Source organism: Crinia signifera, chromosome 1, assembly GCF_055691185.1.
Source record: "Crinia signifera chromosome 1, ASM5569118v1, whole genome shotgun sequence".
NCBI classification, from domain to species: domain Eukaryota; kingdom Metazoa; phylum Chordata; class Amphibia; order Anura; family Myobatrachidae; genus Crinia; species Crinia signifera.
In genome coordinates this window covers 356,339,498-356,411,586 of record NC_139217.1, presented here as the reverse complement: position 1 = coordinate 356,411,586, position 72,089 = coordinate 356,339,498, and the positions used below count along the sequence as shown (strand labels likewise).

Sequence of the window (72,089 nt, the reverse complement as noted above, 5' to 3'; positions counted from 1 at the left end):
TCCGGCTGGACACAGAGATCCTGGCTGCCAGGCAACCGTGCTCGCTTGCGTTCCAGCCTCCATAGCGGCGGTCACTTCCGATCCTGCGATCCAGACAGAGCTAGCCCTGGCCAGCACCTAGGAGACAGTAAAATATAACAATGATTAAAATCAAGTACAGAAGCGTACACAATACCAAAGGAAAATACACAGTTTCACAGGTCGGCCATTGACCTTTCGCTAGCTGGCAGGTCGGTGGACCAGCCTGTGGCTCGCCACTTTAAAGCCCACGGACATACATTGGCCTCTTTAAAATACTTTATGATAGATCATATTCCTGAGTCTCTCCGTGGGGGTGATAGAGCTAAAAAGTTGTTGCTGGCTGAATCCAGATAGATATTTAGGCTGAATACTATTCACCCTCATGGTCTAAATGATAAAATTAATTGGAATGCCGTAGTATAAATTAATGTGTTAATGTCATTTTTTTCACTTGTATGTATTTGATGTATTTTCCTTTGGTATTGTGTACGCTTCTGTACTTGATTTTAATCATTGTTATATTTTACTGTCTCCTAGGTGCTGGCCAGGGCTAGCTCTGTCTGGATCGCAGGATCGGAAGTGACCGCCGCTATTGAGGCTGGAACGCAAGCGAGCACGGTTGCCTGGCAGCCAGGATCTCTGTGTCCAGCCGGAAGTACGTGTGCGGACATCCGCCCGCTGAGCCAGACAGCGTGTGCCGCGCCGGACGCCGAGGGAGTCTGCAGGGTGTGAGTATAAATGTCTTTTAAGTGTATGTATTTGTGCTGTAGGTGTTTGTCCTGAAGAAGGGGTTTAAGTCCCCGAAAGCTTGACAATATACGCTTTTGATTTGCATTATAAATTGCCTCTCGAGTGCCATCATTTCTTTTGGAGTGGATATATATATATATATATATATAGGACAAAGGTGTACCGGCACTCTTCCTAAGGATGCAGATACTTGAGGTGCCCTTCTGTTTCTCAAGGAAAACTGTAACCACAAAAAGGTAGATGGCACTCACAAGATTTGTATAGTTTCTGCGCGGCGGCAGCAATAAAGAAATAAATGAATCAACACAGGCTTGTGTCAACGTTTCGGGCAAAGCCCTTTATCAAGACATAAAGAAAAAACCAGCAGTGTACTCACATTTATAGCAGACAGGTGGCCATGTGCGCCTTGCCACATCTATCCTTATGCACTCTCTTTGCTATCTTCAGTGTACCCGCGCGCATCGTTATCTGATGCGGCCAATACACTTAGTCCAGCACCGTCCCCTGAGTGGTCCCTCCACTCGGCACTCCCACGCATATGCCACCCACTTAGTGCATTCAGCGCCCTCACAGCTCAGCCCATTCACAGGTCCATCTCCAGCACCTCTGTACAGTCCTCACCCCCTCAGCTGTCACCCGGCACTGACGGGTGCACACCTGACAGTCACCTGTCCCTCACTTGCTGGTAATTCTTCAGACTGCACTTCCACAACCGTCACTCGGCATTGCCGGGCGCATCCCCGCATGCCTCCTGATCCACTTCCCTCCTTCACTCGCTGATTCTTGGGCTCCCCACCCGGCCACACACCGGCCGCACATTCCTTCCTCACCATTGTCACCTCCGTTTTTGCTGTCCTCACCTTTTCCCCGCAGTCAACACATTCCATGTCGCCAGCCCGCCTTCTTCTTTCTCCCTCCACTCTGTTCTTCACCCTTCCAGCTGTCACCCTGGGCCTTATTCTGATCGGTGCGGCCCGATCAGAATATGCGGCCGCGACCGTGCAGGCGAATCCCCGCCTTCCATACGGATCGCTACCTGCCGTCCGTACGCGGATATGTGGCGATCCGCATGAAATTGGACGGGGATACGCCTCCTCCGTCTTGGGAGCAGCCCCTGCATTCGATGGTCGCCGAACATCGAATGCAGGGCCGCACGCTCCACCAGGTCCCGCCACACAAGACCACACGGACACTTGTCCGTGTGAAATCATGTATGGGGGCGGGCAGCTGACATCCGGCGATGTCAGATGCCCGCCCCGTACCCACGCGTCACGGCCTCATTACCATGCATACGCCCCGCGTTTGCATGGGAACGCCCATGAAACGCGGGGCGTATGCATAGGGTAATGAGGCTAAGTAGCCCCTCACGCCCCTCTATGCCCCCTGTGCGGCGTATAAAGAATCCGTGCGGCGAAATCGCCTGCACATGCGCAGAGTGACCTCTGCACATGCGCAGACGATCAACATCGGCGGTCCGTCCGCATGCGGGAATATCCGCACCGATCAGAATAAGGCCCCCTGTCCGCCTCCCTGTTCCACCCTCTCCCCCCTTTTTTCCTCCGTTGCTATTTCATTTACAGCATACATTCATTTGAACTCTGTGGTTACTTTGTATAGATCTGCATTTCACTATGATTCTGTGTGCCATTCATGTTACGCTCGTATCTGCTGTTGACTCAGCATGGCTTTGATGTCCGTATTGCTTTTAACCTGTAATGTCTTTATTTAATAGGACACCGCTGCAGAGATCAGCAGCTGGCTTTCAGCACCATTGCCGCTCCACATTTACACTGGTTTCCCCGCACTCAGCCCTGAGTCGGCATTCACTTAGTTAACTTTGCAAGCACCAGACAGCGTTCCTGGTCGCTTAGCAACCACCCTTTGGGTTTGATAGCACGCCCCTGGTGACCCCGCTTTCCCCGTTTGAGTGCGCCAGATGACGTCACTCATCACCCGCCCGGGTCGTGCGGGTGATTTCTGCACGAGGTGTTCCTGCCCCCACTGTCTGCTATAAATGTGAGTACACTGCTGTTTTTTTCTTTATGTCTTGATAAAGGGCTTTGCCCGAAACGTTGACACAAGCCTGTGTTGATTCATTTATTTCTTTATTGCTGCCGCCGCGCAGAAACTATACAAATCTTGTGAGTGCCATCTACCTTTTTGTGGTTATATATATATATATATATATATATATATACATAAAAGAAAGAGAAAGAACGCACCAATGAGCAATATATCAATATTGACACCGGCGGCCATGTTCAGACTGAGAGACTGCATTTGCTACAGGACTGGTGCAGGACTTGATGGTGCACCTACAGTAAGTATGTACTGACTCGATTAGCACCACAGCCAGAGAGTGTCAGAAGGAAGGCCATTGGCCATGACACTAGCATAGATGCAGCTGCTTCTGTGTCTGACGCAGAATAAGCCCCTTTGTGTGGTTGGACATAAATGTGAAATCTAAAAGCTACAATGTTATAAACTTATTGTACTACTGATACCACCTATATAACCTCCCACATTGAGGGCCTGATGCAGGGTTGGAAGTAATTGGGGCATATGCTGCTCCCTGACTGTAGGCACAAATATATTGTGTATATTTGCCACATAGGCAGAAGTGGCCTTACTTGGGTGGCACCAAATATAGGTGTAACCAACACCAAAATAGGCGGGGTTACTACACCACTACACCTGTGTGGAAGCCATTGCTTTTTATTACTTTTAGCACATACTTGCCTACTTTTGAAAACTAGTTTCAGGGAGATTATAGTTGGTAGTAGAATTTTGCACAGTGCCCCATTGAGGGGGCGTGTCATGCTCCTCCCAAAGGGCGTGTCTAGTTCCATATATGGAGAGATTGTGAAAAGAGATTGTAAACATGGCATACAGAAGCGTGGGTGTGTACTGCTACATCTGAGAGGAATCTTGTAAAATTACATAACCAAATGTAGATGAGCAGTTAGTAAGAGCTACTATATTTGATAAAGTGCTGGGAAATGGTGCTGATGATTCAATGTAATTGTATCTGTCTCTCATTCCTTTTTCCCCAAAAATGTAACAGTGTAATGTGGGCTAGGTGAAATGAGGGAAATTGCTAGACTAATGAGGGAGAGAGGGAGATTGCTGCTAATTCATGGAGTCTCCTGCAGAATGCAGGAGGGGAGGCAACTATGATATAGCAGTCTAGTGGGCCCCACATCTTTTTGCTGCTGTGACAATCCACAAACCTTCACATGTCACACAATATCCCACCTTCCCCCGTTGAGACTGACCACAGACCTCAAAACCTGACCTCAGTGACCATCGAAACATGTGGATGGCTCCCCCTGCCCTGCCAATGGATGTTACGAATCGTGCTTCCGAATGGGTGGTGGCAGCCAACCATTTGCAAGGCGGGGTTTGGTGGACATGCAAGGCTGCTAATTCGCAGCCTTGCGAATCAACCAGAATAACCCCCATAATGTAGTAAGATTGCACCTAATTATATGACTGACAACATACAGCAACACTGATATATACACCTGTATGGATTCATTAAATAAACTAAACCCTTTTCAAGGCTGGTGCTGATGGATGGTGATGTCACAGTCAATTAGACAGCACATTGCAATAACACACATGAAATAATCAGCTGCTATGTTAGGAACCTCACTTCTCAATACAAGTTGCCAGTGGAAGATGCTTTCTAGAGAGAGAGAAAGAAAGAAAAAACAAACAAAAAAAGACAAACAGTTCTCAGCCTGAGACTAAAAATGTCTCTAGGCGGGAAGAGACAATATAGAAGAGGAGATGGCCATGGATTCTTATTTACAAATGGTCACTTACCATCAGGGGTTAAAGTGAGGGGGATCCGGGTGGAACTGAGTTCCACCACCTCTAATGGTGAGGTGGAACATTTTAACATCCACATTGACCCTGCACAGTAATTCTCACAGAAAAGCATTCTAGTTTGCAAGTGGATGCCAAAAACCCTACCACTGGCCCTGTCTCTGCCTAATGGGGGGAGGGGATGTAATTAGGCGGCATAGAGAAATGAGTTCCCCCACCTCTGCATGACCACTTTATGCCCTGCTTACCATACTGTGACTTTTGACACAATCTTCACATCCCATGCTGGTGAAGGAAAGTTGGTATACTACTCAGGGGATGATGAAGAAGAGGAGGATGTCATCGCAGAGATGTCTCTAGGCGAGGAAGTCACTTACCATTCTGTGACTTTTTTTAATTGTTTTTTTTATTGCAAAGAATGAAATACAATAATAAAAGGTATCATTGAGTAACTGTACAATGCATACATTTTCAATTTTCTTTTTGCGTACAATTAGTAATGAATACGTCTGCAACTAAAATAACAAAAGGAGAAAGGGGGTTTGAATAATTATGAATTATCAGCAATAAATGTAAAATAATGAGCATGTAAGAGACAAGGGGGGAATAGGATGAGAGATTCAGAAAAGTGAGAGATTTGGTAAGAAAGCTCCAGTTTTTTTTAAAGCGGCAATCATTTACACTGCAAAACCAGTTAGATTTTGCTGTGTAAATGATTGCCGCTTTAAGGAAACTGGAGATTTCTTACCAAATCTCTCACTTTTCTGAATCTCTCATCCTATTAAATTTCACCCATGTTGTCTAGATGTATAATCAAACATTTTTTATATATAACAGATCTTATATTAAACAATCTACAATAAACAGGAGTACAGATAAAAACTCTAATGTGTCTTTCTTTTTCGGTTCCTCACTCCATTCCATTTGTTTTTTTTATTATGAAAAGAAAAAAGATAGAGGTAACCTTATGTCAAAGTGCACAACAGGACGTTCACAGACATTTGAGAGAGAGAACGGAAGAATTTAAATAAAATGGAGAAGGAAAAGAAAATTCGAGGAAGAGGAAAGGGAAAAGGGAAAGGCTATGTGCGTCCGGAGAGACCCCCCCACGTTATTAATGAGCAATTGGTGGGTCTTGTAAAAGTAGTCTGGTTTCATACCGTGTCATGTGAAAGTATGTATTTGTCTTTTGGTTTCCGCTGATAATGTGTCTATAAAACTTTCCCACACCTCAAAAAAAGTTTTGTATTGGTTTCCTTATGAAGAGTTGTTTCGGTCCATTCTAGTTTAAATATGTGGAACAATTTTTCCTTAAACATAAGTAATGAGGGAGGTGTGGTAGATATCCACTGCTGCAATAAACATTTCCTCGCCACCGAGGAAACATACAGAAACAGCTTCTTGCACCCGACCAAAATCTTTGGAGTGGCTAGTAAAAATCCCAAAATGGCCCATTCATGTGTTAACAATAAGTAATTTACCAGGTGGTCTATTGCAAATTGTCGGACTGTCAGCCAAATCTCTAAATAACTGAACATTCCCACAAACAGTGGTATAAATTTGCACCAGAATGGCCACATTTAGGGCACGTTGAAGAATCGATCAAGCCCATCAAGCTACAACAGTGGAGAGATAAGTATCCCTAATAAAATATCTTAAAAAACATGTCCCTATAAGAGGTGGCCGATATTGTTTTCGTAGAATATAACAAGGTTTTTAGGATAGTTTTTTCATCTAGGTTGGGGTAGTGTGTCCACCATTTGGTGATACCTGTTTGGAATTGACCAGTATAATAAGGCTCTTTTAATATCTGATAGAAATAGGTTATGGCTCTGCTAGAATAACCTACATTTAAAAAAGCTTTGTCAAGTTGGTTATCCCAGTCAGCATTGCGTAAAAAAGTTATTACTTTATTGGTGAAATGTTGGGCTTGAAGAAAAGCCAAATTACATGGTGGCAAAAAATCATAAAGGGACTTTGCTTGGACATACAGTAAGTGAATGGTTTTTTTCTTTCCTGATTGGCGAGTTGTCTAACAGAGTGCAATCCTTGGGAGCACCAGGATCAAAATGGTTGAGCTGCCAAGCCGTGTTGAAAATGAGCATTGCCTAAAAAGGGAAGATATAGAGAATATGAAGTATGTACTTTGGCTTTGTTATGTATCGTATGCCATGTAGACCATGTAGACATAAAAAGGGGATTATCTTGTACCTGTTGAGGCAGGTCATATTTAGTAAAGTGTAGAAAGCACGTTAAATTGAGGGTAGGGGGGAGCTGTTGTTGCAATGTATAGTTAGCATACTGGTCTCTATGATTAAGCCAATCTTTAATGTATCTTCATATGGCTGCCTGATTGTATAGTTTAATATTAGGGAAGTTGATTCCTCCGTCTTTGCTAGATCTTTGAAATATTTTTAAGCTACGGTAATTCTTGGTCTCTTTTTTGACCATATAAAATTCCTAAAAAGGTTTGTGATTTTTTTTTCATCAGATAAAGTAAGAAGGAGTGGAAGAACTTGGAGTGGGTATAGGAGTTTGGACTATCACCCCTATACTATTAATTTCCTTGAACTTACTTACTTTAAGAAGTGCCGACGGCTCCATTCAAACCAGTAATTACGAAAAACCAGTAAATACTAACTCCTATTTAAACTTTAAGTGTGCTCATTACCCTCCTTGGGTGAAAAATATCCCCAAAGGTCAGATGTTGCGTCTCAGACGCAACTGTTCTGAATTAGAAACTTTTGATAACCAAGCCAATGACCTTATCACTGCATTTCAGAACTGTGGATACCCTCCTCAACTAGTTCAAGAAGCTTATGAATCCAGTAGGAAGAGAGATAGAAATGCTCTTCTATGTGACAATCGTCCCATAGATCCCCTCTACACTAGAGAGAACCGTATTTCTTTCATTTCCACCTTCAATAGAGATTATCAGGAAATACAAATAATTCTAAGAAAAAAACATTCAATACTAAAACAGGATCCTTTGTTGAGAGAGATACTACCACCTCAACCCTCTTTCATATTCAGAAAAAATAAATTATTAAAAAACCTGCTAGCTCCAAGTTGTTTGAAATGCCCAAAAATACCATCCCAAACATCAACTCCATCACTGAACTGGCTTCCAGCTAAACCACTATGGTGCTACAAATGTGGTGGCAACCAGTGTATCACTTGTAATTTCATTACTAACATATTAACAACAATAAATACACTGACTGAGAAAATCAAGATAAAAGGGTTTATTAACTGTAACACACCTTTCACCATTTATCTTCTCACCTGTAATTGCGATTTAAAATATGTAGGCAGGACCACACGGTCTCTGAGGACTAGGTTCCTCGAACACCGCCGTAATATTATTAAAGGTTCTTTACTCCACAGCGTCTCGAGGCATTTTGCCGAATGCCATGAGAGCAACCCCAAATTTTTGAAACTAACAGGATTGGAACATGTGCCACCCACAAAAAGGGGTGGGGACAGGTTTCACACCTTATGTAGACAGGAAATCTTTTGGACCTTCAAAATGGACTGTCTCTTCCCTAGGGGCCTCAACAAGGCAATGGAACTCAATATTGTCCTCTGATTCCTTTCATCAGCTTAATACCCAACTACCTAACCATAATAGTATATGATAATTCTAATACCATTCAATGGGAACTGCAGGTTCCACAATCCTTTTGTCTGTATAGCTAAGGATGTGCACCTATTATACACACTCTCTGCTATATGGATATATCTTTATATCAGAATGAATAAGGAAAAATTAAAAACAAAACTATAAAGTAATGACCTGTCTGCTATACCTGGTTATAATTACATCTGCCCTGGTCATATCCTCATTAGTTACATAATGGTACTTTAAGGATTATTATATATACACACAGAGAAACTTTCTTTTTCTGTGTGGATAATAGTAATTCCATTCCTTGGAATGTATTCGCTCTCAACATGTAACATCGGTTATTTTATATCTTTGTTAAAATATGTGCTTTTCTATGAAAGACATCTACTAATATATCTGTTAATATATATACTATCTGATATTTTCTCTATATTGTTTTTTTATAAAATATTCATATTCCCAGCTATGTAGATATATAGCATACAGAGAAAGAGAAAGCACAGAATGTCCAGTATGGTGCACCTTTGAAAGGAATGTACGATAAAATGTAACTTTTAATAAAGGATGCTTTTAAAAGATTGCGAACATAAAAACACACTAACAAACAGATAAACACAAATAGTGATTTAAAAGAGGAAGAATTCCTCATGCAGTGTGCCCCGGATTTGTAATACAAATGACAAATTGGAAATTTTTATTATAGATGTCTCCTGGTGTGTATGCACCACGGAGAACCCCACTTAAAGGTTTGCTGTTAAATTCAAGAACAGTTGTACTTCAAGTGTAAAGGGGTGTACACACGGAGCAAATTTGTGCTATTTTCTAAGCAATCTGACTAGATTGCTTAGAAAGTAAGCACAGATCTCTCTGTGTGTATGCTCCGAGAGATTTAATATCTCTTGCTAACTAAGTCAGTGCATGCAGTCACAATCTAGTCAAATTGCTTAGCAAATGACTGCAAATCTCTCTGTGTGTACAGAATGAGAGATACTGATCACAATCTCTCATTCTGAACCATTACCCTGACTTTTTTTGCTTAAGCAAAATTGCTTCGCAAAATCGCTTAGCAAAATCACTTAGCACAAATCTCTGCATGTGTATGTGCTCCCCATGGGAGATCTTGACACCAGCAAAATAGCTTAGCAAAATAGCTTAGCAAAATAGCTTAGCAAAATTGCTTAGCACAGATCTCTACGTGTGTATGCCCCTTAACCCTGAAAATGAGATCTACCATGAGATCGGGTTCACATGTATCGACTTTGTGTGTGCTGAAGGGAGATTGACTACTAAGTCCTATTATTCGTGTGATGCGAAATCCCTGTCAGCGCAACCGTTGTATCAATCACTGGTATAGATCGATTGACTTGATATTTACACAGACAATAATTCGTGAATGATTGCAACCTTTTGATAACCCTTCTTAGACAATGAGATCCACTGTGGGATCGGGTTCAGGATTTTGCGCTCAAATGGTTTTACAGAGAGGCTTTGAGACTAATACTGGAAATTACTCCCGGTGCAGGGTGTGGAGAGCGTCTCCGTTACCTGCCCTGATGGCGGTCACCGTAGCCGTGTCTCAAAGAGTCGCCTAAACTCTGTCAGTGAGGCGCATCTGAGGTATGTGCCCTTGCACGGCCTCAGAAAAATCAGAGTGCTGCTGAAGTCAGGTGACGGCCGTCACAACCTGATCAGTAAGCAGCGGGGTTCCGTCTGCGGCGGAAAACCCGTTAGGCGCAACCAAACATAATCAAAATACAATGGTAAGTGGGGAGAGGGTAGGGGGGACACACTGCGAGCGGTCGGCGCACGCTTCGCAGAGCTTCTTCAGGACCTATCTGGTAATAAAAGTGTTATGGCATCATTGAAAGAAGAGTAAGGTTACTTGTTATCAAACAATTCTTGGTACAAAGAGGTGAGAGCTGGGACAATGTCAGTCTTAAGAATTTTGTAGTAATTGGCATTTAAGCCGTCAGGACCGGGTGCTTTATTTAATTTTAGGGAATCAATAGCAAATAGAACTTCCTGCGCCGTGATTTTATCATTTAAACTTTCTTGTTGTAAAGATGTTAATCTGGGCAAACCTGCTGAGTCCAAAAAATCAGCAATATTCCTTGAATCGGGTTCACCAGATTTATAAAGATCCGTGAAGTATGATTCTAATAAGTTTAAAATGTCGGAGTGGGAGGTTAGGATCGAACCAGATGTCTGGTCACGTAATTTGGTGATATAGCATTTTTTTGTTTGTTTTTATTAGCCATAAAGGCCAATAGTCGTCCCGATTTGCCACCTCAACGATAGTATTGATTTCTCATATAGGCAGTCTTTAATTTTGCTTCCTGCAAGAGAAAGGCCTCAAGAAGGCCCTTATCTGTGAGATATGAAGTCTTAAGTATCGATGGTGTAAGATACGAAATTTAGTGTTTAGAGACTGTAACTGCTCTTTTTTTTCTTTATTACATTTTGCCATATACGAAATTATGTGTCCACGCATAACCGCCTTAGACACCTCCCAAAATAAGACTATATCATCGCAATGTTGTATATTATCATCTATGTATAGATGCCTTTGATTTTTTAGATATTTCTGAAAATCCTCACTCTGTGTTAGGCACTGCGGGAAAAGCCAGAGTTTTAAGGGGATTTGATCGATCTAAGTCACACAATATGGGGGCATGGTCAGAAATCATAATGTTATCTATATGAGTTAGGTATAGTAGCAAAGAGAGAGTCTTCCAGAAGAAAGTAATCTAACCTTGTAAAGGTGTCATGGACCCGTGAGTGATAAGTATATTCCCTGCTGGAACCATTTTGCAGTCTCCACACATAAAACAAGGCATGTTGAGAGCACAGAAAGGATATGCCTTCCTTAGTGTTGGAGGGTGAGGCCTCTGAGGGTTTAGAACGATCCAGATGGATATCATGAAGCGAGTTCATGTCACCCACTACAATCAGATTGGGCATGTCATGTTGCATTAAAATATTGGATATAGATTGGTAAAATGAAAAGTTTGGGGCGTTAGGTGCGTATAAGTTAAGTAGTGTAAAAGATTCTCCATGTATCGTGACATTCAATAATAGATATCTGCCTTCTGGATCGGTTATTGTGTAAGTAAGCACATAATCCAGATTTTTTTTAAACAGTATTGCCACACCTCGTTTTTTCTTACTATATGAAGGGGACACACACTCCATAAGCCATGGACTTTTTAACAAATAACTCAAATTTTTGAGCCAATGGGTCTCCTGTAGGAACATGACATCTGAATTAGAACATTTTAAGTGTGTAAGAATTTTACGCCTTTTGATTGTGGAATTCAAGCCAGACACATTCCAAGACAAAAACCTGAATGAAGTGGAGGTAACCTGCAGAATCCTCAGAACTGGTAAACGTTCCATCGTCATCCTATACCATGTTTAAGACGGACACTGTATGATTGAGAATAAATATAAATCACACCTGCTCCGTCCCAGCAAGCAGAGCATGTGAAATGGTTCAGAGCTATAGAGAGCCAACATCCAGACGCGCACAGACGAAAAAAACAAATAGGAGAGAAAGGGGGGAAGAGCAAATGGAACAAAAAAAAATACAACCAAATCATAAACAGGTGTAACAATAAGTGAAAAATCTTCAGCAAATTACTCATCAAATTTAGATAGAGCAGGTAAATACAAATCAACATCAGAAACTCAGAATGTGGTATCACTAACCATATTAGTTACAATGAGATAAACCTTCAACTATTAGGGGGTGGGTTATTGTCTGGGGTGGTCTGAGATAGTTTAAAGTGATTTCTGGCCTGAATAGGGTCATCAAATATTTGAGTGGTGCCATCAGCAGTTCCGCCGGGTACAAAAGGGCACATTTTATGTTGTTATCAAAGAGATGTTTACAAATGGGAGTAAACTCTCTGCGCTTCTGAGTGACAGAGGTGGAAAAATCTTGGAATATCAAGATTTGGAAATCGCGCACGTGAAGATCGCGTCGTTTACAGTACGCCATCAGCACATTTTCCTTGTCTCAGAAATTGAGCAATAACTGGACGGGGTCTCCTATCTCTAGTATCCCTTTCAGGTCCTATACGATGTGCCCTTTCAATCATGATCGTACCAGATGTAGTGGGAACATTCAATATGGCAACAATATCAGTACTGATTAAATCTATCAAATCTACTCCCTTTATTGTTTCAGGTATACCAATGAAACGTAAGTTACTCCTCCTAGATCTATTCTTCGGATCTTCTAATTTGGACTCCAATTTAATGATAATTTGGACTTGCTCCTCAGAGAATTTTTTGTCCTAGAATAGTATCTTTATTATCACTAGTGCGTTGTTCCACTTCAACTAGACGTTTTGTGTTTGTTTTCTAGTGAGTTAATATACTGTTAATAGAGGCTTGTATAGCATCTAATTTTTGTTCTATTTGGGAAGTTTGTGTTTGATTTAATGACTGAGAGGAGTCATCTGTAGCAATCAGATGAGGGCTACTTGGTGGAGTAATAGCCGGGGAGGAAGTTCCAGGGGCTAAATCATTGGGGTTCAGGGCAGTAGCTCCCTTGCCAGTAGTTTTACTTTTTTTTACCCATCTTCGGCAATTGGGATTTTTTTTAACAATTTTTCCATAATATGAGTAACCAGACTAGACCAGATATTATAAATTACCCCAGAGAGTCAAGAAGTATCACATATTGTCAACAGGCCAGTGACCCAACAAAATGCATATCTACATTTGTGTTAGTAGAAAGGGTCACAGTATTACATGAAAGATACATTACAATCAAGTTTGCGCAAAATAACTGTTTTGAGCATAGAAAACAATAAAACTTCTTAATATCTAGAATATTCAATATAGAATAAAATAAAAAAAAACTCAAACTAAAACATTGTGTGTTACCACCATTAAACAGTGGTAAGGCAACTACACAATGTATACCAGCTATTTAACCAGATTAGTATGATAAACACCACAAGGTGGCAGTAGTTGACCACTGAATTAATCTCAAATATGTGTAGGATCAGTTTTGGGACAGTTATGGCAGGCCTTGGTCACAGTAATATATAGCAAACACTATTGTATATGAATTTCATTTGAGGGAACTACCGAAGGTTGTTTTTTTTTATCACCTCGTCCAGCACAGCGGGACTCTGGGCACGGCAACAGTAGCACGGAATCAGCAGCAAATAGCCTTACCCTACAGAGTACAGCCGGCCGCTTCCAGGCACTCAGCAGGCAGTCGGCGGGTCTTCTCCACAGGTCCGGAAGCGGACTCCACCACCGACAGCACCGTCCCCGGTCCTGGCGCCCGTCACCCCGCAGTGATTGTGCAGCACGGCTCTCCAGGTCAGAGGTAAGTGGCCGCAGGGTTCCCAGCCAGGTGACGAGGGATGTGAAAGTCCCAGTCCACACCGGAACACATGCGGCTCTCCAGCATCACCCGGGGGGGATGGCAGTCCAGACCACGGCCTCACAGAAAATTTGGCACAGACTTGTCTCCGGGCAAGTAGGTTAGGGAAGGCACAATGAGCTGGAAGTCAGTGGGTAGGTCGCAAGGACTCCGTCATGGCAACTATGGCGGTTCGCGCCTCTAGCATGGTGGCAGGCCTTAAAGTCTTCAGGCCAGATTCCGGTGGGAAAAAAAAGTCCTTTCTCCACTAGAAACTACTCTGCGGATAGCAGGAGTCCTCCTCTCTTAGATTATATATGTTCTCCTTCCAATAGATAGGTTTTTAGGTGAGGATGGAGATGCCAATAGGAGCTTAATAGGAAGCAAAATGACAACAGAGCAATGTTCGACACGTAATGCTTTACCAACCACACGGTTTCTGATTGGGAGCAGTAATGTGTACTGAATGCAGCAAGGCACATGGGCCAAAGTGCAAGCCATACAAGGCTACGCGCTACACTAAGATAATCTACACCCACCCTACATTGGGGGTGGCTGCTGGAAGCTCTGAGAGTTAATGGTACAAGCAGATATATATATATATTATATATATATAGAGAGAGAGAGAGAGAGAGAGAGAGAGAGAGAGAGAGAGAGGTCTTGAGGACCGGCACTTAGAGCATCCAGTTATACTTGGGTGAGGTGCCTTCCACAAAATTTGTATATAACTGTGGTTTTCAAATTAATGAAGACAGGAGGCAGCACTCAAAAAAGCGGTGAAAATTGTATTAAGTCATAATCCTGCAAAAAACATCAGTATTCATTGTCTACAGTTTCAGAGCTGACGCCCCTTCCTCAGGACAACTGACAACAGACAACATAACCAAACAAGGTGAAGTGCTGAAAAGAAAACAGTTTGCTGTAACAATCACATTTAAATAGTAAAGCACACTTACGTGATACCAGGGTAGCGCTGGGCGGGGGAGCAGACTTCCGGCAGTGTGTGCTATCACATGACTTCTGACATCAGTCAGTTGTCCGGGCAACGGTGCTGGCGTCTGTCCCGGCGTGCAGACAGATAGTGCAGTGGATCAAAATAGTGAGAAGAGTTCTCTGCTGCAATAAATGAAGAGGCGCAGGGTGTTATATGTATAACAATTGGTGCAGGCTGTTAATAGCGTGATGGGTGATGAAATCTAATTAAAAATGTTAAAAGACAAGGAGAACTACTAGAGCACTGGGGGTCTGTATTGTATGACTATATAATAGGTGGCCAATATCACATAAATGTGCTGTGATTACAGTACATGCAAAATTATGTAATTCAATAGTTATAACAAGTCACTTATAACATGCCGTTACAATATATCAATTATGTTGATGTGAGACCACGCTAGTAGATAGTTGAGACCCTAGACTTTGTTGATTAGAAGAAGGGCTGACAAATATACAGTTGTGTGTTACGGCCTGAAAAATACTGTCTCAAGGCTACAGCTAGTATAATTATTGCTACAGACGTTAAATAACTCTCTAATTCCACATAATCACATCAAAGAAAAATATTTAAGGATGTTTTTTCATTAAGACCGCGGGGGGCTACTGTATCCAAGAGATGGATCTTCTAGAGTTGATTCTTCTAATCAACTAAGTTTTTCTGAGAGTATATTCCAAAAGCTGGGAATCTCCCCTTTCTGCCGACACTAGCGGTCCCTGCTCCAGCTCCAAACGTCTGGTGTACAGTTTTATATTTTTGTCAATGGATTGCTCTGGCTCCTGATCTCTGATCCCCAAGTTCCCAGCACCTCCTGAAAGTTGGGACTCTAGGTTTTTATACTATTGAAGGCTAAGAAATCTATTTCCTGATAATGGCGATATCTGCAGTCAAACAAGCTGCCCTTCCACCGGAAAATGACGAATATTAAGCCCACTCCATTATCCAACCCTCCTCTGTGTATAAAACACCCCCTACCTCCCTGGAAGTGATTTACAAGGGACCCTTTATTCAGCTCAGTGCCCCTTCCACACGTTAGTGTTAACCCACCCAACACTGTGTGTGGCCCCTGGACCCAGGCGCCTGTGCACTGCACATCTTGCAGCTATTATAAATACACCAGTGAATTGCAGAAGATCTGTCCTGTAGATTCTTTGGGGGATAAATATTTGTGAGTATTTACACCACAAAAATCCGGGTAATCTATATTCTGAAAATATCTATTGATAAATATGCTACCAGATGCCTGTTAGTATGCCAGTGCCTATAAGTCAGTAATAATACCTGACATTAATCAGATAAAAGTTGGAAATTTAATATTGCATAATCAGATGTGTGTGTGTGTGTGTCCTCCTCTACTATGGAGGCGTGATTTGTAGTATGTGACGTCAGGCAGGGCGGAGTTGCCAAGAAACCCTGCACATAGGCAGCGGGTGTGAGGTGCAGAAGGAAATGAAAACGCCGGGGGAAGCGGATGGGAGGCTGGCGGAGCCCGTCTCGCGCTATAGCGGGGAGGTAAGGAAGAAGCCGGGAAAACGCGTCCGGTGACGTAATGTGCCTGAGCGAAATAGAGCGCGGGAGGGCCCGCTACCTCACTCACTTGTGCTATGATCTATCCCGCTATAGCCAGTGCCCGGCCCCGGAGACCACCTGCCCCGTGCTTTTGCCGCACATGTGCCGCTGCTCAGGCGTCCTGTCACTCAGCTGTCAGTGCTGCTGCGGGGATCATGCACATCATGCACACACGGCGTTCCGTGTCACTCCACGCACAGCAGTGTGGGTGGGTTGAGGGCAGGTGGGGTGGGCATGCACTGACACTATCTGGGTGGTGTATCTGGGTGGTGTGTCTGTGCATAGTGTCCCTGTGACGGTTTTTTTTTTTTTTGGGGGGGGGGGGGGGGGGGGGGTACTTGGGACGACGACGACAGCCCCGGGACAGAGCTGCCAGTAATTATCCGGGCTAATTTCCATTATTACAGCACGAAGACACCACAGTTTGCCTCAGGCGGGACTCCAGGACAGTGCACTATAGTGCAGCCTTTCATTTATGCTGAGGTTTAGGGACTTGTGTAACCTACTGTATGATTGCGTTTTCTTGCCTACACATAAAGGTATATGTATTGCTGTTCTTTTCGAGATTTTGCTAAGGACCTAAATGGATGGTGCAGGTGACCCTGTTTTTTGCTTTAACCCTTTAAGTGCCATCATTTCTGTGAGCTGATCAAAATGACAGTGTCACTCACATTTGTTATATTCATATAAAAAATGTTGTGTAAAAATAAATATATTTCTTGTATAAGGTAAAAATCATGATGAACAAAAATGTTTTGCATGCTAATTTTTACACCTATTTTGACATTCACTTGGCACTGAAAGTGTAAAAATAAAAAAATTAAAAGTTAGTTTTATAGGCTTGCTTGCGTGTTACTGGCAAGGGAATAAACTAAAGCTACCTGATAAACAGCTGCCAAGCTTATATTATTCAACATTATTGGGCAAACTTGTCCTTGGACTATTGTATTATGTAATGGAACATGAATAAACACCAATCTGGACTGTAGCTCTTGATGAGTCACTGACACCTGTTGTGGAAAACTATACATGTGAATGGGTAAGTATCTGGGTAGTGTATTGGAGACCTAGATCAGGAATAAAGAAAATGATCCTAATAAAAGTTTGGGGTGGATCTAAAATCCCAGCATGTTATGTATAACTCATATATCAATAACCTATGGTCCTGCACTTTGTGGCACTAGAAAAATCAGTACTTGTGTATTATCACGGCGCCCCCGATATTGATCGCGCAATGTTTTTATCGCATCGCATGCCATACACCCGATGCACTGCAATTTTAGTCCCCTATTCGAGTAAAAATTGTATAAGCACCCTAATGGGTGCTTTTAAAGGTAAATGCACCCCCACGCCACCCCTCACGCCACCCCCCACTATAAACGTGAACCCGAAGCGTGGCGAGCGCAGCTGTACGTGTCCTACGACCTTTTCATACCCCCACTATCCTCGTCGGCGTGGAGTTGATTTTATAAAGTGTGGCGAGCGCACGCGTATACCTGTAAAGTTATGTGCGGGGCTCGGTGGCTCGCTGCGCTCGCCACACTTTGTAAAATCAACCACACCGACGGGGATAGTGGGGGTATGAAAAGGTTGTAGGACGCGTACCGCCGCCCCTCGAGGGCTCGCTGCACTCGCCACGCTTCGGGTTCACGTTTATAGTCGGGGGTGGCGTGGGGGTGCATTTAACATTGTAAGCACCTATTAGGGTGCTTATACAATTTTTTTAATCGCATCCCATCGCATTGTATGCCATATAATTTTTAAATTGTATGACATTGTACAACATCGCGCAATATCGCATCGCATACCATCGTATGCCTTATGGTATACGATGCGATGGGCACCGTGATAATACACAAGTACCGAAAAATCTGTATGCCTTTGCATCAAGTAGAAGCACTCTGGAGTAATCAAGCAAGTAATTCCATCTGGATTATTGCATGAGGTCTACACTGGTTATAATGGAATACATGACCGATGTGTGCAATAAGTGATGTGTACATTTAAAGCTTTAATTGACATGCAGAAAATAATGTGTTTCCTTGCAGTCAGTCCCAGCTGTAAACTATGTCTCTGAACACCAGTATCAAGCTGGTGGTGACAGGAGATGACTTTGGATACTGCCCTCGGAGAGATGTTGGCATCGTAGAATGTTTCAATGCCGGAGCCATTTCAAACGTGTCTCTGCTGGTAAATGGCAGTTCCGCAGCATCTGCCGCAGATCTAGCTCGCAGGTAAAATGATGGATGTTGGTTTCTAATATTGATTTAAAGTAAGCACCCTGACCAGCTAACACACTCGTGCGTACCTTTGCACATATGCTGGTCATTCTGTACAAACAATAGACATTTGTAGGTTTTTCTAGCATCAGTGACAATACATGTCCTAATGTTTACGATACATACAGTGATAGAACACCCTCTTAACAAATATTTGTTCACTTTTTAAAAGCTAATTTATTAACACCTTCAATACCTTTTGTGACCAGACCACATATCAGTTTTGGCTAATTTATTATTTATTTATTTTACAGGTTTTTATATAGCGCACACATATTCCGCAGCGCTTTGCTTCACATCAGTCCCTGCCCCAGTGGAGCTTACAATCTATATTCCCTAACTCATGTACACACAGACATTCTAGGGTTTATTTGTTGGGAGTCAATTGGCCTTCCAGTATATTTTTGGATTGTGGGAGGAAACCAGAGTACCCGGGGGAAACTCACGCAAGTACGGGGAGAATATACAAACTCCACACAGTTAGGGTCCTTTTGTGCTGCACATCAAACCTAGTGACCCTATGCATGTTCCTGAAGAACAGAACTGTGATCGTACTTCGATAACTTGGCTCCAATGTGTACGGGTGATCTGGGAACAAATTGCTGTTGCTCCAGTGTACTCAGCTTTATAGGCGTATTAATTTGGTACAAACTCGCCAATAACAAAATCCCCCTTGTAGATGTCTAAGACACAGATGATTTATTTTTCTTTTAAGAACAACCAATGTTAACGTATGTTATATAATTAACTATAAGCCCCTCTGTGTGACTGTGTGTACTAATTTATGTTGTAGGTATAATATTCCCATTGGCTTGCACGCCAATCTCTCAGAGGGACTTCCGGTATGTGGAGAACTTTGTCGAAACTCCACTCTTACCAACGCTCATGGGGTCTTTCATGGGAAGATGGGTATCAGAATAGCTCTAGCAGAGGGACTGCTCCGCATGTCAGAGGTGGGTCACTGATCTATTATAGGATTAAATCGAGGTGTGGTTAGTTTTATCACCACACCACTAAATCGAGGTGTGGTTAGTTTTATGAAACTTAACATTTTCACAGCTTTGGTACCATACCACATTACAAGGTGTCCTCCCTCTTCTGTGACCATCACTGTTTGTTGGTGCTGCAAATACCTAATAGGCTAGTTCAGAGGTACCAAAACATGGAATACATATGACTGATCAGCAGATGGGATGCCAGAGTTCAGAAGCCAGATAGAGTAGCCAATACCATCAGGGTCCGGTAACTATGCACCCTAACTCTGCTAAATGAATCCCCTAAACCATGCAATTACAGATTTTTAGGTTATCCATGCTACAGTCCAGATGGATGAATCAAACTGACTAGGTACTAGTTCTGTCTCCTCTGCTTGTCAACCATGGATATTCTTAAAACCTAGTCTGTAATGGCTAAGTTAGTCTGTGTAGATGGCATTTCAGAACTGGATAATGGCACTGCCCAGAGGATTCACACTGCTTGACCACGTTAGGGGAGGTGCCATCATAGTGGATTAAAGCCAATGTCACAATAGTAAAATGTCCTTCAACTACAGAGAATACGGCTTGGACTTCATTGCAGCACAGTGAACACCTGTCAAATATCCTTGTGTGAACTACTTTAAATGTGATTGTTTTGAAGGGGGATATATAAAAAAAAATGTATTTGGGGGGGACAAAAGTGCTATGTCCAACTTTTAACTTCTACTATCTTATCTTTAATGCTAAATATTCCTCTGCCTTCAAATACCTGTCTTTTTTGTTTGTTTGTTTTGTTTTTAGCATGTGAACACAAATTGACCAGGGTTTTTGCTCAGTGGAAATGGCGGTACTTGTTTCCTAGAAGGGCGCCCATCGCGGGTATCGCATGTACATCGCATGCGATGCGATGGCCGCGATTTTACATAGAAATGCATGGTAAAATGTAAATTGCGTCGGTCGCATCGCATTCGGCCAAAAAAATCGCATGCGATGCCACCGACACGATTACCAATTTCACATAGGGAACAATGTTAAATGGCCCACAGACCCCAAATACCCACCCTGAAGTGTGAAATGGCCCCCCCAATTGTTAACGCCACCCCACGATCAACGTCAACCCGTGGCAAGCGGCGGCGGTACGCGTCCTACGACCTTTTCATACCCCCACTATCCACGTCGGCGTGGAGTTGAGAATAGAAAGTGTTGCGAGCCCGAAGCGTGGCGCGCGGACGCGGAATACAAGCCTGAAGCGTGGCAAGCGGAATACATGTTAAGTAATCCGTGTCCCGTCGCGGGGCTCGCTGCGCTCGCCACACTTTCTATTCTCAACTCCACGCCGACGTGGATAGTGGGGGTATGAAAAGGTCGGAAGACACGTACCGCCGCCGCTCGCCACGCTTCGGGTTGACGTTGTTCGTGGGGTGGCGTTAACAATTGGGGGGGCCATTTCACACTTCAGGGTGGGTATTTGGGGTCTGTGGGCCATTTAACATTGTTCCCTATGTAAAATCGCGGTAATCGCGTCGGTCGCATCGCATGCGTTTTTTTGGCGCATGCGATGCGACCGACACAATTTTTTTCCTTGCGATGCCTAAGATCAAAATCGTGGGCGCCCTTCTAGGAAACAAGTACCGAAATGGCTCCCTTTAAAAAAAAAAAAAAAATGGGACTAGGGAATCAAAGCAAGCAAGGTTTGACCTAGTTTAAAGGACAGTTTAAATCAGGGCTGGGCAATTGCGGCCCTCCAGATGTTGAGGAACTACACATCCCAGGATGCTTTGCATTAGTTTTGCTATGTGGCCATGCTGAAACTGATGCAAGGCATGCTGGGATGTGTAGTTCATCAACATCTGGAGGACCGCAATTCCCCAGCCCTGGTGTAAATCATGGGTCTTCAAACTGTGGCCCTCCAGATGTTGTGAAACTACAAATCCCAGCATGCCTTGCCACAGTTTTGCTATAAGGGAGTGTTAGAACTGTGGCAAGGCATGCTGGGATTTGTAGTTTCACAACATCTGAAGGGCCACAGTTTGAAGACCCATGGTGTAAATGGGTAATTTGCCTTGTGTCCTGTTTTAAAGCATGGTGGGTGGGGAGAAGATATAGTGTCTTTGTCACTGGGGAAGGAGCAATTACAGCCATATGGTCTGGATGTTTTCCGATTATTTTTTTTTTTTTTTTACCCCATCTCTGCCTCAATCACATGGGTACAGGCAGTGAGAGATTACAGCCTCCCGGTATGACAGACATCCTACTATCCTGCTGCAGGCCGCCGGCCCTGCATTTAAAGGAGATTTTTTATTTTCTCCTGCGCTTGGAATTTATGCTGCCACAGTTGGAATGGGGTCTGTCTCAGATCTGACCCAAATTGGAAATATTGGACAGATGTATTAAACCTGGTGAAGAGCTAAAGTTGGAGATAAAGTAGAAGGTCATAACGCACCAGCCAGTGAACTCCTAACTGTAATATTTCAAACATGGCTGGTGCTTTATCACCTTCTACTTTATCTCCATTTTAGCTATTCCCCAGGAGGAGAAAGCGAAAGTGAGTAATTTAACATCAATAGAAACTAATTGATTTACAGCTGTTATGGTGTACACACGGAACAATCCAGCATACAATTTTGACTATATAGTCAAAATCGGATCGCTTGCAGATCGCACAGGTTTTTTACCTTGTGATTCCGATGCGCGCTCCCGGGACAGGGCAAATCGAAACCTATACCAGCACTATATAGTCAGAATCGCATGCATGTCGGGTGGCTTGCCGTGCGATTCGATCGCATCGAGATTAAATGGCAAGCCTAATCGACCGTGTGTACACCCCATTATAGATATGGAGGGTGAGCAGTGTTTCCAGGTTCACAAGGCCCCTTCAGAGATCAATGCATGAGCAAGTGGCTTAATTATTACCATAGTCCGTTTAATTTACTCACCTGTGCCGAAGCGGCGATACCCCTAATGTCTGGTCTGTGAGTGGGCCACGAGGACTGAGTTTGTGGGAACACAAGAGGTCTCTATCGGATAAACAGTGCAGATCTTAGTCGTCAGTTTTTGACATCTCCATTTGTATTTTTAGTAACTTGCATGTCTGTGTGATTCACCTATTCTCTACATTTCCTACCACCCCCAAATATGTGGCCTACATCTTAGTCACAGAAATTATTAATTTCTGCATTGTGAAATGTAGAGCAGTGGTTCTCAAACTCAATCATCAGGTAAACAGAAAATGTTTTAGATGTCACCTAACAGGTGTATTAATTAATTACAGACACATTTTAAAAGATCCACAGGTAAAGATAATTTCACTTAGTATCCATAGATGTTACAATATACTCAACATGTCTAAAAAAAAAAAAAATGGGGTGCATGATCTAAAATGTAGAACATATGGGTATAGTGTCACATCTATGGATACTAATGACTGATCTTGGAAAAGGTATCACCCCAACAGTAAGGAGCTCCTTTTTTACTATTGTATGTTTTAAATAAATGACTATACTGACATTTTAAAAACTTGATAAATATGATAAAAACTTCCTAAGTGTGTATAATAATAATAATAATAATAATAATAAAATCTATCTATTCTTAATGAGGGATTTGCAATGTGTTTTTTTTATTTTTTGTGTTTTTAAAATGTTTTGTTTGCTGTATCCATCTATGCAATTTATTCAGCTATTTTGAGGCAATTTGTAGTGAAGACAACCGTTCCTTATATTGCAAATCCATTTTTATTGACCTTGTTCATAACAAGGATGTATGTCAACATTTTTTGTTTTAGGTATATATTTTTAGACATTTTTGTCAATAATAAAATAAATAAAAACCAAACTACTTAAGAGGAATTTTAAGATATTTACATAAACTCTACTTGTTTGGCAGATTAGACAAGAGCTGTGTGCGCAGGTTAGACTATTTCGTGAGCTGACTGGACAGAATCCCCAACACATGGATGGACATCAGCATGTTCATGTATTACCAAGTAAGATGCCAAATGTAACCTTTGTATAGAAATGGGATGGTGGCATGCCTATTTCCTCACTAGAAATCTTGTCACATGTTTACAACAGGAAAAGAAAACTCAGTACATTGCATTGGTCTCTAGAAGGTCCCTTTGCATAACTGGTAGCTACTGTATCAATTCTTGTCATGTGATGTGGATTATAGCCACAGGTGGTACAGAGGAAATGTAGCTATGGCAGTACCATTTATTCATAAAGTTTTAGGGGGGTATTCAATCCTGAAGTTTTTCACCTATCAGTATTTGTTTTTTAGTACATTTTCACCCAGGCCATTTTCATTTATTTATTTTGTAAATTGGCACGTGCCAAAATAACCGAATTCACAAAAACCACGTGAATTCTATGCAATTTTGCTGATTTACATGGTTTTTGCTGATGCTGGATTTTTCAGCCCAGGTATTGAATCGAACGAGTTGAATTTGCCTTAAAACAGATGAAATGTGGAGATTTTTCTCCTGGCCAAACATTTGGTTGGGATTGAATACCCTCCTCTAAACTTTACGCTATATGGTAAATATTCATATTCTTTGCCCCACACACACTTTTTTTTTTTAAACCTGAAACCAGTCAGTAAAATAAACTTTCATTTTACAGTGAACACTAAGCACATATAAATTGTCTGTAGGCTTCACTGATAAGTAAAATGAGTTACCCAATGTGCTGTGAAAAACCTCAAAGTATTTGGAAGAAGTGTGTTATGTGGCACCACAGATGCCCTAATCCTGTTTATCATTAATCAGAAATCCGAGAAGAGTTTGCACAAGTGCTGCGGGAACATAGTATTCCTTACACTCGTGTACCAGTGGAGGTAGGACTGAACAGGTGTGACTGGATCCAGGAGGAACTAATGAAGTTTTACAGAGACGTTGAGCAAGATGCATTCAATACAGTGGAAGTATTTAAAAGCCATGGAATACGGTTAGTAGAGATGAATAAATTTTAGAAACATTGCGATCTTCTGGATTCTATAATTGTTGTCATGTTAGCATTTCCTGTATGTTTACTATGGAGAGTACAATATTGGTGCTCTGGATTTAAATCATCTTCTGGACACAGCAGGCTTCAGTATAACTAGACTGCATTTCAGCTGCCCATGTAAGTCCCAAGATAATAAATATTGTCAATAACATGAACTATGATGCACTTAACCATCATTTTTTACTTTCTGTGTGTCTTTTGTCGACCTATGCTAAGTGCTTGCTTCTGAGAAGAAGGTATACCCCAGTATGATACAATGATAGTTTTTGTATTACGTAAACTATAAAAACTTAGGATGTAATGTTGGATTAATGCTATCTTCAGTGTGAATAAAGGGGAAAACTACAGCAGAACCAAACACATATGAACTAGCAATTACCCCATTGCAATGCGTGAAGCGGCAGCCTTTAATAGCAGATATCCGTGTATGAAAATAGGCCTTTATCAAATTATCTATAGTCTTAGTTTTGACCTCCCTTTCACGTATAAAAGCTCTGCTGAGAGAGCAAGTACCTGGTACTTCAAGCTTAAATTCTTTTGCATCCGCTCAGAGATTAATAATTTTATTAAAAGGATCGGATTGTTAATTGTAGTAGCTGCTAAAATATTTACTTTTGCATGTTTTATCAAAGCAAATCAGCAGGGACAACAACTGTATAGGAACCTCTTACCAAAATACAGGATTGTGATACATGTTGGTATGCTTTGACAAAGTCCAGTTAAGTGATGAACCATGTAAAAAACACTATACACAGGAAGTTATACAGCTTGCGTTAAATTAATGTTCAGTATTCCCAGTAGTATCACCCAAGATACCAGGAATCGGTTGGGACATTGCCTGTGCAAGTTATCCTTTGAGAACATAAATATTCTGAAGGTGCCCATACACGGTACAATTATTGTATACAATATCGCATTGCATCGCACAGGTTTTGCAATGCGATGAGATCTAGTACATAAATATTCTGAAGGTGCCCATACACGGTACAATTATTGTATACAATATCGCATTGCATCGCACAGGTTTTGCAATGCGATGAGATCTAGTACAAAAAGTATGCACAGCACATACTACTTTTGTACTAGATCTCGTCTCAACTCATTGCATTGCAAAACCTGTGCGATGAGATGCGATACTGTATACAATAATTGTACCGTGTATGGGCACCTTAAGTGTGATCTTCTCACTTTTCTGTACCCAAGCCTCATCCTTGCTCACTTTTCTGTACCCAAGCCTCATCCTTGCTACCTTATTTCCTTCCCTACTTCCACCGTTATCCTGGTTTGACCTCTTCATAACTGTTTGTTTCTTGTAGAATACAATCCCAATATATTTATGAGCATATACAGATGTGCCCTAATACATTGTTGCTCATAGCCCTTTATTTAGGCTCCTAATTCACGAGTTCTAAATAACGTTATGACGTGCATTAAGTCCCACACCATGTAATACACAGTGTAACCACTGGGTGGTGAATGCTCCATGTTAAGACTACAGTGCTGAATACAAAGCTGTGGCAGTAGACAGTGATGTGTGAGAGGCTGGCCAATCACATTCTTCCCTTTTTTTTTTTTTTATAAAAAATAATAATAAAATCTCTTCTAGAAAATGCAATGCCATGCTACCGCCCTGTGCTAAGTACTGGATTATAATCACATTGTTATCTCAGAAAGCATTCCAGGTTTTGTTTCCATAAAATGGAAAGCAACATGTGATCCACTGTACCACTCAGTTATGACTTAATATGCCCTCATAATCACTCATTAGTATTGATTCCCACCGAGCTCATTTTAGGGCTGTATCAAAGCACCTCCCCCAGCCATGCTGCCTCCAGTTCACACTATTGAGTCCTTTTTATATAGTGATTTTGTCTTTACTCTGTGTACGAAGTTCTAGATTTTATTCTCCAAATCAGCTTTATTATCTCTAAAATTATTCCTGGTTTCTTTAAAGAAACCTGTAATCCACTGTACCACTCTCTCCCTACTGTACAATGGAGACTATGTGGAAGTCATATTTATGTGGCTACAAGAGGCATGTGCTTTGCAGTTTAGCAAAAGCAACATCTGGTGGACAGAAAAGTATTGTACGTTACAATTCTAATGTGACGTTACATCAGTGGCGTGCGGTGGGTGAGGCATAGCCTTTCCTCTCATACTAACGTATACGCCGGAGTTTGGAGTTAATAAAATATGTAAAAAATACAAAGACTGTACTTGCCAGGGACTCCCCAGCCATTTACCTCGCGTCCTTTCATTACATTTATAACGGGACTTGTAATGCAAGGACCTAGCGCAAGTTGCATGGAGCATGCTACACAGTACGCAGCAATGATGTATGCGGACACATCTGTACACCTATCCTACAATTATGCCAAGTTACATCATCAGATTTTGCAACTTAAACTAGGTATACATTGTCCAATTTAGTATGTCCTGAAAATGGGGACAATTTTGTGGTAGATATCTGAGCTGCATTCTAAGCAATTTTCTTAGGTTAATAAAGTAACTGATTTTCTGCCACAACACAATGAATTTGCATATGTCTGACCACAAGGAAGTTGACTTCACAGTAAAACATGGTCAAGTTATGGAGATTGTTCATCTGCACGACATCGGGAGATTTAGGCTGACTTGTTCAGTCTTTGCCAACTGATCTGATTATTACACATTTTCTACTATTCATACACACCAGGGGGGTATACAATCAGGGGCATTATCACTGGTTTTCGGTTGACTTTAGATTCAACCTATTCAATTAAAGTTGCTGTTTTTTTGACTAGCCCCCCCCCCCCCCCAAAATGGCACAGTTAAACACTGGATTGGCAATCCACAGGTTTTCCTCCCCCCCTCCCTCCCCTTTTTTTATTTGATTTTTCTCTCCATTTAGTAATACCCCCTATTCAGTAAAACAGGCTGAACACCCAATTATTGGCAAATTGTTCCAGAAATTGTATAGTATCCGGATGGCTGACAGACAGTATCTGACAATATATGGTCGACATGGTCGAAATGCTGATCCAAGCATATGGTTTATGTGACAAAGTTTGACACGTGAAACGACCATTTGGTTCTGTATAACAGTATTTTTTTGCAAAATACTAATCTGAAATACCTTGTACAGAAATAGTGTATTTGGATGTAAAGTCTCTAAGCACATAATATGGGTAAAAAAGGCAAAAGACTATGTATTAATTGCTAATTTATGCAAATTCCTTTTGTGGGGGGGGGGGGGGGGGGGGGACGGACACTTAACGTAAACGCTTTGTGCACAATTAGCCAATAAAGTTGCAAAACTAGTTTGCATAATAGTAGTTAGACTTGCCAAGACGCAACATGACTACAATTGAGGTAAATGGTGAGAGAAATGATGAGCTGTGTTCTAAGGAAGCCTCCACCTGGAAGATAACAATTTTACATGGTGTGAATGAATAATATTGCTTAACATTATACATATCACTTCAGACATTATACATGGGTCTACTACCCTTGACAGTAGCGGTACAGTCTGTTTACTGTTAGAAATCTGCCATTTTTGCATGTATTTGGGGTTATTTTTGTGTAATTGTTCCTTCGTTATTATCTGGGACCTATTATTATTTTAATGATTTTGTATAGTGTTGAGTCGATTGATAGGGCTATCCTTACCCTTCTGTCTTGTTTCTATTTCTAAATATATGATTCAAATAGTTTTAATGTCTTTGTTTAATTCAATGATTAGTCATGCAATAGCTCAGCTTGTATAACATTGTCAGTGTGACCATCTATTTTACTAACTACTTATTTGAATTTCAGATGGCCTGATATATACATTGGCCTAAGTACAATGGGGAAGAATATGACTGTAAAGAATATACAACAAGCCCTGGAATATAGTCTTCTGTCTCTTCAGAGCGGCCTCTGCCCTCAGAGCTCAATGTATAGTCCAACATCTAATTCCAGCACCAGCCTGAGCATTGAGCTAATGACACACCCTGGTTACCCCAGTGTACCCACAGAAGGAGGCTGTGGTGAAGGACCAGATGACTTCTCTCAATCATGGGAACGCCTACACGAAATGAATGTATTAAAAGACCCTTCATTACACAGTTATTTCAGTGACAGAAGGATACATTTGTGTCCCTTTAGAGACCTTTAATTTCTGGGAGATGGACATTAGGAGATGGATGAAATACAATTTTTTGGCAATCACTACAATCAGTGGGATAAAATAATCACACGTTTTACTTGATCTGTAATTTATATGGCTTGTTTCATTCTAGGTAGTTTGGTTCGAACAGCTGTATATATCTAGAAATAGTCTAATGAAATGTACATACCGTCTCTTGTCTAAAATGTGTACTGTAGCTCATCTGATAAGTGTGGTAAGGTACAATGGGCCAAGATACCCGGTCATTGTGTTTGCAAGAGACCATTGTAGTTACCCACTTTAATCTACCTGATGAGGCAAAAGGAAAAAAACACATACATTTCTAAAACAATAATTAAATATAGCATCACTTATTCTACATGGAGGTACAAATAAATTAGAACAGTATGCAAGCTTATTAGCAGGAACTAATGTATATTTCTAAAAATACCACCAAACCTGACATTAACTGCACATGTGACCATCTGCCAATTGTACAACGTGAAATCACTTTTGTCCTTGAATCTTCTAACTTAAGCAAAGTCAGTTTTAATAACTAGTATGACGTAGGTACTGCTTTTACAAAGAGGAGTGGTGATGGTTGGGGTTATTGAGATGGGAGTGGAATGACGAGCCGCAAAATACTTATTTACTCAATCCTTTTTTTTTTTTTTTCTCTTCTTCCCAGTAGTTTTGATCTGCAAACTGCTAAAACTACTATTCAGTTAATATAGTATGTGATGGCCCATCTAGTCTGCCCTTTTTTAACTATATAAAAAAAAGGGGCACACTAAATTTGATAGCCTTAAACTGCCATGATGTTCTGTCAAAATGGCTGTATCTGTCTGGCCAGTCATAAGGTGGTAATCACAATACGCTTACAGCAATTGGTATTTATTGAATAAGAAGGTAAATAAAATGTATTATTCTATTTTATGAGATAAAAATATTTAATATATGGGGCAAAACTATTTTTTCCTTTTAGGAGAGCAATATTTCTTAATTACTGGTTTAAACAATTCTTTAGTAAAGGAGAAAAAATATTTTATGACTAAATGGAACTTTCATCATGAAAATACTGGTCTTCTAAGAAATGAGAACTGAAAACTGTGATATAATTAGAAAGAGAAAAATTAAATAGGGTTTGCAATAAATTTCTGGATGCACAAGAAATATTATTTAGAAACATTTTTTTTCCTAAGTACTTGTTAGAGGGGGTCTAGTTGCATGTATTCAATCTACTTAATGAAGTAGCTGTTCCAGTCTGAAGAAGGTATGTCTCCTACATGCTGGATTAAAGTCTCCACTGCAACTTGCAGTGACTCAAATGAACTCCAAGCATCATAAACTTTATTTGTAGGCACATAAAGAAGTTGCAGGGGGCCAGGTCTGGATTGTTTGACAGATGACCAAGCTCCTGTATGCGTTCATGGGCCAGAAACTTCTCAACTTTCTTGGTCATGTGGGCAGGTGCATTATACAGTAGCTACATGACTACTCTTGGAAATAAAAACAGTCCCCCATATGGCGGTGCATCTTCAACTGGGATCCACTGGGCTGACTGTTTGATCTTGTGGTAGAAACTATGGATTCATTGCTAATGCTGAGTGACTACCCTTAAACCTGGCCAGCATGTTGCAGCATCTATTTACCTGAGCCGCCTTCTGTTCTCGCATCTGCTGATTGTGCACCTGGAGTGCAGACACCTTGCTCAGGCCGTTTTTTTGTGGGGTATCATGTGTGGGTGTATCCTCCTGTAAGTTGCATGCAGTCACTGTTGCGTCCACCTTAACTTTGGCCAGCACAACAGCAGTACTGTCCTTATTGACAGTGAGCAAAAGCCAACTGCAACACGTCTCCGCTTAAAGACACAGTCTCTGGTACCAAAATTCTGCAAACCATTCAACCAAAATAGTTTGGGATGGTACAAGGTTTGTATTAGACCAAATTCAGGAAAAAATATTTATTGAAGATATTGCTATAAACAATTAAAATTCTTCAAAATAAGACCCTTCTGACAACGAGTTTTCCATGCTTGGAAGGCGGCCTGGAAGTCCTTTTCCAGAACTTCCTTCAAGCAGTATGTGGAAGCTGCTTTGACCTCTGCCACTGTCCCATGGCGGTGTCCTTTGAGGGCTATCTTCACCCGAGGGAACTGAAAAAAGTCAGCCGGGGCCAGATCGGGACTGGAGGGGGGCTGGGGAAGCATTCCGGGCAAGGTAGTCATTGACTACGAAGCTGGTGTGGCTTGGCGCATTGTCATGATGCAGCTTCTAATTGGCGGCAATGATCTCGAACACTTTCTGGATCATGGCTAACGTCTCCATAGCTGATTTTCCGAGTCCCACACAGAATTTAATGGCATAGCGCTGTTTGATAGAACTTTGCATTTTTAAGCTTCAACTGTGCCTAGGGACATGGATCCCCTAAAACAGTGGTTCCCAACCATGGTCCTCAAGTACCCCCAACAGTGCACGTTTTCCAGGTCACCCAGCAGGTGCACTCATTATTCAGGCACATTTCAAAAGATCCACAGGTGGAGCTGATTATAGCACTTGTGATTCTGTGTGGAGACCTGCAAAACATGCACTGTTGGGGGTACTTGAGGACCAGGGTTGGGAACCACTGCACTAAAACCACGATACGAACTGCACTGAAGCTTGTAGGCGACAGACGATTGGTGCGTGTTGAAGCTGACTTCCCCCTCCATCGAACCCGCCTGGAGCGTGCACGCTGCGACGTACAGTCGTGTCACAAAATAATCTGTCTCATTACTTTTTATACAAACCCTGTACTTTCACCCCAAAAGCAGCTTGCTCTCCTGTCGAAACTCTCCTGGTGTTACTGGCTGATCTTGTAGTTGTAGGTGGTCATGGCTCTTCAGAGGTTTCTGTTGAGCTCCGTAAAGATTTTGGGTACTTGTGAGTTATCTGGGCGTCCGATTTGGGTACTTACGATTTGCATGCGATTTGCATACGATATCGCATGCGATATCGCATGCGATTTACGATTTGCATGCGATTTAGCATGCGATTTGCATAAGATTTGCTATTCATTTCATTACCCCACTATCCCCAAAGTGTGTCTATCAACGTGAACCCGAAGCGTGGCGAGCGCAGCGAGCCCGCGAGGGGCGGTGGTACGCGTCCTCCGACCTTTTCATGCCCTACTATCCACTAGGGCGTGGAGTGAAAATAGAATAGTGTGGCGAGCGCAGCGAGCCACCGAGCCCGAAGCGTGGCGAGCGCAGCGAGCCCCGCGAGGGGACGCGGACACCTGTGAAGCCCGCAAGGGCACGCGGATATCTGTGAAGGTGTCCGCGTCCCCTCGCGGGGCTCGCTACGCTCGCCACGCTTCGGGCTCGGTGGCTCGCTGCGCTCGCCACACTATTCTATTCTCACTCCACGCCCTAGTGGATAGTAGGGCATGAAAAGGTCGGAGGACACGTACCGCCGCCCCTCGCGGGCTCGCTGCGCTCGCCACGCTTCGGGTTCACGTTGATAGACACACTTTGGGGATAGTGGGGTAATGAAATTAATAGCAAATCTTATGCAAATCGCATGCTAAATCGCACGCAAATCGCACGCAAATCGCATGCGATATCGCATGCGATATCGTATGCGATCTAGTACCAAAATCGGACGCCCAGATAACTCACAAGTACCAGATTTTGTAAGGGAAGTGAACTTTCTGACTTCTTCAATGAGCAGTGCTACTTATACATAGTTCTGTACCATGACATTTCACAGAAACTTTACTCAGATATTACAACCAGTCAGTCAGATTTTGTCTAATTTACCAATGCACTGCAACATCTGGAAACTAATGCTGTGTACACACGGTGCAATCCAGCTTGAGATTTTGACTATAGTCATAATAGCATGCAGATCGCACAGGTTTTTTACCTTGCGATCCCCATGCGCACTCCCGTGAAAGCACAAATCACAACCCAGATACAGGGCAACAATGATTATATAGTTCATATTGATTGTAGATAGCATGAATTGTATGTAAAAAGTACAGAGTTAGCAAAGATTGTATAGCAGTCGAATAGCAAGGGAATCTCACCGTGTGTACACAGCACTATAGCACATCCCTTTTATTTAGTAAAATAATAAATACATTTGGGAACAGGTATGCCAATTAGTGTTAATGCTGAAAAAAAAATAATTTTTATTGATCTTGGTAGAAAGTTCTGATGTGCAGGATAAGGTTGGTAGACTTTTGCTTTTTCTATACATATTTTTCTGATGTATTCCTTCAGAATTGTGAATTTAGAAACCTATTTTAATATATATCTGTCAGCTGTGGTATATTATGTACATGCAGTTTATATGCTAAACATACATGTACTTGAACCATGGTGCCTACAGGTAAAGGGTGTAGTAGGAATCGAAGTTCTCCAGAATATGTACGGCCAATGCAATAATAGTGATCAAAGATCACACACCTAAAAAAAAAACAATACTAACGTGTATATATAATGTAGTATTTTAATAAATAAGTAATTTAAACATGTACTGTAAACTATATATAAAGATATCAAATATATGTTTGTAACATTACATTGCTAAGGGCAATGATTACATTTCGTTGGGCTGATTTGATTTTTATTTTTTTTGAGGGGTAATCTATGAAGCACTGAAAAGAGTGGAGCAAGTGACCAGTGGAGAAGTTGGTCATAGCAACAGTCAGTTTCTACATATCTTTTTATAGAATGAACTTGATAAATGCTTTCACAAAGCTAATTGGATACTATAGGAGGTTTGGGGATAAATGATAGACAATGTCTAGGTCAACAGTCCCTAGGTCCACCAATAATGTTAGACAGTGATTAGGTCGATACCTGAAAGTGGTTGACCATGACACAAGGTCAACACAGGAAAAGGTTGACATGAGTTCAGATTTTTTGGTGCCTCGCTGTGCTTTAGGTACGGTACCTTACGCTCGGCACACTTCATCTTTTCCCCAATACCAATAACAGCACAATAACTTTGGGTTCGGCTGCAATGTTGCTTATTTGGGTCTTCTGATTGCACCAATGTTTATAAACCGTGTTGCTTGTTCTTCTTCGTTGTGCTGTTCATACTGTTTCTGTGCTTTAGTAAGGAGCCGAAGATCCCTTATGACGCTAAATAAATAAAGAGGGATAAACCAGTGGAGACTACAAAAAATATGGCAGTTAAGCCCCATACACACTGCCCGATCCCCGCTGACAACGATATTGGCGGTGGCAGGGTGCAGCATGGCTGTCTTAACAAGGCTCTCCCTCGTTGATACATGCAGGATGAGTGAGGGGCTTATCAACCCCTCACTTTCTGCATGTACTGACGAGGGAGAGCCTTGTTAAGACAGCCATGCTGCACCCAGCCACTGCCAATATCGTTGTCGGCGTTTCTTAATGTAGTTTTAGTTTTGTGCAGTTAAGTAGTTTCCCCACTGCTGATGGTTTCCTCACCCAGGTACTCAGGCAATTTCCTACATTATGGCATGTCACATTCCTAATAATTTTTTGTTTAATTGCTGTACTTTGAGGACTGCATGTCCTAGTTGGTTCTATAAAAGCATCTATTAGAATGTTGCAACCAAAGCAGTTTATTCTGTAGATGGAAATACAGGTATGTTGATATACAATTACAAAACAGACATGATACCTTATGGGTACAGCATACACAGGTGATGGTAGAACAGATCATGGTCACAAATACTGTTAAAACACTGCTTACATCCCCCAGTGTTTGAGCTACTAGTGGAAGTATTAGGGGTAGTAGCCACATTATGGTAGGTGGAGAAATGATAACCTATCTCTGTGTTGTCCTGTGATGGCGGTTTGGTGTAGTTGGCAGTTGGCTCACTGGGGATAAGGTGCCTAGGAGGCCAATCCAGGGCACCATCCCCGAAGCATAGCGAGCGGCTGCGGTTGACTTCCAACTGTGTCCATGTCGACTGTGTCGACATTCGGGTAAAAAAACAGTGAAAAAAATCCATTTCGACCTCGTGACATGTCGAACTAACCCATGTGGACCTAATGCATTTGTTGACCTAAACCCATGTCGACCCAAAGGTGTCGCCCTAATGACTGTCGACCTAAGTCGGGTCGACAGTACGATCCACACCCTTTTTCATTGCAATAATCCCACCTAACCCAAAAATCAATAAAGATTGAAGGGATTAAAAAAAAAAAGTGTGTGTCTCCTAGGATTAGGAAATGTAAATACCAATATATTTTATTTTTCCAGCCACTGAAAGTTACATTAATTGTCAATATTCGTACTCACTTTGTTGGGGAGATTTAGGAGCACATCATTGGATTTTGTAATATTGGTGTTATAATCTGACTTGGAAATGGTCAAGAATCTGTGCATTTATTGCAGTCATCCAGATCCTATAAAATTTCCAGGTCCACCATCTGCACGTTTTGTTTGTTTACAGCAGGTGTTAACAGAAAGATATTTAATCTATAGGGCGGCACTTGTCTCCCAATCTGAACAGGGAGCCACCGGCAAACGGTCAAAAAACTACAGGCGAAAAGACCTGCCACCCGTCGGGGAGGCCAGAACGAGAGGGTTCCACAAAAGAAATCCACAGACGCCACATTAATTTATAACTTATCACAAAGGCACTTGACGGATACTGAGAAAAAGGTGTTGAATAAAGGATTGATGTTCGTACCCACCACGGGGTTTAATGAATTCGACTGGAAGGTTGACTTGTATAAATTTTCAAGAAAACTCAGATTGCGTGAACATTTTCAGAATAAAGTAAGCAATGCTGAGCCCCTCGACCATCAATCATTCATCAACAGTAAAAACATTCCATCTTTGACCCCGTTTCTCACAATCCATCCATCAAGTCCTTTACACGATTACTGGATGAATCAGTCATGAAATATTCCAGCACACCTCCTCAACACCATTACAATTTATCCAAAGCAGAGTGGAGCGCCTTACAGGACCTGAGCAAGTATCGGGATATCATCATCCGCCCCGCCGATAAGTGGGGTGGATTGGTGGTCCTCGATATTGACTACTACCGGGCTGACATATTGTCACAACTTAGTGACACTTCCACCTATGAAAAGCTGTTGGGTGATCCCACACATAAATTCAAAGTTGAACTAGATTCCCTCTTGGAGGAAGCGGCCAATGAAAATAAAATCAGCAAAGCCCTCCTTACAGCCCTGACCCAACAACACCCGGTGGTACCCATATTGTACACGGTACCGAAAATACACAAGAGTACCAGTGCTCCGCCCGGAAGGCCTATTATCTCCGCGATTGGCTCTATATTCCAGCCAGTGTCCCAATTTCTGGATGAAATATTACAACCCATGGTAATGAGCCAAACCACGTACATCAAGGATACAACAGCCTTCCTGACTAAGCTTAATAACATTAAAGGGGTACCACCAGGCACCATCATCTGGACACTAGACGTAAATAGTCTATACACCAACATACCCCACAACCAGGGCCTGCAAGTGATGAGAGAATTCCTTGTAAAAGAACATCTGACATCTTTGGACATTGACCTATTCATTAAACTATTGTCATTAACACTAAAAAGGAATTACTTTCTATTTGACAATCACTTTTACCTGCAGCTGAAGGGGTGCTCTATGGGCAGTAATGTATATCTTCATGTTCGCGGAGGAGTGGGACATGTTCTTCACAAATCCGGAAGTATCCAAATACATCTTGATGTATACCCGGTTTATAGATGACCTATTTGTGTTGTGGACTGGGGGGACCCAGAAACTTGAGGAGCTACTCTACACCATCAATAGTAGAGATTCATCAATTCGAGTGACATCACAATACTCGACTACAGAGTTGAATTACTTAGATGTGTTGGTGTCTATCAACAAGGGAGTTATACATACCAATCTATACTCCAAACCAACAGATAAAAACAATCTCCTCAGAAACAACAGTCATCATCCCAGAACCCTCAAGAAAGGCCTACCTAGGTCCCAGATGATACGGGCAGCACGCATTACCAGTGATCCACACCTGTTGCCCAAGGAACTGGACCATATGATCGACCGTTTCAAGGACCGAGGATACAGGTACAGAGACCTGGTAACAACAAAAGATGAGGTACTGCAGATGCCAAGAAGCGAATTACTTAAGCCCAGACAGAAAGATCAGAAGGCAGTGATACCATGGTCTTCCAGGTACAATACATCCAGTCCGGTACTAGCACGTGCCACCAGAGCACTATGGCCCATAGTAGCCACGGATAAAAAATTGCCCGATTTGAGCAGGGTAAGACCTATGTCCTGCTATACAAGGGGCAAAAACATCAAAAGCTATATTGTACACACGGACATATCAGAATTCTCCACCCCAAAGCCCCCAAATTTCCTTACCCGACCACCAGGGTGTTACAAGTGCCCCAAGTGCATGACATGTTCTCACATGATAGTAGGCAGTACATTCCAAGACGCAACTAAATCGAGGTTGTTTAAGATCAAACATGTACTTGGATGTCTATCGACACACGTGGTATACTTGGTTACCTGCCCTTGCCACCTCATATATGTGGGTAAAACCACTAGAACAGTACGGGAGAGGATGGCACTCCACCGCTCGGCCATTAAACAAGCCTTGGCAGGGAAAACATCGGACCAACCAGTGGCCCGGCACTTCGCGGAAATGAAACATAAAATGACAGATTTTAAACATCTCATCATCGACCACATTCCGGCGAAGAAAAGAGGAGGCGACAGAGATGGAGATCTATTGCGCCTGGAAGCGAAATGGATCCATACACTGAAATCCAGCAAACCACTGGAACTCAATGAACGCTTAAATTATAACGTGTTCCTCTGATATAATAGAGGGCCCCTAGTTCTTCATTGCACGTAGCAGTATTACAAGCAAGAATTGCCATTGGATATCCTTTCCTTCTTTATTTTTCCCTTCTCCCTCTGTTCTTCTTTCTTCTTTTTTCTGTCCCCTTTTCCCCATGTCCTGTTTTTTATCTTGGTTTTTTTCCCCTTTATTCTACCCATCCATCTCCTCTCTTGGTCTACTGATTTTGCCCTAGTCTCCCTTATTTTTGCTTCTTTCTCCTCTAAATTTATTTATTATTTAGTTTTTAGTTTTTCATGGTGTGAGGACAGCCTGGATTCAGGGGGATAGTTTACCCCCAGTATGTTAATCACATCACCAGTAACGTGTATTTGTGTATTTGCATTAACAACATTGTAGCGGGGATAACTTTAAGCTAATCCCAGTAGTACCTCCCCCGTCCTCCGTAGTAGCCCCTCAGTTTTTATCTTGATAAAGCACTCAGCACTTTATATGTATATGCTTTTTGGATAAATTTTTCAGTAATATGTTTTGTATTATGTTTATTTTCCCAGCCGGGGAGCGCCATGGCTATGACCGGCAATCCGGGAGCCATAGCAACCAGAGACGCGGACAGGATTATCCAGTCAGCGCTGGGAGCGCATTGAGCGTCCACGTTACCAAGACTACGGTCACTTCCTGGACAGTAGTACCGGAACTGACGTCAGACGCCGGGGAGCGCTCCACGGAGGGGGATCGTCTTGCACTTATTCCTGCTGGTATTTAAGGTAGGACTGTATGGTCACTTATTTGTTTGTACACCTTGACAAAGGGGCAGTTTGGAGCCCCGAAACGTTGGAGCAATAAAGAACCACTTTTGACTTGTTTACAAATCCTGTTGAGTGCCGCTGCTTGCTTGCTACAGCTCTCTAATCTATAGGGCAAGTATGAGGGCAGACTGGGCAGCCATGGTGGAGCCATTGATAAGCATTGACTTTCATAGGTTTGGAGTATATCACTTCAGACTCTAGTAAAAAAAAAAAGCTTACATCAATACCCTATATCAGAGTTTGAAACAAACAGCCATGGTACCCTATAGACAGCTTCCTTTGCATCCAGAGAGATAATCTATGTTTATGTTTTCTAGTATTCAAGATGTAAATTATGTAAATGGTTATAATAATCCAAGATAAAGTGTAACGTTTAATTCTGTTGGATTAGATATTTGACATAACACTTAACATGGGATGGCATTTGGCACAACTACAGATGACTTTTCACTTCTTGCAATGATTCTTTGGACCATGATCTCTCATCAAGAATGGGCGTGATAGAGTTGTGAAGCCAGTGGACCACGAAACCTACATTTGATTTTAGCATTTTTCAGCCATGAGAGCCCTGCAGCCTCAAGAAATTGCTCTAAAACCAGGGGTGGGCAATAAGCAACCCTCCAGCTACTGTGCGATTACACATCCCAGCATGCCCATCCTGTCACAGTTTTGCTATCAGGTAAAACCATGGCAGAGCATGCTGGGTTTTATAGTTTAACAGCATCACTAACTGCACACCCCTGCTCTAAAGTCCTTGCCTGCTTCTATAACAAGGTGATTATTTAGAGCAGTGGTAGCCAACTACAGTCCTCGAGAGCTACCAACAGTTCCAGACAACCTAGCTGCTGCACAGGTGCACTCATTACTAGCTGAAACATCAAAGAGCCACAGGTGGAGCTAATTACTTCACTTGTGATTCTGTGAGGAGATCTGGAAAACATTAACTGTTGGTAGCTCTCGAGGACTGGAGTTGGCTACCCCAGATTTAGAGGGTTGGAGGAGTAAATACATTTTCTTTAAACCCATTTTTTGGTTGATAAGATAAAACTGCATCGGGACAATTCTGCAAACAAATAGAGTTGGGAGTATTCTCAGTAATAAAAAATAAATCAAATAAAACATTTTTTTGTTTGTAAACGTTTGCTGCTTTAAGATTTTGGGCATACAGTTCCTCATCTACAGTCTGCATATGAAAGGATATTACATATTGCCCTTGGTCTTAGTAGTAGTTGCACCAGTACTGGGCTCTCCAAGCATTACAAGCATTTGTTAAAACATCACTGTGTTTAAATAATTAATGATTAGTAGTTATGGAAGTGGAATAGTAGCAGCAGGTATTTTACATTGGAATATGCCTTCCAGTGGCAACTAGCCATTGCATTTAAACCACTAAATTATGCATGTCCAAACTATGGCCCTCCAGCTGTTGTCCCATCATGCTTTGCCACAGTTTTTATATTAGGGAATTCTAAAAGTATGGAAAGGCATCCTGGAATGTGTAGTTTCATAACAGCTGAAGGGCCATAGTTTGGACATGCCTGCACTAAACGCTTTGAATGAAGACTCAATGTCATTGGAGCAGTCATCATAACCAAACATGAAACAGTGGCAATCAGCATCGCATGCAGAAAATATCTTTTTGATCTGAAGGATCAATGGTGGCCAACTGGTCTCAGATGGGCGTCCTTAATGGTTAGTAAAAAATGTACACCAGCACAAAACACCTCAAATTCTAGGATAATTTAGAAAGTTTCCATCCCATGTAAACTACCATTTCCTATAGGTATGCAAACCTTGCACGATCACTTAAGTCTTTCAGGCTTTGAAAAATACCTCTTAAATAAACTTATCTCTAAATAAAATGTTAGGACATATTTAAGGAACAATCAACCTGAGCCTGCCAAGATGACTACCAGAAACTCAGGGCAGAAGATAAAATAAAGTTGAAATGAGGGGAAAAAGAAAACTCATTAAATCGGATTATACCATTATAAAAGTTTCTAAAAGACTGTCAATTAAATCAATGGATATCTGTTTTATCATTATACTTAAGTGGTGTCTGAGTTAAGTATATAAGCAAGTCTGAAGGTTACTTGGGTTCTAATTGTAACTATATACAATAAAATCAGGTGCAACTAGGAATCAATAAGGAAATAAGAAAATTAATTGATATATACAGGCTGAGTATCCCGTATCCGAGTATCCGTTATCTGAATTATTCCGAAAACCATACATTCCAGAAAGTGAAAAAAAAAATTTTTTTTTGCTAAAAACTCACTGGGGACATTTGTAACAGCATCACTGGTGACATGACATGTAACTGGCACTATATATGTGCAAGAAAATGATTGCCTGGCATTCAAATTCAATATCTGAGATAGTACACAAATTTTGTTTCATGTTTTGAAACCTTGTTTTTTTGAACAAATAAAATATTTGTGTGTATTTTATGTGGTAATAAAATATATTTGTGTGTATTTTATGTGTTTATACAGCATACATGCAAGATACTTCAAAATACATAATTGAAATATTAAAATATTCCGAAATACGGAATAATCCGTTATCCAAAATTCTCCTGGTCCCGAGCATTTTGGATATGGGATACTCAACCTGTACTCAAAGAACTAATGTTAGACAGCTCCTAATATAGAGCTGGATATATATACGAAAACTACAGTTGATAACAGTTCTTAAAGCCAGCAGTCACTGTCATTGGGATCCACTTTGGGGAAAAAAAGGGACAAAGCCAACACCAATGGATGTGTAAGATTACCTGCACCTACACCAGCATTGAAGGTGTATTGACTGGTGCCATATCCTCAATCAGAAGCTTCAACATTAGCGCTGGACAATAAAACTGCAACGGATCAGCTAGGTGATTGGCAACATATCCCTATTTCACTTACCAGTTTCTGGGTTCACATTAATTATCTATCCCAAGAATTAGAGGGAAATAAATATATGTATATTTGGGAGATCACGGATTTTAACATCTTTGAATTTGAAAATAATTAAACACATTCTAAATACAATGATTGTACTGCTAATTATATCTACATTTTATAGCCTGCATTGAAAGTTTGGTTTAGCAAAATATTTAATATGTATGTAATGATGACAAGCTATTATCACTAATTTATTTAACACTTCGGTAACCTGAGTTAGGTTAATGGAACAAAATCTTTCATCTAGTGAGGGTTAAATGCTGTGCAAAGTGTGTTAAGACATTTGACCTGCACGCGAACACACACACACACACACACACACTGCCTTCATATTAAAGCAGGAGACATTTTTGAAACACATGTAAAAAAGGTTTTTAATGAACATGACCTTAAAGTTGTCCGCCTGAAATTGTAGTGTAGCACAAACTTGAGAAACACCACAGGGATGATTTGATCAACAATGTAATGTTACTCTGCCTCCGTGATGTACAGTAGGGTGTGTAGGAAGAATGTTCTTCAGTTCTTATAGATGATTATTATTTTATTTATAAAGCGCTCTTCTCCAATAGGACTCAAGATGCCTAACAGATAAAATGAATGTAATACAGTACAGGTACACTGAAGTACAGAATTGCGTTTCATAAATACTACTTAAGAGTATTAAGGAAATGCTTGAGTAAACAGGAAAGTCTTGAGTGTTATTTCTTTTTTTTGAAGGATTGTAGAGTGGAAGTCTCTGCTAACTGTGCGGAGAGGGAGTTCCATAGAGTCAGAGCCGCATGGCTAAAAGCTTGACCCACAGATAAATTACAGGAGATTCAAGGTACTGCTAAAAGCCCTTCATCTACAGATCGGCGTAATCGGGTGGGACAGTACAGAATTCTGAAGCTGCTTCAGGTACCTTGGGCCATGAAGCTTAGCCTAGTTATAACAGCCTGACAAGCTGTGTTTTGTGCCAGCTATAATCGGCGCATCCTCCTAAATCTAGCCTCAATACACCATGTAGTACAAGATGCCTGTCACGAGTAATTAAGCAAATCCCATAGAACACCGATCATGTTGGGTGTTTTTTTTTTTTTTTACTGAAAGTGTGGAAAGTTACAATGCACTGTGACTAATATGCATGAGGAGACGCTTCTGATTACACTTATATATTGTGTGTGACAGACAGATCAGCACAGGACTTGTATTGGGAAAAAAGCTGCGGCTGCACTTCCTGTACACAATTGAGTACACAGATATACAAGTGTCATATCAAATCAATTGGCATATCGCCTTGTGAGTCATAGTCATGTTGTGACTATAAAAACATTTTTTCCCAAAAAAATGTCTTAAACAATTATATTATTTCATAAGTAATGGGCCCCATACATCAGCAATCACAATTTATGGATTTCCAGATCCAGGGATTTTTTTGGCCAGATAAATGGATTCTACAATCTATTTGACTTGCCCACACATTACAGATTTATTTCAGTGATCGGCAGATTTTTCCATCTAAAGATTGCATCTTCATATATGGAAATTGCCCAATCTATTGTCATTTCAGCTGTTCATAATGTAAATAGATGAAGAAGACGAATTGGGAATGCCCACACATATAAAAAAAGATCTGCAGATAATACCAGATTATTAAGCATGTTTAAAAACCTGATTAAGCAATCGATTGGCGATTTTGATTGGGATTGCCAAAAGGGGGAGCCCACACATCTAAAATTAATTGTGGCAATCATCTCCAGATCTGAAAATTGTCACATTTAATTGCTGATGTATGGGGCCCTTTATATTCACAATGATTGGTCTTTCCCTTTCCTTGATATTGAATGAGTCTAAACCTGGGGTAGCCAACTCCAGTCCTCGAGAGCTACCAGCAGTTAATGTTTTACAGATCTCCTCAGTAAATCACAAGTGAAGTAATTAGCTCCACCTGTGGATCTAGGTTGTCTGGAAAATGTGAACTGTTGGTAGCTCGCAAGGACTGGAGTTGGCTACCACTGGTCTAAACTAATCCCACCTTATTACTTACATAAAAGATACCACTTTCTACACTTCATCTATCAACATCTGAAGTAAAATTCATCCCACACAGACGTAAAAAATATTAGGGCACAGCAATTTATTAAAGCTTAAGTAGGATATTCATTCCCAGATGCTATTTCCAAAGGGGGAAATTGCGACGGGCACCTATTCCACTGAAGAGAACAGACCTAATTTTAAAAGCTGTTGGGCCCATTTTGCTAAGAACGGCCATGGAGTGTAGAGATCACAGCCGTCTCTCGACAATCTATGCCCGTTTACGCAGCCGATTGGCAATCGGGACATGAATCCCACCTGCTGATAAACAGGAGAGTGGGCCGAGTATGGGCCAGGGTTCCGACTGTCATCACCCAGGATTGAATACCCCCCTAAAACGTCTGCCAAAGTGCATTGTACTTAAAAGTTCCCGATTTATTACCAAAAAAAAAACAACACCCCATAGAATTTCAAATAGTTTCAGTATAATTTATAGGCGCCATCATGGCAACTTTTATATGTGCTCTCCATAGGCTCATTTCCTTTTATTTTAGGTAAACTTGAAATATATATTTAGACCCATACTGTACATTTAGCCTTTAAGTGACAATAATACAAAAAAAAAGCTCAAACTTATAAATTTAAAGGAAGACAAGAAATAAAAAGTTACTTCAAATGTGTATGCTTTTATTTTTTTCTTCTCCAAGCATTAGGGAAGAAGTGGAGCATGCAGGCGTTCGTACCAGCTCCAGCGCCATCCATTGTGGATAGCTACCAATATAGTTTAAAGAAGTAACTGCATTAAGAAAGATTATCTTGAAGTATAATTATTATTATTCCAGACTCTAATCATCTCTATTAATGTACCCTCAACACACGATCAGTTTGTTTGCATTAAGTATACGTGAAACAGTCTTTATCAAGTCCTGCATTACAATTTTAGGAAATTGGTGCTTTTCCATAATGTGCTTTAGCTAGTGAATCCTGTACACTGCATACAAAGCTAAATATTCACTTTCAGAGGCAGACCATTCAGAATGAAAATTTAGACCTGACGAAGGGTGTAAGTATATTTAGCACTTTTACTGGCACTTAGCCATAGGCGTCACACACAAGCTCTAGGATATTCAATACATGGGGTATGAGTTGCAGTAGCAGAGCTAACAGCAATTACATACAAACTTTTATATGCTGAGAACTGTATAATACAGCAAATGTCAAACTATGCATCTCAACGACCCACCATCCATTTCATGTAATCCGTATGCAATAATGTTCTAGTTCGCACCTCGATTGATCTTGTTCCATTCACCAATAGATTCCTTTATGCCTAAATGACCTTTATGTGGATCTTTTCCTGTTTTCTATAAAAAGACTACTTGGCACAAGAGACGACCCTTTATAGTTTTATTAAGACTATACCATATTTGAGCTGTAAGTTCTTATAGTAGTAGACAATTCTTCAAGTAACAAGGTGTGATCTTGTTTTTCACAGACTTGGAAATCAACTCATAATCCAATCCTAGTCCTAGTATAGATACACAAGAGCAGAAACAATTGAATTTTCCTAACTTTATAAACCGTGTTTGTCACAGGGTAAATCTATCCATTACCCATATTTAGTACGAACTCGATATGACCGTTTCTCCAACTTGCAGTGCGTGATAAATACGCTACATTTTATACAACAGTATATAAGAGAGGTGGTTAATTGGTGCTTTCAATACTACATCTCTTTCCAGCTAGAAAAGTGACAACCATAAACATAAAGGTTAATGGGTAATACAGTCGCCAACACATGATTAAGCTGTAAAGAGGCTGTATGCATCTTTACAGCTTAATCGTGTTTGCAATGGCTTTGGTGCAACAGTAAATGAGCAGGCACTATGAACACTAGTATGTTGGTAGCTGGGAAAAAAAAAAAAGCAAGTGGCACCGCCCTAAAACTATAACCGGCCAAGAGGGGCATATCACATAGGAGAAATAAATTATGGAGGGGCAGTCATATTTGTAAATGGAGGAAACATTACTTTATAGTTAGAAAATTATAATGGTACAAACACCAAACTATTATCAGGATCTACTTACAAAACAGGGGAGTGCAGTCACTTTGTAGACTGTCTGCAGCAGTACAAATCAAATTTTTTTCACATTACTGTCTTAGACTAGTGGATTTTGAACCAAAACTATAAAAATTATATAAAACAAAAATGATGACCACGCTTTTGCTTGTTAGTGGTTTGCCACACACATCTAACAATGTACGATATTACTAGGCTATGAATAAAGGATTTATAGAGACAGTCAAACAGAACAATTGTTAGAAACAAAACATTTAGAAAGTATTTTGGCATTTTTAAAATTATAATAATAGATCCTAAACTTAATGTGAACATACGGTAGAAAGCAGAAACGTTTCAACAATATGTCAGCGGACATTTACTCCTATAGGCTCTCTTAGAAACAAATATCTGTTCCAAACTAATCTCTGGCATATAGTCCTGGGCAGAAGAGGAAAGGGACCAGGCATTAGATCAGGTCACCTTAGGCTGCCCCCATACATACCCTTCTCCCTGGCATGCATGTTGCAAATGGGACAGACCTTAGGGCCTTATTCTAGTTCACTCTCTGACAAAAATCCTTCTTAGATGGACAAAACCATGTGCACTGCAGGGGGACAGATGTAAAATAAGCAGAGAATTAGATTTGGGTGAGTTATTTTGTTTCTGTGCAGGATAAATACTGGCTGCTTTATTTTTACACTGCAATATAGATCTCACTTTGAAGTAAAACCCCACCCAAATCTAATTCTCTCTGCACAAGTAACATCTGCCCCACCCGCAGTGCACATGGTTTTGTCCATCTAAGAAGGATTTTGGCAGAAAGAGTGAACTAGAATAAGGCCCTTAGTGAGGATTACAAATCTGTTTTATTATAGATTGCTATATAGGTACTTATTTCTACGGATCCCTCTTTGCTCTTACTGCCATTGTCTTCATGCATCACCCTCCTCACTTCTTCTTTTCCTCATTCTGCCTTTATTAGCTTCTCTTCGCAGCATTCCCCAATACATGAAAGTACTGATAATACAATATTTTTATACCACTCCCATTCCCCTCAACTGCCTTATGATATATTAAGATTATTATATTATTCTTCCTTCTGCAGACTATTTTCACCCAAGTCAGCCAAAATAGGACATGGCAGGATGTTGGATTTCTAATAAAAAATCTGCAATCTACAGACATAGATTAAACTCTATGCTGCACAACATACAGAACGCAGTCTAGCTATTTCCAGAACCTCTATAAAATATGTTATAGTTCTAGTTAACTTAAGGGGCTTCCAATTGCATAGCAGCTTGCGGCATGATAATTCTCTAATACTCCTTTCACACCGCACCCCTAATACGGGTTATTGCCAGGTTGGTGCCTGGTAGACCAAGGTCGAGATGCGGTGTGAAAGGACCAAACCTTACAACCAGAAATGACCAACAAGTTATTTTGACCCGGGTTTTTAAGATGGGTTAAATCCCGGTCAACCAGGTTTAATGTGAAAGCGCCAGACCCGGGATCTCCGACCCGGCAATAGCAATGTGAAAACTGAATATTTGCCAGAACAGAGAAGAATCCCATGTAAAAGGAGATTGGCCTAGCCTTGTAGAGATAACAAGTCAGCTTTTATCTAATTTCAATAACATTGCTAGATAAAAGGATAGACGTTGATTTGGACAACTCCACTTTATTTCCCTCCAAGGCCTGATGCATCTCCCCCTAAGCATGCTGCCATTTCAACACATGATCTGGGAAGGAACATATAGATCAAGCTAAAGCACATTTATTTGTGCCTTCCCTAACGTCAAAGCGGGGACACAATTGCAGACACTAAAGACGTCTGAACGCTATCTCCAATCTGTAGGCGGCATTCATGAACTTTTAATGAAAACTCCTGACAGCCTGTGTCACTTGTCAAATGTTTCAGTCGGTAAACTACTTATAAAGACCATGTTCCTGACTGACACGTTGGACAAGTGACACAGGCTGTCAGGAGTTCTCTATAAAAGTTCAGTGAGTGCAGTCTATACATGGGACATTAATTAGAATGACTTGCATCCAAGGAGGGCACAACGCTAAGGAGGGCATTTAATGTCTGCCGACATTTCGTACAGTGGAACTATCATCAGTAAAGGTATTCAATCCCACCCGGGACTCATCTGCTACAGACCAACCTTCCTATGGAGGCAGTTCTGTATCGACGGAAACAGCCGTGGATTGTTGAAAGCACAGATGTTTTTCAACAAAATGGCTACATTTTCGTCAGTTCTCAGACATTAAATTCCGGCTGTCGAGTTACAGTCAACTATAGAGAAAACGGCCTGGGGTTCTGACAGTCAGAATCTCCGATTAATATCCCCCTAGGTGTTCTTAAATAAAGATGTGGAGCACATTATATTGTTGGAGTAATTATATGGAAGACCTGTGAGTGCAGCCGCAATTGGATTGTTTATATAAAAGCAGTGTTGTGTGTGTCTTTGAATAGCTTTTTCCCTTTAATAAAACTGCATTTATGGATCGCTTCCTTTTTGTTACATGCATTATATAAAAAAAAAAAACTACAACAGGTTACCAATACATAATTCAGCATCCAGAACAAAAAAAGACAATTTTACTAAATAGATGCTAGAAAATTCAAAAACCATGATGATTCCTCAAAGACACAGAGTCACAACAGGGCAGCTTGATTTACCCCTTTAATAAACATAATCTTAACATCCGGCAGAATTACAGAAGAAGAACGGGCTCATTTCCAACAGTTTAAAGGTTTTTTTTCCTTTTTTTAAATTTTATTTTCTTTATGTTACAAACTGAAGGAGAACTTACCGAGTCCCACAAAGTACAGTGCAACAATGAAAGGAAAACTAAGAGCCAAATGTTCGACGATCCCCTCCCTTTTGTCTGTATGGGCCAAAGTTATGCAAGACCTTCCATGTCAGAGGTTCAGGAGAAAAGTCTGACACTGAGAAGGCTTCTAATGAGAGGGGACTAAAACCTAACACATAAGAGACCTTTACCAGGGAGTGTCCAAAGTGAATTGATGGGAACATCATTAGTAAAATAAAAACAAACAAAAAAAACCTATGCAATGCTACACTTAGGGGAAAAGCAATATGGTTTTGTGTGTTATTTATTTTTTAATACGGTAAACAAAAAGAATGAAACATTTCCTGTGATTAAGAATGGCAAAAATAGTGATTTTTGTTTTTACACAGAGAGCAGAACTGTACTCCCATTTTCACACTTTTTTTTTTAATCCTCCTCTAACAGTTTTAAGTAGAGTTTAGCAAAAGCTGCGGGTTGACGCTGCACCTCTGTTCCGTGTTCCCGCGGAGTCCTGCCTCATGTGTGTGGTTTTTTTTCAGGGTAAGGAGAAGGAGGGGATTCTGAACTCACTGACTCCAATTCTTCAGTTGCGCTTTTTGAATTTGTGTTTTTTTTTGTGTGTGTGTTTTCCGTTGGCGCTTGGCCTCAATTTCTAGTCCACAGGTCGCTTCTCCCCGTATTTCTTTGTAAACTCTTCAGCATTCTTACAGAATTTTTTACGGTCCTTTGAGTATTCTTCAGCTAGGTCTGCACGCAGGGGGTGCTCGGGTTGGGGATCGTTGACCAGGGCAATGAGAGATTGGATTACTGGAAATAAAAATAAAAAGAGTAAACGGACTGAAGATTAATAGCAGCAGAGGTGCCACCTAACTTTAGAGCTTCCTTTTTCTGGTATAATTCTAGGGTACTCTTTACCTAGCACGGCGCCCATCGCGGCCATCGCATGCACTAAAAAATGGGTGCGACGCGATGGCCGCGATTTCCCATAGGGAACAATGTTAAAAGTGTCAATGGATGCGATTTTAGTGTTCAATGCCCGCGATTTTTCCATAGGAAACAATGTTAAATGGGCCACAGAGCCCAAATAGTCCCCCTTAAGTCTGAAATGGCCCCCACAATTGTTAACGCCACCCCATGATCAACGTGTACCCGAAGCATGGCGAGCGCAGCGAGCCCGCGAGGGGCGGCAGTACGCGTCCTCCGACCTTTTCATACCCCCACTATCCACGTCGGCGTGGAGTTGAGAATAGAATAGTGTGGCGAGCGCAGCGAGCCACCGAGCCCGAAGCGTGGCGAGCCCCGCGGATACCTTCACAGGTAAACGCGTCCCTTCGCGGGCTTCACAGGTGTCCGCGTCCCCTCGCCACGCTTCGGGCTCGGTGGCTCGCCACACTATTCTATTCTCAACTCCACGCCGACGTGGATAGTGGGGGTATGAAAAGGTCGGGGGACGCGTACCGCCGCCGCTCGCCACGCTTCGGGTTCACGTTGATCGTGGGGTGGCGTTAACAATTGTGGGGGCCATTTCAGACTTCTGGGGGACTATTAGGGCTCTGTGGCCCATTTAACATCGTTTCCTATGGACAAATCGCGGGCATTGAACACAAAAATCGCGTCCATTGACACTTTTAACATTGATCCCTATGGGAAATCGCGGGCATCGCGTCGCACCCGTTTTTTTAGTGCATGCGATGGCCGTGATTTTTTACCCCCTATGACCGCGATGCCAATCGCAGGCGCCGTGCTAGGTAAAGAGTACCAATTCTAGTTATATCAGACAATCTATAGAGCCTCAAACATAGGATTTCGGGTAACTTTTTTTTTCTTTTTTTAATACTGCACTCTTTCCAAGTATATAGGTTACAATATATTACTAAGAATGATTCTATGTAGTCCAGAACTTACTTATTAATGTTGGATGAAAAAAAAAGTATCTAACGTGATACTTACTATTCCCAAACATTACACATGCTCATACAGATTTTGTGCAAACCACGGATAATGTATCACCACTGACAATGATACCATTAGAGTAACAGAAGAACTCCATCTCCATATAACATAGAAGACATCAGTAGGCTCACATACATATAGCCAAAGGATCTTTACAATAAAGGAGCAGAAAAACAGGTCATACTTTACAAGTGATAAACAATACATTTACAATTTATCCCACGATATAACTACTGTAGTTCCCCATTATATAGGGATTACAAACTGGTCACAGGACTCCGAAAAATGGTACACATTAGTTTGGGAGATGTGGGTGGGTAGAAGAGGCGAGTGTGTCTGGCACTCCCAAATAGGTATGGTACTTCAATATGCCCTGGTGCCCATTACAAAGGGCTAACCCAGTAATGATCGGTCCCCGGCGTATTCACACCAGGGACCGAGGTCTTGGCTCTGCAGAGGTGTTCGCACAGGGGTGGGTGAGAAGGACGCGGTAGGGGGATGGCACGTGGGGTTGCCAAGCTATTTCTGGGCATTCCCACAAAAATGGTGGGTGTACCCATCTGACTGCAGGCGTGCCAAAGCCTGCACAGGGCGGGTGCCTGATGTCAGATAATGTCAGTGTCCATCCTGTTCTTTGTACATAAATCTCAGCCTAGACTTGCTAATCCACACCTTTTTTGATTCCCTTAAATCTGCATGGGAAGGTGATGTGAGTGCCACTGAAGAAAAGCAATGGGCGCAGGTCTTGGGCAACATTAAATGTACAACCCCCTGCATTTGATAGCAACAGGTGTTTTATATATTACATCGTGCTTATCGTACCAGTTTCCCTGCATAAAGCAGGGTTACGGTCCAGTGCTAAATGTCCTAGTTGTGGAGCTGCAGATGATTCGTCCTGGCACGTGCTTTGGGCCTCCCCAACAGTTTTTACCTTCTGCAAAGCAGGACGGGCTGATATCCTGCCAATACGGTCCCCTAAGCTGGGCGTTTTTGCATTGAATCTTGAGGAGTCTCACTCCCCAGTTGTTTAAAGATATGTCTGTCTTACTACCCTTGCAAAGGTCATAATAGCCAGGATCTGGTTTGCTACTACATCTCACTGGAGGGCCCTAGTGAATACAGTGGCCGGTCACGAGAGGTTTACATATAAAATGTGCAATACATCACTACTTTAGAAAATGGGATAGGTGAACCACTTCCCCTCTGGCTAATTCCTCCTACCCTGTAACGGGTGGTTCATAACATACAATAATGGCTTCTTTACATAGTCATTTACTATTTAATCTGATTAAGTAAGAATTTACCATATTGTGTTATAGCTGTAGCAAATATTACTTCTCTTAACTTTATTATCTCTACTCTTGGCAGTACGGTTTCTCTTTATCAATGTACATGGTTTTTTTTTTATTGTTTATCTTTTCATGTTTTTCTGTATGTTTGAAATTGTCAAATAAAAATTACACAATAAATAAATAAATAAATAAATAAAAAAAACCTCAGCCTAGACCGACTTATTTACGGATGGGTCAAATATCAATCGATGGTCGGCGACCATCGAATGTTTTTTTTTTTTTAAATGTACGCTCCCATGCGAATGGATGCGTAAGCAAAACATCCATTTGCATTGTTGTGGGGATGTACGTGGGAAGTGGGTGGTGTTAAAGGGCTTGATAAGCAGATCATTTTTGCTGCTTAGTGAGCCTTCCTGAAATAGGCCCAAAATGTCAGAAAAAGTGCACTTCACCCAAATAGAAAGCCCTGATAAAATATTCAGGTACATTACGTCGTCAGCCACCATCATTTCCGTGTGCAACCAGTCTTCAAATTTACCAAAGATGGATAAAAAAAAAATGAGAACAAGCTTCAGTTATACAGATGCCCAAGTACTCAATAATCACAACAGCCAGCCCAGTGCTTATACCATAATGTATGTATAAATCCAGTAAGTGGGAACGGCAGTCCAAGACTCAGAAATAAATGGAAAGTGACACTAGCCAGAACTTTTCTAAGGTTCCCATGCACAAACTTGGAATTAGCAGCTTTTATAGAAGACTTGACACACTATCATTTTCTGTTATACTACTTCCCTATAAAGCAGCATTTATTTATTACGTTTCTTATGCGGCGCAGCAAGTTCTGTTGCATTTTACCATTGTAAATCGGGATAAAACAAACTGGATATAGTGTAGAAACACAATGGCAGCCAATCTTACCTTGGTCAGTTTTGGTTGCTGGTTTCCAGTTTTCAGCGCTGATCACTGGCAAGCATACCTGGCCTTTCTCATCAATATTCGGGTGATAGATTTTGGTTTTAAATGTTATCTTGGGTGGTTTGAATGGGTATTCAGCAGGGAAGTTAATTTCAATCCGAAAAGCTCCTTTGTCATATGGAGGATTGTCCTTGAGCAACAGAAAGGAGAAGATTACCATGGGAACAGAGCATACATGAAAATACTCTGGGTAGATATTATCCTATGTATGACCAGCATCTGGAAAGACATTTGCATGCGAAATTCAAGGACAAATAATTAGACCGTATGAAATGTTTTACTGGACAGGGACCATTTAAATTTCAAATTAAATTTCTTTACTAATTAAACAGAGGATAACCAAAAAGTTAGTAAATACCAATGCAACCCATTGGCCATTCAAATTGTTCTAATATATGAACATACATTGCATCCATGGGATCTCAGCATCCATCCACCAACAGGTAAAACGGTTATGTCACATGCAGGAATACATCAAAAACTTTAGAGGTACACAGTGGATAACATTTAAAGTCCAGAAATCACATATTGTAGCCAACTAGACCTTTTAAATTAACCAATGACCAGAAATACTAGAGCATGGGTCTTCAAACTGTGACCCTCCAGATGTTGTGAAACTACAAATCCCAGCATGCCTTGCCACAGTTTTAACACTCCTTTATAGCAAAACTGTGGCAAGGCATGCTGGGATTTGTAGTTTCACAACATCTGGAGGGCCACAGTTTGAAGACCCATGTACTAGAGTCTTCAAGAATGTAAAAATGTTCAACCTCACCCCCTCCTGTGTCTTACCCCCTCATGCCCAGTCACCTTGCCCCCTCTCGCCCACCCCCTCTCATCCACTTGTCACAATGCCCTCCCTCACCCACCCTCTCTCGCCCTTTCATCACATTTCCCGTCATCTTACCCCCTTCCTGCTCTCTCCTCTTGCCCCCCCCCCTTCTTTTTCTCCCCGCCCACCGAGGTCTTTCCTATTTTTCTCTCACTCCCTGTCCCATTTCCTCTCCTCTTTTTCTTTCCCCCTACTCTCACCCAGATCTCCTTTCTATCTCTCCTGCCCCATCTATCTCAACCCGCTCTCGCTCCTCCTCCTCCATCTTCGCTCGCTCTCTGCCTAGTCTTTTTCTTTGTCTCTTCTTTCCACCTCTTTCCCTATGCTTCCCCATTGTCTTGCCTCCCTCTCTGACAGTGCCTCCCTTTATCTCTCTACCTGGCATGATCTCTCATTCTCTCCCTGACACCCCCTTTCTCTTCCTGACCCTCGCACCTCTCTCTCAATCCCTCTTTTTCTATGAAGCCCTCTCTCTGACCATCCTTCTCTCCCTCTTTCTGCTATTGGTTTCCCCAAAACCTTCTTTGACTTTCTTCTGACCCCCCCAAGAGGGGAGGGGAGTAGCTTAATAGCATAATATGTGATGGGACCTAAAAATAATGGAGTAGGACCCCAAGTTTAAAAAAAGTGAGGGGTGCTTGGGACCCACACATTGTTTCACTGAGTGCGATCACTGCCCTGGCCGGGCATAGCGGTGGACAACACAGCCAGCAGGTCCGCAATTATTTCAAAATGCATGCTAGCTCGCGGTCCTGCAGCTAATCAGGAGTGGCACCTGATTGGCTGTCATACCGCAAGCTCTGTTTGGCTCGTGAGCCTGCACAAGTTTTAAAATAGCCGCTGACCTGCCGGGTGTGTTGCCTGGTTCCCTCTCACCGGTGCGGTGTCTCCCATCTCACTTGCCCGGGGCTCCCTCTCTCTGGCGTGGTGAGGCGGAGGAGTAATCCCCACCCCAGGAAAAAAGCATGTACACCTGGCAAAGAGCCTGCAACCCCTAGAATCAAGAATGCAACTCGTAGCAACGGGCATGTAGGTAAGCAGCACTTATGTGGCATAACTCATAATGGGCATTAAGGCACGTGGTATATCTAATGGGCATTATGGTGTGTGGTATAATATGTAATGGGTACAGTGTGGCATAATGTGTAATGGACAGTATGGTGTGTGGCATAACGTGTAATGGGCATTACGGCATGTAATGTGTGTGACATGTAGTAGTAGGCATTACAGTGTATATTTGTGCCACGCGCCCTTGGCGCGCACTGTCCTTATTTTTATTGTGTGGTGGTGTGGGATGAGAGACCTTTTTTTAACTGCAATAAGTGCCACTAAACACTCCCCTCTGACAGTGCAGCTCCCCACTTTTTTATTGCGAAGACCCCCACCCGGCTGCTACTTAATGCCACCCAGCTGGAAAAAAATTCTGGGGAAAACACTGCTTCTAATTTAAAAAGCCGGATGGGGTGGGTTAATTCCACATTGACTGATTCATGTTGAGTGTTCTAAATGGATAAGGTTTGGTCTTTCTACTTAAGTCTTGGAGCAAGAACATTCCACTGCTTATATGCTAGGTTCTTATGTTTGAGTATTGTTCTCTTATCAGCCTACTTTATTTAGTGCATATCTGTTTATTTATATATCTTAACATTTGTAATAAAAATACAAAACAGTGACCTGTTGTGGGGTCACTAATAAGGGATTAGAATTCGCAATAGGTCCTTAGCTTGGTTGTACCTAGCAGAGTAATTTTTATACTAGTATTAGGCGCTCTCATTATGGAACTATACTCAATGCCTCCTCTTAGGGCCCAATTCATTAATATATTCAAATGCCACTTTTTAGGTTTCAGAACTGCTAAACTTAGCAAGCTTTTACTAAATCACTCAGAAAATGTCTGAAAACCCAGGTTATAAATCAACCAGAGCCAGTGTTCTCAATGGAGAACACTGACCCTGACACTCACTCAGCGCCCTGCAGCTTTGCTCAGGACGCTTGTCGGCCTGTGTGTAGTTCCCATACAACTCTGATGATCACGAAGTCTGGCTACGACTGTAGCTACGTTGTTGCCATATTTCTCTCTATGTACATGATCCTAGCTGATGGCCGATAGACCATGACACATCTGTGTTTTTGCTGCCACTTCCTGTTACCTCTTACAAACGGTTCCTGCCTCAATAACTATAGGGTCAATTCCATACAGAACAATATGAATTGCGCCATTAGGGAGATCCCGGAGCTAAATTCAGTGTGCTGCTAGGTTGGAGAGGGCCGGTACTCATGGGTGTTTACATGCGAGTACCGGCATTTTCCGACTCAAGTGCCTCCCACAATGAAATACACTAGTCGGCATTAGTAGCACTCTGAAAAGAATAGATCCAGCGCTCACTCCTGCACATCGTTCTGAATAGAATTAACTCCTATAATAACAATGTCACTGAGCATATGATCGCAAAAGCACCTGGGCACATATGCAGTGCGACTGCTGTGCAGGTGCTGTCTTCAGAGAATCACTACCTTCCATAAACATCAGCGATTACATACAAACATGATTAGGTCTTTTGCCTGCCATCATATTCTCAACACTTTGGACACCCTCATATTATGTCAATCACCTTTGCTTCTCCTAGACATCCCATATCCTTTACCACCAGATCATACCACATTTCACATGGAGAGAGGATTACTTAGTAAGACTGATAGGGGAGAACCAGGCTGGAATCGGTCATCGCTTAAGTCAGAAATCCACTACCAAAAACACCTGCATTTTCACTAACACACCCAGAAAAGGCCATGTTTTCACCCTATACGCCGGCTTCCTGCCAATCAATCTGCGACTACACCGCAGCATTATACATATGGATATGGTTTGGCTATTTGGGCATGTGCAGTCGTTAGATATTCACTCACGATTGTGAATTCTCTGATTAGCGATCCATGCAGAATTAGGGCAATTATCACAAAACATAACTGATCGGCAGTTTCCTAAACATATTAGACAACAGGGGATTTCCATGTTCAGGAAACATTACTGTTCAAGCTGATGTAATTAGAATTTCTGCTCTTGGTCAGATCTGCTATACAAAGACAATGGAATCGAATGCACAAACATGATCTTATTTGTGGTCATTTTAAAGGTTAAGAAAACAAATGTGCTGCGCCGTCTGCTCGGGTCTCTGTCAATGGCGCAGTCTCTGGTCACTTCGGGATATCGAATGGTACCCGCCAGGGATGCCCCCTCTCCCCCCTCATCTTCGCCCTTGTTATGGAGCCCCTGGCAGCGAGGATCCGCAGCAATACCTCCATCCATGGCATAAGCTCTGGCACTTCAGAGCATAAAATCGCACTCTATGCGGATGATGTGCTTCTGACCCTGGCAGACCCAATCAACTCCATTCCCCCTCTCCTTTCTGAAATACAGCAATATTCTTCTCACTCTGGTTATAAAATCAATGTGGAGAAGACCGAGGTTCTTGACTTCCATATCCCGGGGTCTGTTAGGCCCAGGTTGGCAGACCTGCTCCCATGCAGTTGGGGTAAAAGGAGGATCAAGTACCTCGGTATATATCTGACTCACCATCACCACCAACTTTTCCAGGCTAATTTTCCCCGTTTATTAGACAATATTAAGGCTGATCTGACCCTATGGTCCTCCTACTTCATTTCTTGGATAGGTAAAATCAACTCAGTTAAGATGACCGTCCTCCCACGCCTTCTTTATTTATTCCAAACTTTACCAATATACATCCCTCTCAATGTCTTTAAATCGTTACAACAACAAACCTCCCAGTTCATATGGGACAAAAAGCGCCCCCGAATAAGGCTAAAACTACTCCAACGTCCCTCCAACCAAGGTGGTCTGGGGATCCCAGACTTCCGGAGATATTACCATGCCACCAGGTTATCTCAGATTGTCCAATGGTGCAATCCTTGGGGAACACAGAAGGTGTGGGTGAACATCAAGGCAAACGACCTGGGGCTTTCTACCCTCTCTTCCTTATTATGGTTACCTAAGAACAAACGCCCTCGTATAGCTAGATCCTACCCGGTAGTCTCCCATGCCCTAACTGTTTGGGACAGGGTTAATAAGAACTATAAGCTCGCCCCACTTCCTTCCCCACTAATCCCATTGTTTCATAATCCAGATTTCCCCCCTGGTTTAGGCCGGTCCTCCCTTTCAAGCTGGCTAAAAGACAATATCTACTATTTGAATGATATCACAACTGACGCAAACTTCCCTCAATTCTCTGAGGTCCGGGGGGACACGGCAATCCCAAACGCGGATTTTTTTCGTTTCCTGCAGATAAGGCACTTCCATGCTAAAATTACACCTACTCTCAAATCCAGACCCTTAAAACATCGTTTGAATATATCTGCTGGAAACGAGACTCATCCAAGGGCCTAATCTCCATAATTTACTCCCTTCTAGACGCTGGACCGGCTTCCTCACGGGCTCCGCACGAAATAGCTTGGGAAACAGACCTAGGTCTCTCTCTGGATGATGAGGACTGGGAGGAAATACGGGACAATGCATCCTCCAGCTCCATCTGTGTTAGAATCAAAGAAAACGTTTACAAGCTTCTCTATCGCTGGTACTATGTTCCAACTAGATTACATAGGATGTTTCCTGACACTTCAGATAGGTGCTGGAGGGGCTGTCCCGCAGAGGGCAACTTCCTTCATATCTGGTGGACATGCCCAAAAGTTGCCAGCGTCTGGAGGGAAGTAGTGGCCTTAATCTCGAACATGATGGGTGTAGCTGTCCCCTTGGAACCGAGATACTTCCTTCTCCCATTAAAACCACCTATGCTAACGCACCACCAGCATAAATTACATCGACACATCTCCTCAGCTATGACCTGCCAATTAGCGGCTGACTGGAAAAAGCCCTCTCCCGCCCCATTACAAGCAGTACTAGCCCGCGTATGGTACACATACAAAATGGAATACATGACTTCGATCATTCGCCACTCCTCTAAGTCCTTCCACAAGGTGTGGTCACCATGGCTGGCCTCTCAGAACTCTCCCTTTCCCTTCAACTCCTGATCCTAGAGGCCGTCCTTCCCTCCCTCCCTTTTTTCCCTCCTCCCTGCTTCCCCTCCCTTTAATTCTCTCTTATTCGCCTCTTTTACGGCTCAATATATTGTGATTTGTTGTTTACACCCCTCCCTTGCCGGGGCACCCTGCCACCCTGCCCTTGCGAGGTCTTCTTTCACTCTTTCCTCCTGTTTTTTTCTTTCTACTTTCTCTCTCTCTCTATTTTTCCATATATACATGAAAAATACCTTTGTTGGACCACGTCACTCATGTAATGTAGACCTGACTCTTGCACTGATTTTTGTCTCCATACCTGATAATGTACCTTCTGGTTGCGTTCCAACTAATAAAATGTGTTTAAAAAAAAAAGAAAACAAATGTGCCAGCACACTTATTTTCTGACCCTTTCACCTAGGGATTAATGGTGTGTGCACATGGGTACAATCACTCTGCGATTCGGACTATATAGTCAGAATTGTATCGGTATCGCACGCAGATCGCATGGGTTTTAACTTTTACGCTCCAGTATCGCACGGCAGAAAGTCTTGGCAGCCTTGACTATATCGTGCAGATCTGCACGATAGTCAAAATTGTGCCATTACATGCATGCCGTGCGTTCTTATCGCATCGGGGATTGCATCGCACATCTCACCTTGTGTACACACCATTAGTATACATAGCAAGCTCCTTTTTGTTTGTATTTTTCGTTGAAAAGCAATACAATCTACTGGAATAAGCTACAATACCCCCACCCTCAGGGCATACATGCTGACAATAAGATCAGAAGAGCCAAGAGCTACTGAATGAAATACTGATGTACACACGCAGTGAATATCCCAATACTAGTAAGCCCACAAAGCAAAAGCTTTGAAAGCTAGCCTGTTACCTTCTGTGTTCGTGCATGTGTGAAAAAGAGATTTAGTTTCACTCTCTGCCAGCAGATGGCAGTGTTTCAGAGATAGATAGATAGATAGATAGATAGATAGATAGATAGATAGATATAGATATATATATCATCCCTGAGGACGGGCATGAAGGCCCGAAACATGTTGGACACATGATTATTAAATATCCACTTTTTTGCATGAAATCCGGGAGTGCTGCCTCATCTTTGTTATATATAACCAGAATGGCATTTCAGCTTCTATACTGGGAGCTGCCCGGCTTCACTCACAAAAGCAATGTGTTTATATAAAATAAAGTCATCCACAGTTTAGGGGATGACACACCCATGGCCCCTTAGGGTTTACTTTACATTCCTGCTTACCAGTTACATTCTACAGGGGAACATTCAAAAGCTTCACTATAGTTATGTTAATTGTAGTATAAAAGAGACATTGAAACATGGGTGACACTCACACAAAATAGCAGAGAGGAATCCAGAGCACATAAATCACAACATTGGTGAACAGGTAAATAAAACAGAAGCGCTGTACAATCATGGCATCTAGACAATACATAGCAACTCTCTGGAAAGGAGGTTTGTCAATGTGAATAGACCAGTGGTTCCCATCTCTCAACAGCACCCTAGAGCAGGCTTTCCCAACCACGGTCCTCAAGGCACACCAACAGTGCAGGTTTTCTAAATATCCAGGCTTGAACACAGATGACTTAATTAGTACCTGAGTTATTCTGATTAAACCATCTGTGGTGAAGCCTGGATATCACTAAAACCTGCACTGTTGGTGTGCCTTGAGGACCGTGGTCGGGAAAGCCTGCCCTAGAGTATCAACAATTTATCATTGCATCTCTACATCAAAATAATAAATAATAGAAAAACAATTAAGTAGATCGTGTTTATATGTCATCCTTATGTGGCATGCACATGGGGCCCTATTTCTAAAAGATCTGACTAGATCACTTATGACCCCCATACATTAGGCCGCTTTGTCCTAAGGACAAGTCGGACCCAATCCTCCTGTGAGCCGCCCGGCAGCTCCCTGGGAGGCTCACATACAATTTGGCACTTGATGTGCCAATTTTTACATATGATAAATCACATGCAATTTATCACATGTAAAACCGGGGAGCTGCAGCGGGCACTGAGCGCTAGTGGGTGTTCAGCAGGACGGGCAGCAGCGGGTATTAGAATTTTTAAATAACCTGTGAAATGACTGGCCCACCTCAGAGAGAGCTCTTAGCTAATCAGAGGCCGGCCAGTCATTTGACAGGATATTTTAAAATTCTAATACCCGCCACTGCCGGTCCTGCTGAACACCCAGTAAAGATCTGCACCCGCCGCCTGCCCCACTGTGCCTCACCGGCCTCTGTAGCACCAGCACCGAAGGTCAGACATGATCTTATGTGCAGCCCACATGTCCGACCTCCTGATTGGGACCACACATCAGATGTCACACATGCAATTCTGGGCCGATTTCACCAGATTCATTGGCCCAAAATCGCCTTTAGGGAGCCACAGCACACAGTTTGGAAACCACAAGAATATACTAAATTAAATGTTTTTTTTTTTTTTATAAAAAAGGTCTGCTTTATCAATGGAGTTTATTTAATTCTTACATAGGAATTTAGCTCCTGTGACAAGTGCCTGAGACCTATTCAATTGCTTCCAGTGAGTCCCACTATTTCTAGCGATAAAAGCCAGGGTTAGCCATAGCTGCTTGGCTAAGTACAGGGTGTGATGCAGGTGTCAGATTGTGACTGGCCCCAAAGTCCTACTTTACACAAATTTGTACTTGCACATTGGGAGGGTGCGAGCAGAAACACACGATGAATGCAGCCTTAAGGTTATTTGCTGGATTGAATGGTCGCCAGGCATTTATCCCGAGGAGCAGAATTGAATTGCACCCAACCACAGCAGCCATATTTCTTTATTCACTTTGTGCTACAAACTCATTTTCAGAATGGGCTGCAGATATTAGGCAGGAAATGGCAATATAAAGACATATACAATTTAAAAATAAAATAACTAGAGTTAATGGGAACAATAGCAAAGTAGTTTTAAATACTACTGATCTTATCTTCTGTTTCTATTACAACTTCTGCATACTCACTGGAACGATGAGCCCCTGCCAAGTCAGTAGATTAGCTTCATCAACCTGGATATTACGGAAATTTTTCATACCAGATTTGCGGATCTCTTCAAGCTCCTGAAAGAGTGGATGTAAAGTAAGCAATGGCCTAGTTTATATGGCATATGCACTAAAACTAGCCCTTTATACTAGCTACCATCATGTGCAATTTTATTGCAGTTTATGCGAAAACAATACAAAAAGAAAAAATGCACTAGATAACATTAAAATCTTAAAGAAATCTATTATGCCCATTATAGGTCGGTAAAGTTCTCATATACAAAGACACAACAACATTTTGCCTTTATCCCGCAGGTTAGGCATGGATGCAACATTTGGTACCTGGATGTTTTGCATCCATGCCTATCCTGCGGGATAAACAGGGCTGTAATGGTGATACTGCCTGCCTATTCTCATCATGTGATAGGGTGTTAAACACATGCTACCCGGCCAGCTGCAGTACAACCTCAGACATCTGCATAGTAGGTTATTGCTACTGGAAATAACTGAATCTTACAACAGGGATTTTAACCCAAATTAGCAGCAACACACTAACAATTACCGTGTACACTGAAGTAATAGGGGTCTGAATTTTCCTGTAATACTGGATAGAGGGAATCAGTGGCGTCCAAGCTTTGTACAATACCAGTTAGTCTTCTCGCTCTAACCACTTTCTAACTAGAGCTCTTCGGAGCTTCCGGTCACAACAAGCAATCGTAACACCTACAGATGGAGCGCCCTTCATTCTTGCAGGGGCTGACGGTCGGATTGCCAGAAGAGGACGCACGTGTGTCCCCTTTTTCTACATCTATTCCTGGACATTTTACAGTTAACAACATTAGCTGCTGCTGCCCACTAACACATTAATTCTTGGTGATGTGCCTTTCTGGAATGGCACATCTATCCTGGCAGCATTGCAAATTTTCCCTTGCATCTTTAAATCAAGGTAGAGTAAATGGAAGCAGCATATCACTTGGAATTGCCAGAGCTTACCCTACTCCTTGTGCCATCTAGCAACTGTGCATCAGAAGTTTTAATGCTGGAAATAAGTTGTAAATGGACCGCAGATGCTGCAGTGGTAATGGTAAATGTTTTAACGGACTATAGGGCCATATTCAAATATTTTTGTTGTCTCCGGAATCAACTAGAGGGCGTCCAATAGAGCTATTCAAATGTAGCCCTGTTCAGGTGCGTCTTACTGATGGCTAGCCTAGCGGCAGTGAGCTGAAACCTGCAAAAAGTGAAATACTGAGCACTCAAATCGGGACTTTTCACTGTGCAACTATTAGTTTGTTAGGGTTCAGCTGCTATGGCTGGCTAAACCTGGTTAACGAGCACGATATTTGCATAAAAAAAAATTAGAAGCATATCATCCTTCATATAGAGGGAGGTGTGTGTGTGTGTGTGTGTGTGAAATAGTAATGCCGGTCTCCTACTCTCCCTCACTGCCACTCACTGTCTCTTCCTTTGACCCATTTTCCATCAGCCTCCCTGTCACTCACTGCTTACCATCCTCTGTGTCACCTTCTATCCCTTTCACCAACTATTGGTCACCTTATTACCCACTACCTTTTCCTGTCAGTCACCCCGTTGTTATCCTTTTTCTCTGCAACACCCCCTGCCTGTCCCTGTCCATCTCTACCTCCCTCATCCACTATCCTGTAATGGTGTCCCCCCCCCCATCATTTTTTTCTTGATCTGCCCCTGCCTGGCACCAAGCAACAAACCCATAGCAATGAGCATGTAGGTAAGAAGCCCTTGTGCGGCATAATGTGTAAAGGGCGTTACAGTGTGCGGCATAATGTGTAAAGGGCGTTACAGTGTGCGGCATAATGTGTAAAGGGCGTTACAGTGTGCGGCATAATGTGTAAAGGGCTTTACAGTGTGCGGCATAATGTGTAAAGGGCATTACAGTGTGTGGCATAATGGGTAAAGGGCATTACAGTGTGTGGCATAATGGGTAAAGGGCATTACAGTGTGTGGCATAATGGGTAAAGGGCATTACAGTGTGTGGCATAATGGGTAATGGGCATTACAGTGTGTGGTAAATGTAATGGGCATAATGGCATGTGGTAGAATATGCAATAGGTATTAGTGTGTGGCATAATGTGTAATGGGCATTGTGGCATAAGATATATAAGATATAATGGGTGTGTGACGTGTAATAGGCATTATGGTGTAACTTTTTGGTGCTCACTGTCCCTATTTTTAGTTTTTCTGGCTCCTACACTTTCATCCTGGCTTCCAGATTTTAATTTTTTTTTTGTCAAGCCCTGTCTTGACAATGAAGGGCTCATAGTAAGCACTACACACAGGAGGGAGGTTTGTGACCAATGGGATTGGCAACAAAATATTGCCTGATTGTAAAGGTGCATGCACACTGGCTGATAGAATGGCCGTTGGCTTGAATGGCTGATATATCGATGCATCATGGACAAGTGTGCAACACTGAACTATCTGAACAGCTTTGTTCAAAGATATATGGCGTTGGCTGTGCAACACAGCCAATGCCAGATACATCTAAAGATTTATTGGCGCATGATGCTGTGTGTACGGGCAATCCGCCGGCTGACTGTTCAGCTGCGCTGGGAGCTGCTGGTGATTGCCAGCTCAGTAGGCAGGCACATGCAAATGTGCCTGCCCATTTGGAATGTCAGTCCTGACGGATCAGGCAGTGTGTGTGTGTGTGTGTGTGAATGCTGCCCGATTTGTATGTAGATATATCTACTAGTGTGTACCTAGCTTTAGTTTGAGCTATGTGAGCACTACAGACTCACTCGCAAGAGATAATTGAAGCTATATGCGGAAAAATGCTTTTAAATATAATCTCCTTTTAGGTACCTATTATACAAGACATTGCAGTTAAAAGCTCTTATGACTGCTCCCTAAATAACAGCAACTTATTTGTTATCTAACAAGCAATGCCAGAGTTTCAGCTCAGGGTGCCTTTAAAAGCATATTTCCCAACTGTCCCGATTTTTGCAGGACAGTCCCATATTTGGGGACTCTCCCACGTCCCACCCTGGACCGGCAGTCAGTGTCCTGCAGTAGGGGAGAGGGGCAGTTGGGAGCCCCACTGCCACTTGCTGCTCTGCTAAGCAAGGCAGTGGTAAATAGACACTGTTTTCAGGGAGACAGAGGGGCTGGGGGCATGGACAGCAGCTCATAGAGCGCTGACTCTGGCCCCTACAGCAGCAAAAAATAGGGCGTGGCTTCGCAAGAGTGCCAAAATTGTAGGCTGTGCCCCCAAAATTCAGTCACGAGCCTGTGGTGCGTGCAAGCTTCCCTTCTCCATTGACTACAAAGTAGAAAGGTATATTTAAAAGGTCTATAGAGATGTACACACTATGCAATATTTTTACCTATTTCGCCCTTCTGAGCAACATAGATTAAAATATAGTTTGGTGTATAATAGTGTTCCCGCTAGGCTGTTTTAGCGGGGCGCTGCGCCCTGCCCGTTTTTTAAAGGGCAAAATGCACCCTGCCCCTCTAGCAGCGCCCCACTAAAACAGCCTGGTGCCTGCCCGACTCCTTGCACAGGGAAGCCCAGCGCCGCCTTAGACGGCGATGCCCGGCATCAAGGCACCTTCCCCCAGCATCTTCAGCGCGGCCGGGCCCGCCCACTTTAGTGACGCCGCCGGGCGGGCCCGCCCACTTTAGTGATGTCGGCGGCCCGGTCCGCCCACTTTAGTGACGTCGGCGGTCCGGGACCGCCCACAAGTGTGCCGTCGGCTGCCCTGGCCCGCCCCCCAGCTCCCTGCCCGGCACAATTTCTAGAGGGAACACTAGTATAAGCTATAAACAATGCATTCTCCCGCAGGTTTACAACATTCCCAAATCCCGTCCATCCCTCACTGAAACTTACTACAATAAACTTCCTATATAAAACTTTTTTTAAAGGGTGCTATATTTAAAATGTAGAACATCCATGGCCTATACTCCATTTGGAGGCAGGGTACTGTACATCTCACTACGAAGAACCCTCCTAAGTATAAATGAAGTCTCCTTGATAAGTTGTGATGTAATCAATAAGTATGTAGGGCAGAAGACAGCATCAATTGCATTGCTGTTTACTGGCCTGTAGAACGACTTTAGGTAGACATACACTTTAAAATTATTGGCCTGACCAGCAAATAAATGGCTGATAGGGGTAATGATTGCACATAGTATGGCAGCGACTGAGCACAAATTATTGGTCTGTTGGGCATGAGAAAACGTTCAACATGCACCACTGATCTTATAGTGGACATACTCACCCAGTATTGCGACATCAGATAATTGGCCTGTCCTTCTGACACTGAATTACATTTAACAGTATGGCCAGCATACTGTAAATGTAAAGCAGGAGAACAAGGATTGGGTAGTATAATAATTAACCTACAAGACCTATTTAACACTTTAGGAAGTTCTAGGACAGGCATGTCCAAACTGTGGCCCTTTAGCTGTTGTGAAATTACACATCCCAGCATGCCTTGCCATAGTTTTAGCATTCACTAATAACAAAACTGTGGCAAGGCATGATGGGACTTGTAGTTTCACAACAGCTGGAGGGCCAGAGTTTGGACATGCCTGAGTTCAGAGAAAACTAGGCAAATATCATAACATTTTACAAGTCTGATGATATATGTACTAATTTGGGAGTAGCCAGAATAGAAACATTGGGAGCTTAGCTGTACAGAAGAAAATGTATTTCAATGTTTTGAATAAAGAACAGAAAACTCATTACTGGCATACAGGTGTAGTATGGCATTAACATGTACACCATACATACACTAGATTAAAACAAGCCACAGATGGTAATCTGGCATATGGTGTTTCAATACACATTTAAGAGGAGAAAATGAAACTGGAGGTAGGTTCAGGGGAAATGTTAGAAAGAATTACTTCACAGAAAGGGTAGTGGATAAGTGGAATAGCCTCCCATCAGAGGTGGTAGAGGCTAAGACAGTAGAACAATTTAAACATGCTTGGGATAGGCATATGAATATCCTTACAAAAAAATAAGGATTAAAAAGGGTTGAGATTACCTGAAGGGTAAAAAAAGGGGCAGATTAGATGGGCCAAATGGTTCTTATCTGCCGTCAAATTCTATGATAGCATTAAAAAGCAAGTGCACAGGGATAACATACTTTTTTCCTAAAAGAGAAGGGCTACAAAACTACTAAGGCAAGATGGAGCAATGTGACCATGTAGAGGGCTTCTTAGAATAAAGCAGTCCTGAAACATCGTGGTACATAGAAAACAATAAAAATAAATACATTTTAAATCATCATCCCTGGTGGGGGTTAAGCCCCTGATAACTGGCCCCAGGTAACAATGTAGCAGTATGCCCACACTGCCTTGTGCCCAGTCACCCAGGGCATGTAATGCAGATGTCAGGTCTAAGTTCCGGATTACACACCATACCTATATTAAAACAAAGGCTATTTAATGACACTACACCACCTTCAGCGGATATTACACAATGACTGGCTACTCCTCCATTACCTTTGGGAAATTCAGCTACAACACCCAGGGGTGGAGGGCTCCCCTCTCCCAGGCCCCATCGCGGCACTCCGGGATTCCGCTTACATCACAGTTTCCCAGACTGACCGAAACGTGCGGCTCTATGAACCAATTTATCATTTCCAGCTGCTTCCGCATGTCCCTCCAAGGAACGAGGAACAGGGAGTGCCGGGCTCGGCGGGCGGCGCGGGGTGAGGCCGGGGATTCTAGGCCTAGCCCCCGGATAAATATCAGTACTAGTGGGTGGTTATGGTTCCCAGATGGGCGTTGGAAGACAACCGAGGCACACTAACCGCCCGTAAAAACCCTTATTCCGAATGAAAGAGCCGCCCTATACCCCCATTACCTTCATCAGCCTCCTGCTGGCCGCCATCTTGGATCTGAGGGGAGTTCCCACAGTGCATCGCGGCTAAAGGGCCGGCACTTCCTGGTGCGCTCAGACCGGGTCACTGAGCAACCAAGGGGAAAATTGCAAACATTCCTGCGCTATTAGCCTGTGGCGTCTGCGGGCGTCATCCCCTCTCCCCTAGAAGCTGCTCTAATGCAGGGGGAGAACGTCCCGTATACACTGACAGTACTCCCCAGCAGCACATGTACTCATAACACACATTGGGCTTCTCTTATCATTCCTAATGAGCATACTTCCCCAAACAACTGATACCACAAATATAAAATAAATTCAGTTAAAGTTAGCAGCGAAAAAGTAATACAACCTAGTTAATCACTGCTGGTTTATATGTATTTCTGGTTTAGGTGTTAGACATTAGTGCTTTAAGTCCCAAAACCTTGTTACTATGTACGGGAACCATATGTTATTTGGGTGATAGGATGATGCCTGTTACACTATATAGGGAAATGTTGGCACTTGTTGTCTGGGTATGCACAGGCCATTGGGCCTGATTCAGACTCATTTGCTGGGCTGCAAATTCGCAGCCCGGGCGATCATCAGACACATGGAACATAGTGCGCATGCACGAGCTATCTGTCCAAAAACAGCCAACGCAGGCTAGTGTTCCCTGGATGATTGCAGGGTGATTGACACCCTGCGGGCATTTGGGGGCGATAACACAGCATGTTGTGGGAGTACACCAAAAAAATGCAGGCATTCCCCGATCATTGTGAGGGCCACTGATATCATCAGCGGCCTCCTCCCCACAGTCTTCGCAGTGCCAAGTGAGTCTAGACTCAGCGAGCGGGCGGGTTTGAAGTCATTCGGTGATGAGTGTTTTTTTCCCCTGTGTGCACGGCTGTGAACACATTAGCAGGCTTGCTTGAGGTGGTATTTCACTCAGGCTGGGCAGCAACTGATTGCAGGGCTCCAAAAATTAGCAGTCTAGCAATGAGGTCTGAATTATTGGCCTGATTCAGACCTTTTTGCTAGGCTGCTTGCACTCACAGCCTAGCGAACAGGTAAGCGCCGCTCCACCCCTCACCAAATCCCCTCACTAGCATGCGAGGAGATGTGTACCATCAAATGATTTTTCTCCTCTTTGATAATAGTCTAAATAGTCTAAACTGATCGCCGAATACGGGCAGGGCTCTGATGTCATGTGATGTTAGCCGCCCACCTCGAGCAAGCAATGCCATGCCTGCGTTCCCATGGTAACACCCAGCATTTTTATGGGGACATCCATAAAACACTGGGTGTTACACCGCTCCAGCGCCCTGTCCTCCCCCTCTGGAGCCAAACTTGCCAAAGCTGTTCACTTCTAGGGTCTGTACATGTGCATAAATGCGCAAACCCCAAACATCAGGGAAAGGCCCGCTATAAGCAGGTCTGAATTGTCCCCTAGGTCCATTGTATCCAACTTCATGCAAAAAGGAAACTATCGTTTCTCCTACTTGGCTTGGTGCCCCTTATGTTTATTAAGTAACTCTTACTTTTCTGTATACTTTTCGTTTTTTTCTGTATCTTTTAAGGTGGCCACACAAAGCATGAATCAAATACTTGCAAGCTGCAATCATTTGTGCACCATGAACTTTTTGCAGAAAATTATCACCATGGCTGAACTTAGGGGTTTCAGGTTGGTTTGAACAATCAAACATTTTCTTTAATGGACAAAACTATGGGGGTCATTCTGGTTTGTTTCCGATGATTGGTGGACAGCACATGTGCACGGTCTTTTGTGCGCATGTGCAGGTCCACTGTGCGAATGGCCTCTGCAATTTACAAAATTTCGCTGGGCCATTCGTATGGAGCGGTGCAGGACGGGGGTGTGTGGCAGCTGGGTCGGGTGTCACCCATGGGAACGCCCAGCGTTTCATGGGTTTTCCCATGAAAACGCTATGCGTTCCTACGGGAACGCATGCGTGCCAGAAGTGGGTGGCTAACGTCAGCCGCCTGCCCTGTCTTTGGCCATCAGTGAGACACTAGTGACGCTGATGCCTGCGCCGCCGTGTTCCCGGCGGGCAGGCGGAGGAGCAGACTGGACTTCCTTCTCATCTTTCCGCGGCTCCTGCCTTCTGCTTCCTGGATGACTGCTGAGGAGTCTGACTCTGCTGGAGAGGCGGCTGCCGGGGATTTTATTCATGGCCAGGCAGCCGCGGATACAGAAACAGCTGAGCCCAGCCCCTGCCTGCAGAGAGAGCAAGCCCTTCTTACCCTGACTGAGTAAGTAAACTTATGGTTCCTAATGTCACAACTCACTTCTTTCATCCAATGCCTCCCCAGTCTGTCACCCAATATCTTCCTGTTTCTATATCCAGGCTGTCACCCACAAGCTACATCACCCACTATCTTCCTGTCACCCAATTTCTCCATCACCATTATCTCCCTGTCACCCATAAGCTACATCACCCACTATCTCCCTGTCACCCACTAGCTACATCAGCCAGTATCTTCCTGTCACCCACTATCTCCATCACCCATTATCTCCCTGTCACCCACTATCTGCGTCACCCATTATCTCCCTGTCACCCACTATCTGCATCACCCATTATCTCCCTGTCACCCATTATCTGTGTCACCCATTATCTCCCTGTCACCCACTATCTGCATCACCCATAAGCTACATCACCCACTATCTCCATGTCACCCACTAGCTACATCACCCACTATCTCCCTGTTACCCACTACCTCCATCATCCACTATGTCCCTGTCACCCACCTTCTCTGCCACTCACTAGCGTTATCACCCACTATCTCCCTGTCACACACTAGCTAAATCACCCACTTATCTGCCTGTCATGCTCGCCACACTTTATAAGATCAACCCATGTCGACGTAGATAGTGGGGGTATGAAAAGGTCAGAGGATGCGTTCCGCTGCCCCTCACCATGCTTCGGGGTGGCGTGGATAGTGGTGGTGTTTTACAAACACATTCACAACTGCAAAATCATACAACTGACACAGTAATGACGACATGTGTTAACTAAGAACTATAATTTACTTAAATAATTAAAAAGCATAACAATAATAACAACAATTAATCAATTTAAAACAGTAAAACATCAAAAACACCCTGCCTGATTAATTGGATATTAAAGACATTTGTGAGGATATGGTGGTGGAAAGAGCGCACCGTATAGGTCCTATTCAGAGAGACTCTGGAGGCAGACCACGAGTTGTAATTTTCAAAGCTCTAAATTATCAGCATAAGGAGGCTATATGGCATGCCTCCAGGAAGAAACCTGACCTTTCTTGGGATGGAGCAAAACTTCATATATTCCAAGACTATTCAGCGGAGGTCACGAGGGCCCGCAAAGCTTTTACACCGTTGTGCACTTATCCTGCATTTCCATTTGTCCCGTTCACTGCCCATGTGGCACACGGGCAGATGAGAAGCAGTTGGGATTCCAGGGGAACACACTTTCATTCTCAATTCTGCTCTAATATAGAGAATACTGTGAGTGTTATATAAAATAATGTGTTAACACCAACTGTATCTATACATTAATCCTGCAACAGGAATTGTGGTATCCCTGCTGTGGCAAACTCCAATATTTGCAATATTTTCGCCTTGTGGTATTAAAAGATCACTTTCAGTTTTATATGTTTTTTTTTTGTTTGTTTTTTCACTTTTCAATTATCACGTTTTCACTAATCTCAGCCTAAGGGGGATATTCAATCGCCGTCGAGCATCTCCCCCTCGAGCATCTTCCCCGACAGTATTGAACAGGGTTTCCTGGCAGAACGAGCCCGACATCTCTAGCTGTCGGGCTCGTTCTGCCGAGAACAGCCGGGAAGTGACGAGCTGCCGGCTGCATCTCGTCACGTCCCGGCCGCAACTCGCGGCCACGCCCCCTTCTCATCCCGCTGCAGGCGGGACATTGAATCCCGCCTGCATGTTCTCGGTCGAGCTGACCGAGAACGGGACTGGGTCACGGCAGGCGAGCAAGCTCGTCTGCCGTGACCCGAAGATTGAATACCCCCCTAAGGGCATGCGTGGGGATCGCTATGCGCATAGGGCATTATTTCATAACATTTTATCCAAAATGGAAAGTAGGTACACTTTTCACAAAGACACAGCATTTTACCGATTTGGGAACAAATCCAGTAAACTTCTTTCCCATCTGCTTAAAGGTAGACGCCCCAACACACTAGTACCAGCTTTACCCACGCCTGCAAGAGACTTGGTACGTTCCAACAAGCAAATTACGGAGCTACTAAATTCTTTTTACACTAAACTATACTCTAACCCATGGGTCCTCAAACTGCGGCCCTCCAGATGTTGTGAAACTACAAATCCCAGCATGCCTTGCCACAGTTTTAACACTCCCTTTTAGCAAAACGGTGGCAAGGCATGCTGGGATTTGTAGTTTCACAACATCTGGAGGGCCGCAGTTTGAGGACCCATGCTCTAACCAATCCATTAATGACCTTAAGAAACAGCAATTTTGGTCCCAAATTTCACTACCCCAAATGTCCAGCTCCCAAGTTACCTCTTTAACTAAACCAGTTATAACGGAAGAGATTCAGACAGTTATAAATAGTCTTAAGGGAGGTAAGGCCCCAGGTCCCGATGGCCTTTCTAATGATTTCTATAGGATTTTGGAGGTTATTCGCACCCAGGACCGATTTTGCGCGTCTGCGCATGCGCAGGCGGGTTTCTGCGCATGTGCAGATGTATGGTGCGTGCACCCACGGCAAACTTTCGGTTTGCCTGGTGTAAGCACCCATGACGGCATGTGGGGGGTGCCGGGCTGCCTCATTACCATATGAGAACGCCCAGCATTCCATGGGCGTTCCCATGAGAATGTTATGGTGTGTACACACGGCAGATACTGCCGTGAGATGCGAGTCCAGACGCGATCATATCGCATCGGGACTCGCATCTCACGGCATGACAGAGGGGCACAATTTACACTATATAGTGCAGATCTGCACTATACAGTGTTGCCTGCCCTCTCTATCTGGCTGCCGATATGCGTTCACACGGGAGCGCGCATCGGGCTCGGAAGCCCTAAAAAAGCATGCGATTTGCATGCGATTTGGCT

General features: G+C 42.6%; 2 protein-coding genes across 4 annotated transcripts; one reads left to right on the top strand and one right to left on the bottom strand.

Annotated features, from left to right (window-relative positions):
* The first annotated feature begins 15,985 nt into the window (after positions 1–15,985).
* Positions 15,986–28,666, top strand: YDJC (YdjC chitooligosaccharide deacetylase homolog). 2 transcript variants are annotated; one of them, XM_083149099.1, is made up of 6 exons: positions 15,986–16,119; positions 18,225–18,410; positions 19,249–19,408; positions 23,318–23,417; positions 24,198–24,375; positions 28,231–28,666. In XM_083149099.1, exons 2-6 carry the CDS (start codon positions 18,244–18,246, stop codon positions 28,571–28,573), a joined length of 948 nt encoding a protein of 315 aa, XP_083005225.1. In that variant the 5' UTR covers positions 15,986–16,119; positions 18,225–18,243; the 3' UTR covers positions 28,574–28,666. The 2 variants fall into 2 exon arrangements, with proteins under 2 accessions (XP_083005225.1, XP_083005234.1); XM_083149108.1 differs by lacking the exon at positions 15,986–16,119 and adding an exon at positions 17,196–17,215.
* Positions 28,667–47,887: 19,221 nt separating this feature from the next.
* Positions 47,888–67,147, bottom strand: UBE2L3 (ubiquitin conjugating enzyme E2 L3). Of its 2 annotated transcripts, none has more exons than XM_083149078.1 (4): positions 67,000–67,147; positions 61,131–61,226; positions 52,197–52,383; positions 47,888–48,837 (listed from the first exon to the last, which is right to left on the bottom strand). In XM_083149078.1, the coding sequence occupies exons 1-4, from the start codon at positions 67,024–67,026 to the stop codon at positions 48,683–48,685; spliced, it is 465 nt and encodes a 154-aa protein (XP_083005204.1). In that variant the 5' UTR covers positions 67,027–67,147; the 3' UTR covers positions 47,888–48,682. The 2 variants fall into 2 exon arrangements, with proteins under 2 accessions (XP_083005204.1, XP_083005213.1); XM_083149087.1 differs by lacking the exon at positions 67,000–67,147 and adding an exon at positions 66,636–66,656.
* Between the last annotated feature and the right edge of the window lie 4,942 nt (positions 67,148–72,089).

Coding starts and splice junctions, on each gene's coding strand:
- YDJC (XM_083149099.1), top strand. CDS start 18,244: ATGTCTCTGAACACCAGTATCAAGCTGGTGGTGACAGGAGATGACTTT. Junction 19,409..23,317: donor GACTGCTCCGCATGTCAGAG/GTGGGTCACTGA, acceptor CTTGTTTGGCAG/ATTAGACAAGAGCTGTGTGC. Junction 23,418..24,197: donor GCATGTTCATGTATTACCAA/GTAAGATGCCAA, acceptor ATCATTAATCAG/AAATCCGAGAAGAGTTTGCA.
- UBE2L3 (XM_083149078.1), bottom strand. CDS start 67,026: ATGGCGGCCAGCAGGAGGCTGATGAAG. Junction 61,227..66,999: donor CCAGCAGGAGGCTGATGAAG/GTAATGGGGGTA, acceptor CCACTCTTTCAG/GAGCTTGAAGAGATCCGCAA. Junction 48,838..52,196: donor AGCAACCAAAACTGACCAAG/GTAAGATTGGCT, acceptor TTTTATTTCCAG/TAATCCAATCTCTCATTGCC.